Source organism: Lolium rigidum, chromosome 6, assembly GCF_022539505.1.
Source record: "Lolium rigidum isolate FL_2022 chromosome 6, APGP_CSIRO_Lrig_0.1, whole genome shotgun sequence".
Lineage (NCBI taxonomy): Eukaryota > Viridiplantae > Streptophyta > Magnoliopsida > Poales > Poaceae > Lolium > Lolium rigidum.
Window position 1 is genome coordinate 20,827,782 of NC_061513.1, and position 71,608 is coordinate 20,899,389.

The 71,608-nt window shown below is 44.4% G+C and overlaps 3 protein-coding genes and 1 long non-coding RNA gene across 4 annotated transcripts; 3 read left to right on the plus strand and 1 right to left on the minus strand.

Annotated features, from left to right (window-relative positions):
• Window positions 1–39,952: 39,952 nt before the first annotated feature.
• Window positions 39,953–40,657, plus strand: LOC124668404. The gene is made up of 2 exons (XR_006991677.1): window positions 39,953–40,183; window positions 40,324–40,657. It is a non-coding gene; the product is annotated as an uncharacterized LOC124668404 (long non-coding RNA).
• A 1,676-nt stretch (window positions 40,658–42,333) lies between these two features.
• On the plus strand, window positions 42,334–45,584 carry LOC124662264 (E3 ubiquitin-protein ligase RGLG3-like). The gene is made up of 11 exons (XM_047200119.1): window positions 42,334–42,456; window positions 42,937–43,021; window positions 43,142–43,282; window positions 43,385–43,498; window positions 43,958–44,055; window positions 44,143–44,219; window positions 44,300–44,405; window positions 44,603–44,730; window positions 44,827–44,971; window positions 45,055–45,111; window positions 45,272–45,584. The coding sequence occupies exons 1-11, from the start codon at window positions 42,334–42,336 to the stop codon at window positions 45,353–45,355; spliced, it is 1,158 nt and encodes a 385-aa protein (XP_047056075.1). The 3' UTR covers window positions 45,356–45,584.
• Window positions 45,585–46,079: 495 nt separating this feature from the next.
• Window positions 46,080–52,438, plus strand: LOC124662265 (tRNA uridine 5-carboxymethylaminomethyl modification enzyme MnmG-like). The gene is made up of 13 exons (XM_047200121.1): window positions 46,080–46,233; window positions 46,338–46,489; window positions 47,163–47,254; window positions 47,404–47,517; window positions 48,022–48,352; window positions 48,634–48,813; window positions 48,991–49,071; window positions 49,242–49,460; window positions 49,550–49,692; window positions 50,388–50,554; window positions 50,679–50,896; window positions 51,278–51,370; window positions 51,766–52,438. Exons 1-13 carry the CDS (start codon window positions 46,080–46,082, stop codon window positions 51,997–51,999), a joined length of 2,178 nt encoding a protein of 725 aa, XP_047056077.1. The 3' UTR covers window positions 52,000–52,438.
• A 320-nt stretch (window positions 52,439–52,758) lies between these two features.
• LOC124662266 (protein ROLLING AND ERECT LEAF 2-like) lies at window positions 52,759–56,134 on the minus strand. The gene is made up of 4 exons (XM_047200122.1): window positions 54,529–56,134; window positions 54,260–54,429; window positions 53,933–54,156; window positions 52,759–53,836 (listed from the first exon to the last, which is right to left on the minus strand). The coding sequence occupies exons 1-4, from the start codon at window positions 56,132–56,134 to the stop codon at window positions 53,071–53,073; spliced, it is 2,766 nt and encodes a 921-aa protein (XP_047056078.1). The 3' UTR covers window positions 52,759–53,070.
• Window positions 56,135–71,608: the final 15,474 nt, after the last annotated feature.

Below are 71,608 nucleotides of genomic sequence, written 5' to 3' on the forward strand. Positions count from 1 at the left end.
ATGAACTCGAGAAGCTATTTGATGGATGCGAGGTAAACCACATCGATAGATTGAGCAACGATGAAGGCGACGTCCTCGCAAACATCGGGTCGCGGTGCCTCCCGAGTCCCGCCAGGAGTGTTTTGGGAAGAAATATCGGAGAGATCTACAAAGCCAAAAAAGGTGCGAGAAAAAAGAAAAAACTTCGACACCCCTCACAGAAACCACGGAGGATGAAGAGGAACAAGAGCTTGTGATGATGGTACAGGTTCCTTGGATGCAAGCATATATATCATACATCCTCGGGAAAGAAATACCCGACGATCCAGTTGAAGCAAGGCGAGTAATTCGACGGTCTAAAGCTTTCACGGTGATCAAAGGAGAAGCTGTACAAGCGAAGTATTTCGGGCGTTACGCAATGGTGTGTAACACCCGAAGAAGGAAGAGTAATTCTGAAGGATGTACACGAAGGAATATGCGGCCACCACGCGAGTAGTCGAGCCATCGCAGCCAAGGTTTTTCGGGCAGGATTCTGCTTGGTTGACAGCAATCGAGGACGCCAAAGAAATAGTAAGGACTTGCGATGCGTGTCAAAGGTTCGCCGCAAAACCTCACTCTCCAGCGAGCGAACTAGCACCAATACCATTGTCGTGGCCCTTTGCACAATGGGGACTCTATATGGTGGGAAAGTTACACAAATCATGGCCAGGAGGAAAGGAATACATGCTAGTAGTTGTCGACAAATTTACAAAGTGGATAGAAGCGAAGCCGATAAATTCGCCAGATGGAGCATCCGCGATAAAATTCATAAAAGGCCTCGTCTTCAGATTTGGAGTGCCTCATAGCATCGTCATGGACAATGGCGGTAACTTTACATCCCACGAATTCAAAGATTCTTGCAAAGAAGTGGGTATCAAGCTGCACTTTGCGTCGGTTGCACATCCTCAAACCAACGGGCAGGTCGAGAAAGCCAATGGCATCATCCGCAATGGCATCAAGAAACGCTGTTGGGACCATTAGAAAAAGCTCGACATACCTGGCACTGAAGAATTACCAAGTGTGTTGTGGAGCATCCGAACAACACCAAATACGGCGACACAAGAGACCCCGTTTTTCCTGGTCCATGGAGCGGAGGCGATGCTACCAATAGAAATAGAGCACGACTCCCCTAGAGTCACGGGGTATAATGAAGAAGCTTCAAGGACAGCATTGGAAGACGACGTAGACGCACTCGACGAAGCTCGAGACGAAGTATTATCAAGGGTAACCAAATACCAACGGGACTCGAAGAATTACCACGGTCGACGTTTGCGGCCAAGATCCTTTCAAGTGGGAGACTTAGTTCTTCGGCTCACGCAAAAAAGTCATGAAAAACTCGAGTCACCATGGCTTGGTCCCTATATCGTCACGGAAGTAATCGGAGGAGGAGCATACGGGATAAAGGACAAGAAGACGAGGGTGGAGGAGCAAAACCCCGGAACGTGGCGCAACTCAGGCGGTTCTACGCCTAGAGCTAAAATATAGTCCTTGTAAAACTTCAATGTACTGAAACGCCCACGAGTTTCCAGACGCACTCTTTTCCTTTTTCGGGGCACCGAGTGGGGCCGGGAAAGGTTTTTAATGAGGCGGGCTCGTGGTGCTGCAATATAATAAAGATAGTGTCAATATAACTTTTCTTTCTCGACGTACTCAAATCTCCAACCCGACAAATTTCAATATAGTTCCTCGCATAAAGAAAAACCTCGCCTTGGTATTAAAATACCTCGTGAGTCAATAAAAATACAAAATAGTACTAAATAAAAAAGCTCGGGGGCTGATATTCGCCAAAATTACATATTATTGCCTTGGTTCAAAACCTCGCACTATACAAATACGGCGAATAGTCACCGAAAATACTCGGGGGCTAGACAAATATAGAAATATGATGTTCGCTTCACAATATAATCACAATCACGATTTACAAGGAAGAATTAGCTACCAAAGGAAAAAATTAGTCCTGGTTCAATATATTGTCAAGGGTAATCCTGTCTTCTTCGGGAGCAGCACCAAGAAAATCAGCATAATGTCCATCTCGCAAAAAGTCGGCATCCATCCGAAGAAGGTCTTCAATCATTTCTTCAGCTATGGGTGAAACCTTCGTGTTAATACGGTCGACACCAACTCTTCGGCGCCGTACCTTCTCATGGACTCGCGCAACAACTTGGGCCAGATCAAGCTTTGAATGGCAGATCTGAAGCATGATAAGAGCAAATCTGGCGCCAGCTACCAGTTGAGCTTTGACAAAGTCATGGATCCTGTGGGCATCTTTAAACTTTTCCATTAGCTCGAGAAGAGTCTTTGGTTGAACGTTTCGAGGAAACATGGAATTATAAACCATAGACAAGGTCTTGGTACAGAAGTCAAGGAAGTCGCGAGTTTGGGAGGCGCGATCTTGAAATACGACAATTTGGCGGGTCCTCTGCGGGGTAGCCCAAAGCAGAGAGCCATGATCAAGGGAAAGGTTAACAAGGAGGTTTGTCCTAGTATTTACCCTTTCCTCTTCGACAACGATATCGATAAAGGAGCCTATGAACACAAAGAAACGAGAAAACTTCAAGAGACGTAGAATGAAGACGGAAGATAGTGAGAACGAAACAAACATACCCGACATATACGCATCGGCTTCATTCGGTATTTCGAGCATGAAATTTTCTCGAGTAGTTGCCTTTTCAGCCTCGGAAGCAGCAACCTCCCTGGCAGCCATGGCCTCGTGAGCTTGTTGAAGTGCAATTTTTCGGCTTCGAGATGATTTGCGAGACTTCTCCATCATCACAAGTGTTTGCTTCTTCGCATGCTTGAAGTTGTTGCCGAAGTTCATCCAACTCTTGCGGTAAAGAATCTTCGGCGGGTGTAGTACCGGCAAAAGTTCTCTTTAAGTGAGAAGAAGGCGAGATATTGGAAGGACCGGAGAGCTGGAGCTGGCGTATAATTGTCAAAAATCAACTGGAAAAAAGAAAATATTTCGACATCAATCACTGAGTAAAGATAGGTTTCCATTCATTCCCATAATATATACATGTCTATTACAAAGGAAGGACCTCCTACAGACCTACGGAAGCAGTTATCGCCAAAAAACACTACGGCGACAACGCCAAAAGGAAGAAGTACGCTAAAAAGAAAAAGCAGAGAGGCATTCAACTAGACCTCCGGCCTTGATGAGCTAGGAGTTGAAGACGACTTGATCCCAAGATAGGCCAGGATTTTCTTCGTATTGGGCTTAGCTGCCTTGATCAGCGACTTCCACTTCGATTGCTCTATCTGCTCAGTGTCGCCAACTTTTGCCCGATCGATAGTTTGTTGGCTATCGGCAACCAAAGCAACGATATTTTCAACGGCGACCTTCATATTCTCATGACGCGGCTTCAGCCCAAGATCTTACGGTGGATCAAAGCATTTGGCCAGATTAAGGAAAGTTGCGGGTTCCTCTTTCTTTGGGAAGAAATAGGGAAAAAGCCGCGACAGGCCCTGCTTTAGCGCGATCAATGCCTTCGCGTGCTTCTGATCCATGAAACTCGAGAAAAGAAAGGGCGTCGAGAAGAGGATCATCGTCGGGATCTTCAAGTTCAAACTCTTGACCCGTTCTATCTGTCAAGGAAGAAACTTCTTGAGCAACAAACGAGTGCAAAAAGAAAACACAAAGGATATGAAATGGTTCGAGATACTTGCGAGAAAGCGGCGACTTTGCGTCTTTATACGCTTAAGGATTGCTTCCTCGCGAGCGAGCTGTGCGGTTATATGCTCGCTCGGTGAAGTCTCGGCAGCGTGAAGTCTCTTCCTAAGATCTTCGACACTAGCGGCTTCGGTCTTGGCTTTGTCAGACTTACGCTCTAGCATTAACGGCATCTAATTCGGCCTTCTTACGAGCCTCTTCACTTTGCTCTAGTTTTTGAGCAAGTGTATTGGCACGCTCGTTAATAGCCGCCATTTTTTCTGCCAAGAAAGGCAAAACTTCATTCAAATATCGACAACAACGAAGTAACGTGAGTAATGGTAAAAAGAAAGCGACAAGGCATCACCTTCGGTTTTGTTGGCATTATCACGATACCCAATGAATTGAGCACCGATGCGAATAAGCTCTTTGATCATGGGTCTGTTAAGAAGAAAGAGGGACAAAGCAAGAAAATTCCGGTATGAGAGAAATATAATGGCACTCAGAAGCAAACAGAGGAAGTATAGACAGTGACAAAAGTATGGAGGACTTACATCATCCAAAAGAGGGTTAGAAGAGCTACTCAATTGGAGACTCGGCTCCGAAATCGCTTCGATCCTTGCCCTTTTTGGCGAAGGGACAAGGGGGCTCGAAGGAGGAGTAGACACGCCGACGTTTTGTTGAGGAGGCGAGGATTCCTCTCCTTCAACTCGCGGCTCTGAAATAACTAGGGTACGTGACGTACTCGTTCGAGCAGCCACATCCAAAGTTGGTGTTTCTTCGTCATCATCAACTTGTAGAAAAAGAGGTGGCAGCATAAAAAGCAAGGCAAAGAAAATTCTTCGAACAGAAAAAAAAGAAAGACAGGGAACTCACGAGCTGATGAGACTCTCGAGATATGGGTCATATGCTGCCTTTCGCGGTGAAGGAGCAACTTCTTCGGGTTGGGAGGTCCCGGAGTCTTCGACATTACTCCTTTTCCTTTTGTTCTTTGGAGAAACGAGCGGGAGGAGGAGATTGTGCTTGAGGTAGTACTTTCGAAGCGGCATCCTTTTCAATAGATCCCGCAGATTTTCGAGAGTCGCGGGTTCATTCCAAAAGAGAGGGCCTCCTGGTTGTCATCGGCGACAACAGCCCTTTCCTCGACATCTCCACCTTCGGGAAGAGGAGGAAGAGAATCCATAGTAGGATGGTTACAGTAGAAATATAACGACAAAAGAAATATTAGAGAGATATCAAAACAATGAGATGCAGGAAAACTTCGGAACAAGATAAAAATTCGAGAAGACAAAATACCTTGGGGAGAGGATTGGTGGAGCTGTATGGTTCCACGCGGCAAGAGGAAGGAATAGGATCCCTCTTGCTCGGCGAGGAAATTCTTCGAATAAGCTTTTCCAAGTCCTTCACGAGCAAGATCTTTCGACAACCTATTGGCGTCATTTTCACCGACATATGTCCAAAGGGGATTTTTGCGAGCTCCGAAGAGGCTGCACTCTAATACGAAGAAAGTAGGCGGTGATTTGAACACCGGAAAGCTCTTTGCCTCGAGTATTTTGAAGCTCATGAATACGAGACATAAGCGCTTCGTCGCCTTTTTCTCTTCTTCGGAAGCTTCGAGCATCCCGGGAGCGGCGGCGTTGAATTTTGGCACTTCCGTCAAAGGGATTATGTTGTGCTCTACGAGAGTTGGCACTTTCTTCGTGTATGTAGAGCCACCTTTTGCGCCATCCTTGGACAGTAATCGGGAAATTTGACGTCGAAGTAATCAACGTCGGTTCGGACACAAATAACAACACCACCTATGTTATAAGTGGCGTTGTGGGAGCCATTGCGGCGGAGGCGAGAAAATGCGTTTCCAAAGAACCCAATTTGGAGTGATTCCAAGGAAGCATTCGCACAGGGTGATGAAAATAGAAATATGAAGGATGGAATTGGGGGTCAGCTGGTGCAGCTGAATCCCATAGACAAAGAGAAAGCCGCGGAGGAAATCGTGAATTGGGGTAGAAAGGCCGCGGATGAGATGATCAACGAAACTAACCCGGTACTCCATTGGAGGGTTGGGGTAGCTTTCTTCGCTGGGAAAGCGGATGGCGTCTTCTTTCTTCATCAAGCCAAGCCTCTTCGACATGTTGACGTCGATGTCTACGGGAGCTTCTATTCTTGTAGACGGTGTTGGGCCTCCAAGAGCGAGAGGTTTGTAGAACAGCGAACAAGTTTCCCTTAAGTGGATACCCAAGGTTTATCGAACTCGGGGAGGAAGAGGTCAAAGATATCCTTCTCATGCAACCCCGCAACCACAAAGCAAGAAGTCTCTTGTGTCCCCAACACACCAAATAGGTGCACTAGTTCGGCGAAGAGATAGTGAAATACGGGTGGTATGAATATATATGAGCGAGTAGCAACGGTGCCAGTAAAAGTGCTTGGCGCGTAGTTGATGGTGGTGGTATTGCGGCAGTAGTAACGTAAGTAAAACAATGAAACAAGCAAGTAGTAACTCAGCAGTATTTAGGAACAAGGCCTAGGGATTATACTTTCACTAGTGGACACTCTCAACATTGATCACATAACGGAATAGATAAATGCATACTCTACACTTTTGTTGGATGATGAACACATTGCGTAGGATTACACGAACCCTCAATGCCGGAGTTAACAAGCTCCACAATAATGCTCATGTTTTAGTAACCTTTAGTGTAAGATAGATCAACGCTACTAAACCAAGTACTAGCATAGCATGCACACCGTAACCTTCATGCATATGTAGGAGGAATAGATCACATCAATATTATCATAGCAATAGTTAACTCCATAATCTACAAGAGATCATGATCATAGCACAAACCAAGTACTAACACGGTGCACACACACTGTCGTCTTTACACACGTGCAGGAGGAATAGAACTACTTTAATAACATCACTAGAGTAGCACATAGATGAATTGTGATACAAAACTCATATGGATCTCAATCATGTAAAGCAGCTCATGAGATCATTGTATTTAAGTACATGGAAGAGAGATTAACCACATAGCTACCGGTACAGCCCCGAGCCTCGATGGGGAACTACTCCCTCCTCATGGGAGCAGCAGCGGTGATGAAGATGGCGGTGGAGATGGCAGCGGTGTCGATGGAGATGGCGGCGGTGTCGATGGAGAAGCCTTCCGGGGGCACTTCCCCGCTCCGGCAGGGTGCCGGGAACGCAGTTCCGTCCCCGAATTGGAGTTTCGTGACGGTGGCGGCGCCCTGGAGTCTTTCCGGAGTTTCGTCAATTGGTGTCGAGGTTTTAGGTCACGACGACTTAAATAGGCGAAGAGTCGGAGTCGGAGGGGCCTGGGCTGCCCGGACCCTAGGGGACGCGCCCCCCTTGGCCGCGCCGGGGTGTGGTGCGGTGGCCCTGCCTCCCTTCTCTCGGCGGTTCTCGTGTGTTCGGAGGCTTCGGGTAAAATAGGAACCCAGGCGTTGATTTCGTCCGATTCCGAGAATATTTCGTTACTAGGATTTCGAAACCAAAAACAGCGAAAAACGGAACCGACACTTCGGCATCTTGTTAATAGGTTAGTTCCGAGAAAATGCACGAATATGACATAAAGTGTGCATAAAACATGTAGATAACATCAATAATGTGGCATGGAACACAAGAAATTATCGATACGTTGGAGACGTATCAGCATCCCCAAGCTTAGTTCTCGCTCGTCCCGAGCGAGTAAAACGATAACAAAGATAATTTTTGGAGTGACATGCCATCATAACCTTGATCATACTATTTGTACAGACATATGTAGTGAATGCAGCGATCAAAACAATGTATATGACATGGGTAAACAACTGAATCATAAAGCAAAGACTTTTCATGAATAGCACTTCAAGACAAGCATCAATAAGTCTTGCATAAGAGTTAACTCATAAAGCAATAATTCAAAGTAAAGGTATTGAAGCAACACAAAGGAAGATGAAGTTTCAGCGGTTGCTTTCAACTTATAACATGTATATCTCATGGATAATTATCAATGCAAAGCAATATAACAAATGCAATATGCAAATATGTAAGAATCAATGCAAAGTTCACACAAGTGTTTGCTTCTTGAGGTGGAGAGAAATAGGTGAACTGCCTCAACAATGAAAGTAAAAGAATGGTCCTCCATAGAGGAAAAGCATCGATTGCTATATTTGTGCTAGAGCTTTGATTTTGAAAACATATAGAGAGCATAAAAAATAAAGTTTTGAGAGGTGTATGTTGTTGTCAATGAATGGTAGCGGGTACTCTAACCCCCTTGCCAGACAAACCTTCAAAGAGCGGCTCCCATTTTATTTTATTTTTGGATGGCACTCCTTCCAACCTTTCTTTCACAAACCATGGCTAACCGAACCTCGGGTGCCCGCCAACAATCTCATACCATGAAGGAGTGCCCTTTTATTTTAGTTTTATTATGATGACACTCCTCCCAACCTTTGCTTACACAAGCCATGGCTAACCGAATCCTTCGGGTGCCGTCCAACAATCACATACCATGGAGGAGTGTCTATTTTTGTTAATTAATTTGGGACTCGGGAATCCCATTGCCGGCTCTTTTTGCAAAATTATTGGATAAGCGGATGAAGCCACTAGTCCATTGGTGAAAGTTGCCCAACAAGATTGAAAGATAAACACCACATACTTCCTCATGAGCTATAAAACATTGACACAAATCAGAGGTAATAAATTTTGAATTGTTTAAAGGTAGCACTCAAGCAATTTACTTTGGAATGGCAGGAAATACCATGTAGTAGGTAGGTATGGTGGACACAAATGGCATAGTGGTTGGCTCAAGTATTTGGATGCATGAGAAGTATTCCCTCTCGATACAAGGTTTAGGCTAGCAAGGTTATTTGAAACAAACACAAGTATGAACTAGTACAGCAAAACTCACATAAAAGACATATTACAAGCATTATAAAACTATACATTGTCTTCCTTGTTGTTCAAACACCTTACTAGAAATTATCTAGACCTTAGAGAGACCAATTATGCAAACCAAATTTTAGCATGCTCTATGTATTCTTCACTAATAGGTGCAAAGTATATGATGCAAGAGCTTAAACATGAGCACAACAATTGCCAAGTATCACATTACCCAAGACATTATAGCAATTACTACATGTATCATTTTCCAATTCCAACCATATAACAATTTAACGAAGAGGAAACTTCGCCATGAATATTATGAGCTAAGAACACATGTGTTCATATGAACCAACGGAGCGTGTCTCTCTCCCACACAAGCATGATGTAATCCAATTTATTCAAACAAAAACAAAAACAAAAGCACACAGACGGACGCTCCAAGAAAAAGCACATAAGATGTGGCCGAATAAAAATATAGTTTCAGGGGAGGAACCTGATAATTTTGTCGATGAAGAAGGGGATGCCTTGGGCATCCCCAAGCTTAGACGCTTGAGTCTTCTTGATATATGCAGGGATGAACCACCGGGGCATCCCCAAGCTTAGAGCTTTCACTCTCCTTGATCATAGTATATCATCCTCCTCTCTTGACCCTTGAAAACTTCCTCCACACCAAACTCGAAACAACTCGTTAGAGGGTTAGTGGACAATAAAAATTCACATGTTCAGAGGTGACACAATCATTCTTAACACTTCTGGACATTGCATAAAGCTACTGGACATTAATGGATCAAAGAAATTCATCCAACATAGCAAAAGAGGCAATGCGAAATAAAAGGCAGAATCTGTCAAAACAGAACAGTCCGTAAAGATGGATTTTATTAGGCCACCAGACCTGCTCAAACGAAAATGCTCAAATTGAATGAAAGTTGCGTACATATCTGAGGATCATGCTCGTAAATTGGCATAATTTTCTGAGCTTCCTGCAGGGCAGTGGGCTCAGATTCGTGACAGCAAAGAAATCTGGAACTGCGCAGTAATCCAAATCTAGTACTTACTTTTCTATCAACGGCTTAACTTGGCACAACAAAACTCTAAACTAAGATAAGGAGAGGTTGCTACAGTAGTAAACAACTTCCAAGACACAAATATAAAACAAAGTACTGTAGCAAAATAACACATGGGTTATCTCCCAAGAAGTTCTTTTCTTTATAGCCATTAAGATGGGCTCAGCAGTTTTTAATGATGCACTCGCAAGAAATAGTATGTGAAGCAAAAGAGAGCATCAAGAGGCAAATTCAAAACACATTTAAGTATAACATGCTTCCTATGCATAGGAATCTTGTAAATAAACAAGTTCATGAGGAGCAAAGTAACAAGCATAGGAAGATAAAACAAGTATAGCTTCAAAAATTTCAGCACATAGAGAGGCATTTTAGTAACATGAAAATTTCTACAACCATATTTTCCTCTCTCATAATAACTTTCAGTAGCATCATGAGCAAACTCAACAATATAACTATCACATAAAGCATTCTTATCATGAGTCTCATGCATAAAATTATTACTCTCCACATAGGCATAATCAATTTTATTAGTTGTAGTGTGAGCAAATTCAACAAAGTAGCTATCATTATTATTCTCATCATCAAATATAGTAGGCATATTGTAATCATAATTAAACTTATCCTCCATAGTAGGCAGCACTAAAAGACCAATATCATCATAAATAGGAGGCAAAGTATCAGCAAAGTAAATTTTCTCCTCAATGCTTGGGGAACTAAAAATATCATGCTCATCAAAGCCGACTTCCCCAAGCTTAGAACTTTCTATATCATTAGCAACATTGGTGTTCAAAGCGTTCATACTAATATTACTACCAAGCATGCAAATAAGATTTCATAGGTTTTTTAATTTTCGCATCAAACAATCCATGTTTTAAATCAGGAAATAGAACAAGAAGCTCATTGTTGTCCATTATGCCAAACTAGTGTAAACAAGAAACAACAAGATGCAATTGCAGGATCTAAAGGAAATAGCTTTGAGCACACACACGACGGCGCCAGAAAAATACTTTACCTGAGACCGTAGTATGAGAGCCTTTTACCTTTCCTCCCGAGCAACGGCGCTGGAAAAGTGCTTGATGTCTACGGGAGCTTCTATTCTTGTAGACGGTGTTGGGCCTCCAAGAGCGAGAGGTTTGTAGAACAGCAGACAAGTTTCCCTTAAGTGGATACCCAAGGTTTATCGAACTCGGGGAGGAAGAGGTCAAAGATATCCTTCTCATGCAACCCCGCAACCACAAAGCAAGAAGTCTCTTGTGTCCCCAACACACCAAATAGGTGCACTAGTTCGGCGAAGAGATAGTGAAATACAGGTGGTATGAATATATATGAGCAAGTAGCAACGGTGCCGGAAAAGTGCTTGGCGCGTAGTTGATGGTGGTGGTATTGCAGCAGTAGTAACGTGATAGAAACAAGTAAACAAGCAGTAGTAACTCAGCGGTATTTAGGAACAAGGCCTAGGGATTATACTTTCACTAGTGGACACTCTCAACATTGATCACATAACAGAATAGATAAATGCATACTCTACACTTTTGTTGGATGATGAACACATTGCGTAGGATTACACGAACCCTCAATGCCGGAGTTAACAAGCTCCACAATAATGCTCATGTTTTAGTAACCTTTAGTGTAAGATAGATCAACGCTACTAAACCAAGTACTAGCATAGCATGCACACCGTAACCTTCATGCATATGTAGGAGGAATAGATCACATCAATATTATCATAGCAATAGTTAACTCCATAATCTACAAGAGATCATGATCATAGCACAAACCAAGTACTAACACGGTGCACACACTCGTCGTCTTTACACACGTGCGGGAGGAATAGAACTACTTTAATAACATCACTAGAGTAGCACATAGATGAATTGTGATACAAAACTCATATGGATCTCAATCATGTAAAGCAGCTCATGAGATCATTGTATTTAAGTACATGGAAGAGAGATTAACCACATAGCTACCGGTACAGCCCCGAGCCTCGATGGGGAACTACTCCCTCCTCATGGGAGCGAGCAGCGGTGATGAAGATGGCGGTGGAGATGGCAGCGGTGTCGATGGAGATGGCAGCGGTGTCGATGGAGAAGCCTTCCGGGGCACTTCCCCGTTCCGGCAGGGTGCCGGAACGGAGTTCTGTCCCCGAATTGGAGTTTCGTGACGGTGGCGGCGCCCCGGAGTCTTTCCGGAGTTTCGTCAATTGGTGTCGAGGTTTTAGGTCACGACGACTTAAATAGGCGAAGAGTCGGAGTCGGAGGGGCCCGGGCTGCCCGGACCCTAGGGGGCGCGCCCCCTTGGCCGCGCCGGGGTGTGGTCCGGTGGCCCCGCCTCCCTTCTCCGGCGGTTCTCGTGTGTTCGGAGGCTTCGGGTAAAATAGGAACACTGGGCGTTGATTTCGTCCGATTCCGAGAATATTTCGTTACTAGGATTTACGAAACCAAAAACAGCGGAAAACAGGAACTAGCACTTCGGCATCTTGTTAATAGGTTAGTTCCAGAAAATGCACGAATATGACATAAAGTGTGCATAAAACATGTAGATAACATCAATAATGTGGCATGGAACACAAGAAATTATCGATACGTTGGAGACGTATCAACGTCTTGGTTGGAGATTTTAGATCTCTCCCACTCAAGATCTTCAGCGGCCATCTTGGATTCTGGAGTACTGTGGCGAGTGAGTCGCGTGCGCGGTGGCATCAACAGCACTGGAAAAAGCAAGGCTCGTGCGTGCGGAAGATCACACAGAGTTGGGCGCAAGGGAAGTTTTTGCAGAGGGGAACAGATGTGCGGCGCAAGCGAAGGAGTGGACCGAGGTTGAAGAAAGGTTTATATAGGCTTCGGGAGAAGTAATGAACCGTTGGATGAAGAAATCGTGTGGTGGAAAAAGATCTAGTAGATAAGAGGGTAAAAAGGTATTTTTACTGAAGTGGAACAGCACACGGGCGTTACCGTACGTGCGCCGGGAAAGCGGAGGACGTGTGTCCCCCACTTGCACGACGTGTCAACGTGGTGGGAACAATGGACCCACAAAGCAGAAAAATCCCGACTATTAATAGAGCTAAAGTGAATTTGACAAAGGAAAGTATGTCGACGAGAAAAATTAAAGGAGAATGGCGACAGGAGAAGTTATTTGAATACTTCGGGAGCCTTTGGTCAGAAACAAGTTTTTGCCCAAATGCTCGGGGGCTACTTCGATAAAAGTAAAATTTCGACTATGGCAAATATAGAAATTGCGGGAGCCTACAACCAAGCACAAGTTCTTGGCTGTAGCCTCGGGGGCTACTCCCATCGGGAGCGCTGTTCGCGCACCCGAGAGATAAAAAAAAAAAGAGAGAGAAAAGAAGAAAGAAAAGAGAGAATATCGGGAAATAATGGCAATATAGCGACAAGGTGGATTAAAATGTTGAGCCTACAACCAAGCACAAGTTCTTGGCTGTAGCCTCGGGGGCTACTCCCATCGGGAACGCTGTTCGCGTGCCCGATGAAATTTAAAAAGGAAAAGAAAGAAAGATAGAAAAGCAAGAGAGTATATTTCGAGTTATAATTAACTCTACATATACTCCCATCGGGAGATTAATATAAGTCATATTTGACTCGATAAAATGTGCCATTCCAACAGCCAGGAAAAGCACTCGACAATATATTCTCGGAACGCCAAAGTTGCGATCAATTTCCGAATGCCGCAAATTTGCGAAGGTAAGACCCCGGATCCGTTCTGCTGGGCGTGGCATCGCCGAAGACTGCGCTCTGCTACTTTTATCCGTATCAACGGATACGAAGAAAAATCCTAACGGACGCGTTAGGTACTCGATAAATTTGACCGGGACTCGACGGAATGGTAAGACCTTAAGCGGCACCTGTCGAAGTTTGCACCGAGTATCCCGAGATCATGTCCAGGGACGTGATCTTGAAGTAGGTTTTTGCGGATTGCCACTAGAGCGGTTAACTAGTACCTGATCCGTCAGATGAACTAGCCCCAACTACCAATATCCCTGTACAATATAGAAATTTATATAAAGAAATATAGAAAAGTTTAAATTGTCGAATAAAAATAAACAGTGGAGATTTTCCCTGACTCTACGATTCAAGCAAAATCTCGGGGCTATCGACATAGGCATCCCAAATGGGCCTGCCAAAGATGGTACCCGGGGTTTAATGAAGGCCCACTACCCGAAGAATAAGAAGGTTCGAGAGCCCAAGATATATTAAGGAAAGTAGAGTTGTAATAGGAAGTGTTGTTTGATTTACGGTGGGATGAGTTAGAAACCGTCCCGGACTACGTAACTTGTACAAAACGAAACCCTCGGCTCCACCTCTTATATAAAGGGGGAGTCGAGGGACGAGGAGATCATCGAATCATTGTTCACAAACCCTAGTTTTCGTAATCGTCGAGTACTTTTCGGCTGAAACCTTCGAGATCTACTTGCCCTCTACTTCTAACTAAACCCTAGCCTATAACCCGTAGGCATTGACAAGTTAATCCCTTGTCATCTGGGGTGGCGGTGGCAGCTCCGTGCATGCAGGTTTGGACAGAGAAGATGCGGTTCGGCGACATGCTCGGGCGTATGGGTGGTGGACGTGTGCGAGCTGGAGGCCGTCGCTGCGGCGACGTCCGGAGGTGGCGATGGCGTTCTCCGGAGCGCAACGGGGTGCACGGTAGGCGGACGGCGGCGGCAACTAATAAAACCTAGCAGGCTAGCAACAAGGGGAAGGAGAGGGGACGAGGCACGAGAACTCAGTGGATAGACGGCGCTTCCTTCGCCGGAGGTGTTGGCCATCAGCGGTGTTCGCACCATCGCCTCCATCACTCGCTTTCTTCTTGAATGAAACACGAGGTCTGGGTCACGTGTGGGGATTAGGCATTGGGTCAGGTTTGGTTGGGCGCGCCTACTTATCGCACATTAGCGTGCCGGAACGTGCATCGCCTCAAGCGAATACGGATGGGACGGCCCATTAGTTCGTTCGGCCAATAAACTAGATACTATTAAGATCGTTTTGGTTCAACAACTGAGTTGTATCATAGTGGTGTCTGCTCCTCCCCTCCTACCAGAGACCATATTGAACCCCCATGTCATTGTATGCATTCACTTCACTTTTTTCGAACTCAAACAAATTTCGAAACCGAGCAAAATTTAAATCTCAGCAAATTTCGAAACTGAGCAAAATTTAAATCTAAGCAAATTTCGAAACGGTGCAAAAAGTAAATCTAAGCATATTTCAAAACCTAATTTTTTTTTGAAATTGGCTCGAATTCAAAATTTGCTCCAACTTAAAATTTTCTTGAATTTAAAATTTGGTCAAATTTGAAAAATATTTTGAAAAAATAAAAAGAAAAAGCAGAAAAACCGACAAACAAAAAACGAAAAACGAAAAATCTAAACAGAGAAACGTTCAAATTTGGAAAAAATACAAACTTTAGAAAATTTCCAATTCAACAAAAGTTCAAAAAGCAGAAAAACGAAGTAACCAGACCAAACGGAGAAAAACCATTAAAAACCAAAAAGAAAAGTGGCCCGGAAACCACAATGGCAGCCGAAAAAAGAAAAACCCGTCGGGCACCAGGTACTTGGGCCTGCCCATTTATCTCCGCGTGTGGGGGTGGGGTATTTTCCGGTTTGGTTGGGGGAGGAATTTCGAAAAATCCAAAGAGGTAAACGGGCTGTTTGGGACTTTCCGGGATCATGGGGTGGGCCAGAAATTTCCCCTCCGAATCCGTAAACTACCTGAGAAGTAAACGAGCGAATCTGGCAATGGCGATTGATCGATAAATTCCATCCTCCTCCCGAATCAACCGACGCATCAGCCAAACACGTCCCATCGATCAATCAATCTCGTTACCACCGGCGGGAGATGCCGCCGCCGGACACACGACAACGCAGCCTCCGCCGTTCCGCGCCCTACAGCAGGAAGGTGACGGACCGCCCAATCAAGAAAGGTCGCCATCGCCGCAAAATAAGAGGCGACCGGACGGCACGTCTCTCGGACGACGCGCTCGCCGGCATCTTCGCCGGGCTTTCGGACGCGGCGGATGTCTTCCGCTGCGCCTCCACGTGCCGGCGCTGGTGCCGCGTCGTGGCCACGAGCGCTACCATCGTCTCCCGCTCCCTGACGCCCATAGGCCGCTTTTTGCCGGACCTAGCCGTCGGCATCTTCCACCGGGAGATAGACCTGCCCGCAATCGGCGCTGTGCCATCGGCGCTGCCGTGCTTCGTGCCCGTGGCCTCTGCGGCTCGCTTCCTCGGCGACGGCCATCAGCGGCTTCTCAGCGTCGCGGGGCTAGGCGACGACAGCGGGCTCTTGGACCACTCCCGCCCCGTCGCGTCCCGGAACGGCCGCCTCGTTCTGGAGCTCCGGCCCCGCGAGGGCCGTGCCCCCGACTGTCTCCGGCTCGCCATCTGCAACCCGATGATGCATAAAAACATCGTCGTCGTCCCACCTCTGATCTCATCAGCAGGCGCCATACAGGAATACGGCTGCGCGTTGCTCACAGGCCAAGACCTCCGTCGACCTCGCTGCAACACCTTCTTCCGTCTGCTGCTCGTCTATAACCACAACTGTGGCCCTGGGAACTCGACCGTTCTCCAGTGCTACTCGTCGGACACTGGCTGCTGGGGACAGGAGGCCGAGTGCAGCGTCGAAATCCCCAGCTTCAAGATCTGCGAAATTGGCCAAGCCGTGGTGCACCGCGGAGTGGCCTTCTGGGCGCTGGACCTTGGGGTGCTGGGGGCACGCCTCGATCAGATCGATCAGCATGGCGCCGTGATGGACATGCACTTGGTGCCTTATGTCGGACCTCAATTGTGGGCACAAAATCGGCTTTTGGGCATCTCGCCGGACAACAGGCTCTTCTACATGCACACTGCAGTCATGGGATGGAATGAGGTTATTATAGTGGCGAAATTATCCTACTTCAAGTTTGAGGATGAAGACAACATCCGCACCGGTACGCTAGGGATATCTTGTGAGAAAGAATCAGTGAGGATGCACCAGATGAAGGTGTCACACAATAACACCGCGATCAAGCTGCGATGGTTCGGCGAGAAGAGTGGTAACGTCTTGTTCACCATGGGAAGACCCAGCGGGCATAGGGGCACCTTCATGTTGAACCTCCGCGACAAAGTGGTCAACAAGGTGGCTGATGACGGCGACTCTTGGAAGAACTTGCTTGGGTATGAGATCGACATGGCGGCCTACATTGCCTCTTCCGTCGACCCACGGTCACTACTGGAAAAACCATCGATGCCTAGTATTTGGAGGTTTTCCCAGTGCAAAAGCACAGGTACTCGGTATATAACATATCGTTATCGGTAAATACTTAGCTAGTACTCGATAAAGTAGGCAAAAAGACAAGTATTTCTCATCTGACACCTGATAGAGGTTAGAATCGGGAAGGAGACCGGAAAGGTCGCTCTGAATCAACTTACTGTACATTTAACGAGACTATTGTTAGATGAACTAGCAAGGTGGCCCTGACTGTGAGGGCATCATTTTTAGTTTAACCAATAGTGTTAACTTCCTTTTGCATATATTTTTTCTTATTCAACCCCTCCTTTTCAAATAAATACACTATACTTAACACACATAAATTTTCCTACATACTACTAAACTTGAAATGGTCATAACCATGGAATTTGAGATCAAAATGTGTTTGGAACCAAGCTGTCATATTCATGGGAAGTTGTCCATTCAAATGTAGTTTTTCCCATATAAAAGATTCCTAGATATAATCCAACATAAACCAAGCAAATCTCATAGGAAAATCTTAGAGTTGAAGTTGGGTAATGTTTATATTATTTCTTTGAATACGAAAAGATGCGGGGTCTTCGTTACAGAAACATAATAGAAAATCTTGTTAGTGAATTATTGTGAGTTCTACATTACGCAAAACATTTGCCTAATGACTGACCATTGAGCATCCTTCTCCATGCACATCTTGCACCCGAAATATCTCCTCCATTTGACTGAATTTGGGTCAAGTGATTATGGTTATGCTGAACAGTAGACAGTTGAGTTTTGGGCTGTTTTCCGAAGAAATTTGACGGGATTAATTTGAGCACCAGTTTTACCATGGAATCACTAGTGCTTCAGATCAAGTTTTTGTGAGTTCTTCTCTGCAGGACATCACGTGTCGAGTGATATAGCTGAGGGTCTAAGGCCCGACGAAACGAATGCGGCAAAGGTCATGACACGTAATCCAGTTTTTGTTATGTCCAACTCAACGGCCACTGAGGCTCTGCAGAAGATGGTCCAAGGTCCTCCTTGTTTTTTTTCTTCAGTAGCCAAACAAGTTGTACTGTAGTTGCTAGTTTAGTTTCAGTACGACAGTTTTAATTATTTTTGTCCGGTAATTGATTGTCCATGCATGTCTGATAATGGTATTGCATTTTGTCAGTAATTGAAGTCTGTGTGGTTGACCCATAAACCTACAACATCATATTTTTTAGATCATGCGAGTCAGCCACAACTTCGAGTAGATCATGTTTAGTAGTTTTTTTCCGAGGTGGACGGGGGAGAAAAACCCCACCAGTTGTTATTCATTCTCGAAAGCGGCCAAAGAGCCAGTCCATGTACACAAAGGGAGAAACAGGGGGAGAGAAATTATTCTATGTAACAGCTCTCATAAGAAGGTGGGACCGGAGCCGGCAACGGCTCACGGTCAGCGGGGCGGAGCCTCCATCTCCAGAGAGATAAGTCGTCGCAGGCTCTCCGGAGGGTCGAGGCGGGAGAGTGCACCACCCCGTCAAAGACGAGGTCATTCCCGGACTTCCAAATGGACCAAAGGATGGTCGCAAGCCCGAACTGCCACGTGCACGGGGAGGCTGGCTGGGTGGGGCCCGGGAGATCCCAGATGGAGAAGACACTGACGGGGATTGGGACATCCAGTCTGGCCCAGAGCTCAGCAGCTCCTGGGCAGTCGAAGAAGAGGTGGCGCCCAGTCTCGGGGGCGCCGCATGCAGCACACGCAGAAGAGGGGGCGCACCCCTTGCGGAAGAGGTTCGCCCGAGTGCTCAGAAGGTCGATGTCGAGGAGGTACGCAAATATCTTGACCTTGGTGGGGGTCCGGAGGGACCAGGTCAAGCAGGCCGACGTGTCAAGGGGCCGCGTCGGCGAGAGGGCGCGGTAGGCCTCACGGGAGGAGAAGCGCGGTGTCGAGGGTGAGTCAATGAAGCCGCGCCGCCTCGGTGTGCGGTACGAACTCGAAGGACCCGCAGCGAACTGAATCTTTCAGATCTGGTGGTGTTGGTGACTCGAGCACGAACGCCGCAGACGTGACTGGTACTGCTGATGACCTGCCTTGTGCCGACAGGGTTCCCACAGACGGTGCCAATTGTCGAGGGTACTCCTCGGCAATGCCCTCCGATTGGGGCTTAGGGTTGATGGAATCCTGTAGACTGACACGAGACATCGGTTAACAGACAAGCGGGGAGAGCAATTTACCCAGGTTCGGGGCCCTCGATGAGGTAAAACCCTTACGTCCCGCCTGTCTGATCTTGATTATGAAAATAACGGGTTACAATGGGGTGCCGAAGGTTTCGGCTGTGATCTCGTCGAGAGGCTAAGTGCTATGACGACCTAGCTCTGGATTTATGGTGGCTAAAGTTACTAAGATTGATTGTGTCCCTCGGCAGCCCCTTTCCTGGCCCTTATATAGGAGGCCAGGTCTCAAGAGATCTGTCCGGGTACGACTAGGTTTACAAAATACCTAGCTCTAAACTTTCCTTGTTCGGCTCCTCTCCGTCTTGTTCCTCAAGAAATCTTCTCCAGCACCGCCCTAGTGGCCCGCCTTGCCATCGGGTGTCTTCATGGGCCTCTGGTTGGGCCGCACAGGATAGGGCAATGACAGTTACCCAAAGGGTAATGCCCACGTCAACAACCATCTAGCTACTGCTATGGACCCATAGTCCAGGGATAAACTACTCACGCATCACTTCAGAGGCGGGCATGGCGATGTAGATTTCCCCGACAAAGATTTCCCCCTCCGGCAGGGTGTCGGGAAGAGCTTCAGAACCCCCCGATATGGGTTCTGCGAAGGCGGCCGCGACGAAACTTTTCGTGGATGAAGAATCGGGTATCCAGGATTTTCCCAAGATCATGCTTAAATAGGTGGAGGATTTAGGTCGGTGGGGTGCCTGGGGGCCCTCACCACCCCTAGGCGCGGGCCACACCCAGACCGCGCCTTGGGGTGGTCTAGCCGCCCTGTGGTGCCTCTTCGCCCCCCCTCCGAAATTCGTATCCGTTTCGTTAAAATATTCACTTCGGCTTTTGTTTCCTCCAATTTCGAGAATATTGCATGTACAACTTTTCTGAAATACAAAAACAACAGAAAACAGGGAACTGGCACTGTGGCATCTTGTTAATAGGATAGTGCCGAAAATCATGTAAAAGTGCAACAAAGTGTAAGCAAAACATATATGAATTGGTGTAAAACAAGCATAGAGCATCAAAAATTATAGATACGTTTGAGACGTATCAGAAGCTAATGGTAAATTTCACCCTACCAGCGCCAGATGAGGAGGATCCTAGTGACGAGCCAGATGAGGAGGATCCTGAGCTGAATATCATAGAGAAAAAAGTCAAGAAGTGGGTTCTTTTGAAGATGACAACACAATTCAACAACTCGAAGAAAAGATTGGACAAGGATGTTGTCCCGAAAAAAGACTCCGGGTTTCACTGGATCCTTTGAGAAGATAAGAGACCAGTGGAACGTATTTGTGACGTACACAACATCGAAGCAAGCTAAAAAAAGGTCAGCAATAAATAAGAAAAATGCTGCTAATAAGAAGTATTACCATATTATGGGAAAAGGAGGCTACAAGGTTGGCAAGTCTAAGTGGAAGAAAATGAAGGATGACCAAATTGCTAAAGGAACCGTTCTAGAGATATTGAAATGGAACGATCGGGCAAGGATTGGTTCTACGGGTATGGGACACGTTGAACTCAGAAGGGAAGTGACTCCTCACAGCGATTTGACGCTTTGAACCGTCAGATCTGTTCATCCGACGCTCCACCTATCCCGCAACATCGCTGATCTCGTTTTTTTTTTTTTTTTTTTTTTTTTTGAAGGAATCGCTGATCTCGTTTAGTTCGTCGAATCGCGCAAAATGGGCCATCGCACCGTTACTGGGCTGCTACTCCGGAAATTGAGTTAGCCTCCTCCTGGTTAATCAGTCGAGGAAGCCTTATATGGGCCGGACCTGCTTGAGCTGTTGAGCCCTTTTTTTCCTTAGCGTCGCGTCCTTTCATCTCTGCTGGATGCACCGTCGTTCCCCATTCCCCCGACCCTCGCTCATCGGCGCTTACCTCCGCAAGCGATTCGCACCGGCGACCGGCGAAGAAACGGACGTGGCGATGCTGCCAACGTTGTATGCATCATGGTTGCCGATCTCGCTCTATTTCGCGTGGATTCAGAAGGTAACCCCGCAGTTTGCCCGCATCTTTTCTGGCACCGGCGCGATGCCAATTGTGCGCAGCAGCTGAGTGGAGATCTCATGGAGGTGCGTCCTGTAATCCTTGCCAGAGGTTACTTATTTGACGGCGCGACCTTTGTTCGACGGCGATCGGGCCGGCGATGGCGACGGGTGGCGGCGAGTGGTCACGCGTCCAAGAGGCCGCCTCTCTTCGAGCTCATCAACATCCGTGGGCTTGGGCAACTGCTGCAGGTATCCTCCCCTGCAAAAAATCCCCGCCCCTCCCTCCCTCGAGCGGGCCATGATGGTAGTGTGACAGTGCACCTGCACTCCATACGACCCTACCTACCATCTTCCCTTGATTCTAGATGGACATCAGCAAGGAGACCACCTCCAATCTTAAAATAAAGAATTCTGGATTCTAATGGATTGAAGGGACAAGGAATTTACTATACTGTATCTCAGTCCACGAATTACTCTTCTATTTCGAACTTTGTCGCAAAAAATTATATTGTCAACTTAGGTTCAAACTAAGCTTTCTTCCTGACCTGGTAATACTTCATGTTTAAGTCTTCTTCTTATATTTTTTCTATATTCTCAGTCCAGTTAATTTCTATGCAGTACTATTTTACTATGTTTATAGATAGTTTACAGCATTTGAGTCGTTTATTTACAATGTTTGCTTACATTACAAAAACCATGTCCTGGGTTGTGTTTTGAATTGAATATGCAATTCTCTGAACTGGTTGGTGTGAAGCCTTTGTAGTTATGTGCACCTAAATATGTAATCTCTCTATGGGCATGCTTATGTGTTTTTTATTGGTATTTCTATTTTAAATGGGAATGATGTTTGTGCATATAATTGTTTTGAGACCAAGTGGGATTGTTCGTATGTTGTGTGTTCTCAGTGAAATTTCTTTTTTTTTCCAACTGGGACTTCACTCCCCTTTCCATTACTTATCATAACGGAAATACAATGTTCAGTCAAAAGCAACAGGAAAGAAAAGAGCAGATAAAGAAGACCCACAAGTTTAAACACAACGTGACAGGAAAACCCGCTGCTTGCTCATCGGCGTCGAAGAACAAACTACGGGGCAAAAACCCTGTCCTAAACTACTACACTCAACAAGGAGTCCACAAAACAGCCACATGATATCAGGTTCAAGAACAACCAAAAGCGAAAACTGGCTAGCCACACCACAATCAAACCCCGCCATTGGAGGTCAGCACCATCTCCGTCCTTGGCGACAGAGTCCCAGTCATCGGAGAGCCGGAATGAAGAATCATCGCCTCGCTGCAGCATCTCGGTCAGCGCCACTCTTGATTCTTGCTCCATCTTCCACACCGTAGAGTCCTGCCCAGTAATGTAAAAACGAACAAACCGAAGAGACTGTTACCAAAGAAGACCGAACTATAGCTTTATCAAAAGTGATTTTGTTCCTGGTATTCCAAATCCCCCAACAAATCGCAGCAAGTAACACCATATGGAATTTCTTCCCCTTTGGATAGAACTTATAAAACCAAGCTAGACTCGCCAAAGCGAGGAAGGACACAAATTAGTCCCAAGAATACGCCCGAGTTACCCCAAACCACCCCGGCATTCGAGCATTCGAAGAATAAGTGTTGAGCAGGTCTCATTATGTAAGCAAAAAGAGCACAAAGGAGATCCAAGCCACTTCCTTTTTTTCAGGTTATCCCTGGTTAGAATGGCATTTTGAAATATTTGCCAAAGAAAAATCTTTATTTTCAAGGGGATCTTAGATTTCCAAATCCACTTGTTATGCGACCCAGCTAAGTTTCTTTCTAGGAATTGGTACATGGATTTCGTGGAGTAAATTCCATTCGCATTCAGCCTCCAAGAAACGGCATCAGGAACCCCAACTTTGTGATTCAATTTCGCGTGCATCACGATATACTCCCAGTGAACTACCATCTCAGGGGATAGTCTCCTACGGAAAGGTATTACACAGTTACTACCAATGACTCTCTCAAGAGTCCAATCTTGACCATGGCAAATATCAAACAAAGCAGGATAAGAATCACACAAAGCAGCATTATCAAGCCAGGGATCATGCCAAAATCTTACCAGATCACCACCATTCAAGATAACTTTTCTTCCAGCAAAGTAATAGTCCCTAACTTTCATAAGGGTTTTCCATCCAGGGGAATCCTGCATTCTTACCTTAACCGATGCCACACTTTTATTCTTAATATATTTAGCTTTGATAATCTGCTGCCAAAGCCCATCTTGTGTTTCTAATCTCCACCACCACTTAACAAGGAGACTGATATTTTGTTTTCTGAGATCCTTGACCCCTAAGCCTCCCTTACTTTTGGAACGACATACTCTCGTCCATTTTACCAAATGATACTTCCTCATCTTTTTTCTTCCAGCCCAAAAAAAATGCCTCCTATGTTTATCTAGTTTCTCGACAAACGTTTTATTTAACAAGAACATAGACATATAAAAATAGGGGATGCCGGATAAGCTGGAGTCAAGCAGGATGAGACGCCCTCCAGAGGTTGCGGAATCACCAATCCAGGAATCAAGTTTCTTGAGCATCTTGGCATCAAGAAAATCCCAATCCACACTTTTAATTTTGGCAAAGGTAACAGGCATGCCAAGATACTTCATTGGCAGTTGCCCCACTTGACAATTGAAAAGGTTAGAGTAAAAACTAGTAACATCATTATCCGCATTGATAGTGAAAATCTCACTTTTAGAAAAATTTATTTTCAGACCTGACATCAACTCAAACATATAAAGCAACATTTTCAAGTTTACTGCTTTTTCTGGATTATGAGTCAAACATAAGACAGTGTCGTCGGCATATTGCAAAATCGCTATCCCATTGTCAATCAAATCTGGAGCCAACCCCTCAAGCAACCCATTTTGCTGAGCATGCAACACCATTTTAGTTAACGATTCTCCAACCATATTAAAGAGGAAAGGTGCCATAGGGTCCCCTTGTCTAACACCCTTGGCACTCGGAAGTAAGGACCCATCTCATTGTTAATTTTCACACTAACCGACCCATTATACGTAGATTGCCTGATCCAAGAGCACCACATGGGACAAAACCCTCTAGCCTCATGACACTTCATAAGGAAATCCCAATTAACTTTGTCGTAAGCCTTTTCGAAATCGATCTTTAGAATGATGCCCACTTTTTTTTTAATATGCACATGATGCATAACCTCATGCAACGAAAAAACCCCATCCATAAGGAATCTATTCTTAATAAAAGCATTTTGTTGCACACTGAACAACTTTGACGCATATGGCTCCAACCTAATAGTCAGTGTTTTTGTGATGAGCTTGTATATACATCTCAACAAACAAATGGGCCTGAATTGATGAATCTTATTAGCATCAACCATTTTAGGTAGCAAGGTAATCACACCATAATTGAGGCGTTGCACATCAAGGTTTCCTTCATGAAATTTTATGAAAAGGTTCATGATATCGTTTTTTACCACCACCCAGCAGGTCTTGATAGAACTCTGTAGGAATATTATCGGGACCAGGGGCACGATTCGTTTCCATGGCAAATAGAGCATTTTTCACTTCCTCCTCTGAGAAAGGTCTAGTTAGGTCACGGTTGTCTTCAACCGACAAGGTTTCCTCCATACTCCAAAGATTAGAAGAAAGCTTGAACATGTTCCCGTGTGCGGGACCAAAGAGATCCTTATAATAGGCCGTGGCATGTTTTAAGAGATCAATAGTTCCTTCAACCAAAGTCCCATTATCATCCAGGGAGTACAACGTGTTTTTCCTTTTTCTCCCATTAGCAATTTTGTGGAAGTAATTCGTATTTTGATCGCCTTGCAGGAGCCACCTAGCATGCGATCTTTGATGCCAATAGGACTCCTCGTCCACATGGATGTTATATAATTCGACCATGATCTCCGTCTTTCTAACCACATCATCAGGAGATAACTCACTAGATTCTTCCAACTGCTCTAGAGAGTCCAGTTCCATTTTTAGCTCCCCTTTTCTTTTTTTAACATGGCCAAAAAGGTTTGAGCCCCACCCTTTAAAATATTTTTTGACCCTTTTCAACTTGATGTTCAAAACATCAATAGGATCAGTGCTGCGCACAGGATGCGTCCAAATCTCCTCAACTTTTTCTAAGAAACTATCATTTTTCAACCAATTAATGTCAAACTTGAATTCTCTTTTTTTAGGAAGCACTACACCATCACCAGTATCTAAAACAAGCGGGTTATGGTCAGACTGATCTCTGACCAAACGTTTCACAAAGGCAAGGGGAAAGAGGGTCTCCCAGTCAGGGGACATCAAGATTCTATCAAGTTTTTCAAGAGTAGGTGTTTTTTGTTTGTTTGTCCATGTATATAAGCCACCCGTCATGAGGATCTCTCTCAAACACATAGTATGAATAAACGAATTGAAAATATCAGAGGAGCGAGGAAGGGTGCAAGGCTTATTCTTCTCCAACACATTTCTCAAAATGTTAAAATCACCGCCAACAATGTAAGGACAATCAATGACTTGACAAAAAGAGGATAGCTCAACAAGGAAATCTTCTTTTCTGTTTTCGTGTGCAGGACCATACACCACAATCACAGCCCATCTGCACTTTTTAATTTTATCCCAAAGGTTCAAAAGAATCATGGAGTTACCCAACTTCACAGACTGAACCTCCAACACGTCATACCTAACGCCACAAAGGATACCCCCTGATTTACCTACTGAAGGAATCCACTTCCAGAAAAAATTGTTACCCGGGTCAATGTTCCTAAAAAAACTTTGCTTATAATCTTTTTTCATAGTCTCCTGTAAACCTATAAGATCCAGCTTGTTATCCGCAATAAAATCAGTAAGGCAAGAGGAAAAACCTTTCTTCCCCGCGCCCCTAATATTCCAGAACCCAACTAACCTTTCTCAGTGAAATTTCTCGTTATGTAGATCAAGGTGGAGACAACATTAATGGTAGGTTTTCGTGTTTTTTCATTCTTCTTTATGGATTATTTTGATTTCATTATTTTCTAAAATTCTTTGATCTCAAAATAACTAAGAAGCTGATCAGATACTTTCTATATTAGCAAATGGTATCCATTGGGAATGAAAGCATGATATATTGTACTGGTATGTGCACATGACTCGGTAAGAAATGTTAAGTATTGTGTGTCAATACTTCCAGCCTCGCTTGAATTTATACTGGACATTACCTAACATGGTTTTCTTGTTTTCAGACTCAGATAATATACATTTTCTGGCCAAATTAATATGCTTTTCGTAAAGAGCTTGATACTGCTGCTACTGTTCGGTCAATGATACATGACAAGGTTCAAACTTCCAAGGTATGGTCCTAGAGCTTAATTTCGTGTAAATGGTTATATGATCTGGCAAGTCTCGCTTCCGCCTACTTACATGCAGATACCCAAGGTCGCCTTCTTTTGTCCATTAAAGGAAATTGTTGTTCCTTTTACAGGCTAAGATGTTTTATTGTGACAACTAGGATTTGGATGAAGCGGGAAAAAAAAGTCTGGTAACGCTGCCACGGATTTTGTGCGAAGAATTGGGGCTGATATTTTAGTAGTCTTATTTTTGCCAAGAAGAAATTGGAAGTATTCGTCCTTATAAGAAGGGTCATTCATGCAGGTGGAGCCCTTATCTGGTCTGGTGCAAGGAAATGAAGTTGTTGAAACAGTAGGAAAGATATGTACAGATGTACTACAGCGTAGTCCAATATTCAAAACATCCAAACATGACTCAAATTATTTGTTTATATAAAAGGTCCTTTATTAACTATAAAGAAAACCTGAAGGGATCTAATGAAACCTTTATCAAGTAGTTTGTGGAATTAAACTTATCATGGGTATTAATGTGCCTCAACTTTTTTTTCTTGGTGCAGGGTATGTACGCAGGACAAAAGTATTTATCTACATCTGCAGGAGGCCCAGTTAAGAAAACTCGCACTACTGAATATCAAATGATTGCTCATTTGTTCTAATACAATGAATCTGCACCTATGGAAAAGATAGCGAAATAATAATCAGGGCATGTTCTAATGAAGAGAAAAGACTCTGGAGATACATTGTCAAACAAGAACTCCTTACCAAATTTTACTTATATTTCTGTTTCTTAATATGGTAATTTGTGAGATCCTAGCTGATTGTAGAATAATTGAAGAAAGGCAAACAAATTCACTGAAAATGTTATTATTTGACTATCTTTAAGAGTAATCTAGCCACACTATTTTGTAAGGGAAAATTTGCCACAGGACACCGTTATTTTCTGGCGTTTGGTGAAACACACTGCTCGATTGTGTCTCGATTGTGTCTTTACCAGGTACCATTACAATTATGTGGCATATTTGCCAGAACACACCACCGGGCTAAAAAGGGAAAGCTTTGCACTTTGTCTTCAAAACAAGTCATCACAAGAAAAAGTGCAAAACTTTCCGTTTTTAGGCTGGTGGTGTGTTCTGGCAAATGTGTCACAAAATTGTAATGGTACTTGGCAAAGACATAATCGGGCGGTGTGTTTCGGCAAATGCCAGAAAATAACGGTGTCATGCACCAAATTTTCCCATTTTGTAATGGTTGATAGTCGGCAGTGTTAGTTAATTCTTTCTAATGTTTTCATAGTTACCGCTTGTACAAAACAAAATGTGCCATGTCATTTGTTGAATGTAACCAGCTGAAATTTCAGTGAGGCTGTTGTAGTTATCTACACCTCAATATCTCATTTATCTAAGATTAACATATTCTACATAAGGTAATATCACACTTGGATCTTATATATGCTACAAAAATTAAAAATTGTTTCGAATTAGAATATGTGTCTTCACCGTATGAAATCAGTTGCATAGTTTCACCTTTTTTCCATTAGGAATTTTTTTCTTGTTTTCTTACCCGTGCATAATTTGCATCTTCTCGAACACTTGTTTTTTGATCAATATAAGGCATGAGTTGGTTCAGCATAAAATTAAACATGATATACTTTTGGTTTGTGGATCGCAGATAGTAATATTTTTCCCATGATTGCTCACATACACTTTTTGTTCACTCAATAATTATTTGTTTGTTACTGCAGTGTAAATGGGTATAGCTTCTGTTGTGTATCTTTCAGCAGAGTAGAAAAAGATGTCTACATATTTCAGCATTCCATGTGGTCTGCATAGACTACTACTGTGGTGAGCTCTTGTTAGTTTGATTCTTGTTTTCATAAATGGGTTAACTACCAACACGACGGACTATGCTCGAGAAGATATCTACATGTGATTTATGTGGTTTCTATGATGAGGATCCATATAGCCCTACCATTTGGTCCCAGCATGCATGCTGCTGACTGGAGGATGGCTATTCTTAAGAGACAGAATTATGGACATGCTTGGTTCTGCAGTATTCAGGTTCAGACTATCTCTTGTAATTTTTTACCAACTCTCTGTTGAGTGTTTTTCCTCATTACTCCTTGTCATGCATGCAGCAGAGTTGGCGCATGCGCAACAAACCAAAGAGGCTATTTTTATCAAGGCATTGCTTCATTTGTTGCTCAAGTATGGCGTCGAGCTTAAGCAAATCTGACAACAAGAGGATGTTATTGGGAAGTTCAGAAGTTATTCTGGAATCTAACTCAATCATAAATTGTTGCTCTCCCACCAATATGAGAATGTTTTTCATGGCCAAAACCAAAATCTTGGATTTTGGTTAAGATCAAATTTTAAAACAGTCTATTCCTGAGGCGGCTGAAGCTAGCGCTAGAATGGTGGCGATGGATGATGCTGGGATGGTGGTTTTTACTGCCTCGCATGGCATGTTCTTACAAGTGTAGGGATCCAGAAGAAGCCGTGGCACTTGCAAGCTGGGAGGGTGCTAGCTTTGCCAATGACTATCGAGATGGATTGCCACAACCTTTTCCTCATGCATTGGTAGTATCTCGGCATGCGTGTAACCTTTCTGTGTACATTTTAGCTAATAAGTTAAGTAATTACTCCATTGTGATTCATGAAGTTTGATGTTTCCTGAACTAGGGTGGAGTCCTGTTAATTTTTTTATCACCTCTTGATCATTCTCCTCATGAATTTATATGAAGAAATGTAAATGGGAAAGCAAACGATGTGATCATATCAGTTCAAATTTTGAACACTATGATCCAACAGCTACATCATGGTATTTTTATTTGAATTATATTAGCAATTGTTTTATTTAACCAAACTCTTGGCAAGTATTTCTACCATTTCTTTTATACATGGACGGACGCAGCAACGCGCGCTTTCATGTTCTAGTACACAGTAAGACATAAGGAAAATCCACTTCCCATTGATGCCTTTAGAAAAGCAGCAAAGAATGTTGAAGAGGGGAGGTTCCATCACGAACCACACCAAAGCTCCAAGCCGTGAAAAATTGGGTTGATAGGCTTCCTTTTCTTGGTCTCGAGGATCGTATTTGCAGCACTAGACTATTTACTTTCATGCATTGGAATTAAAACAATGTTAGCGATTGATGCATGTTATACCGAGCTCCGTCGAACCATTCGAGCTCGCCTTGTCAGGCTCGCGAGCTTACCTCTGGGTTTGAGTTCGGCTTGATAAGAATTCGAGCCGAGCGCGAGCCAAACTTTTACCGACTTGAATTCAAATAGCTTTTGGAGCCTGAGCTTTTTTTTTTTTGCAGCCCTAGCTAGTCCTGGCCCTTAGGCATCTCCAACGGGGCGACGTATTTCGGACATTCAAACGGACGTTGAAATGGTCGAAATTGTCCGCACGTCCGTTTGCAACGGGAGTGGCTCCAGCGGAACAACGCATAATTTTTCCCCATTCATAAAGTCATAATTTACATTAATAAAAAAAATAAAAAGGTCATAAAGGCGTGGTAAACCTAAGTACTGCCTACTGGTCGTCGTCGCTGACGAGATCGATGAACTCCGGCGTCGACAATGGAAGCTGGTACGCCGACGGTGGAGGAGGTAGGGCAGGCTGTGGCAACTGTGGCCAGGCCGTCGCCTGCGCAGGAGGCTGTGGTGAAGGTGGCCAGGGATCCCAGACCGGAGCAGCAGCCAGAGCGCGGTCGCTCGAACACATCGTTGTGGTCGGAGGAGTCGCCGGCCTACCCTGCAGCAGCGTGGACTCGCGGAGTTGGATTGCGAGCCCGTCCCACAAAGCTCGCCGTTGGCCAGTGCCATGTCAATGGCCTCCTCCTCGGTAATTTCCGACGGCTGGGTCTCCGGATCCCACGCCGGCCCATCGTCGTCGTGGTCGTACTCTGCGTGCTCCACCTGCTCGTCCTCGTCCTCGTGATTGTCTGTGTCCTCCTGGTCGTTTTCCTCTTCTTCTGCGGCGATCTCGCGGGCTAAGTACTCGAGGTCCCCGAGGTAGCCAGCGCGACGACGCGCGTCGAACTCCCACGTTCCAAACGAGATCCAGTTGTAGGAGTTGAGCGCGCACGCCAGATCGTCTTGGAGATCTGGCGGCAAGATCACTCGGCAGCGGCGCACCTCGTCCCGGCGCTCTCGGCCCTCGCGCGGCACTGGGGGTACCGGCACGTGCCTGGAGTTGAGGTACCAACCTCCTCCAGGCAGGTTTGCGTCCGGCCATGGCACCGGCCGGTTTTCCTCCGAAAGGCGGCGCGCGAACTCGATGCGGACGTACTGCCTGATCCGTGGCTTCTTGCCGGACAACGAGCAGCTAGCCTCGTGGTCGTTATTGGTCTTGCGGAACGGCCAGCATTTCTTCCCCATGACGTCGGTCGTGTGGATAGCGTGGGCTCTGACAATGGTGTGGTCGGGGAAATGGGCGCCGGTAGCATCCCTTTAAGAGGCTCGGACGCCATCTCACCTTCAATGTCCTGCCACTGCGACGCCGCCCACCTGCTCACGCTTGCAGAAGCCGAGGTGCGCCGTTAACGCGGTCCTGGAAAGGCTGCAGCGCACCGCCCGTAAGTAATGCTGCGGAAGACGAAGCAGTTGTGCCCCTGCCAGGCGGGCTAGTGCGAGGGCCGGGCGGACGACCGCTGCATCAGTGCAGCGTCCGCGGAGACGCAAACCTGGCGCATATTTGGGCCAGGTTTGCGTCGCCGCCGACGGCCCGGTCACTTTGCGTCGTCCGCTAGAGGTGGTACCAGACGCATTTTTTGATCCGACGGACGCAAACGGTCGCTCAGCATCGCTCCGATGGAGATGCCCTTAGAGCATCTCCAACAGGCGCTGTAAAAGCCCCGCGCGGCAAAAAAACCGCCGGTTGCCGCGCGCGGGCGCTGCCGCGCTGCTCCAGCGGAGGCGGGAAAAAGGCGCTCGCGCTAAAGTTTTTGCCGCCCGCGCGCTTTCGCGCTATCCCGCGCGGGAAACTTGCCGCGTGCGCTGCCGCGCGCGGTATAAACACGCCACGCGCGAACATGTCCAACTGCCACTTCCTCCACGCGTCTGCCTCCTTCCCCGCCTCTCTCCCTCCCTGATACGTCTCCGACGTATCGATAATTTCTTATGTTCTATGCCATATTATTGATGATACCTACATGTTTTATGCACACTTTATGTCATATTCGTGCATTTTCTGGAACTAACCTATTAACAAGATGCCGAAGTGCCGGTTCTCGTTTTCTCGCTATTTTTGGTTTCAGAAATCCTAGTAAAGAAATATTCTCGGAATTGGACGAAACGAAGACCCGGGGCCCTATTTTTCCACGGAGCTTCCGGAAGACCGAAGAACACACGAAGTGGGGCCACGAGGTGGCCAGGCTATAGGGCGGCGCGGCCCAAGCCCCGGCCGCGCCGACCTATAGTGTGGGCCCCTCGTGACGCCCCTTGACCTGCCCTTCCGCCTACTTAAAGCCTCCGTCGCGAAACCCCGATGCGAAAAACCACGATACGGAAAACCTTGCGAGACGCCGTCGCCGCCGATCCCATCTCGGGGGATTACGGAGATCTCCTCCGGCACCCCTGCCGGAGAGGGGATTCATCTCCCGGAGGACTCTACACCGCCATGGTCGCCTCCGGAGTGATGAGTGAGTAGTTCACCCCTGGACTATGGGTCCATAGCGGTAGCTAGATGGTTGTCTTCTCCTCATTGTGCTTCATTGTTGGATCTTGTGAGCTGCCTAACATGATCAAGATCATCTATCCGTAATTCTATATGTTGTGTTTGTCGGGATCCGATGGATAGAGAATACCATGTCATGTTAATTATCAAGTTATTATACATGTGTTGTTTATGATCTTGCATGCTCTCCGTTTCTAGTAGAGGCTCTGGCCAAGTTTTTACTTTTAACTCCAAGAGGGAGTACTTATGCTCGATAGTGGGTTCATGCCCGCATTGACACCGGGACGGTGACGAAAGTTCTAAGGTTGTGTTGTGCTGTTGCCACTAGGGATAAAACATTGGCGCTATGTCCGAGGATGTAGTTGTTGATTACATTACGCACCATACTTAATGCAATTGTGCTGTTGCTTTGCAACTTAATACCGGAAGGGGTTCGGATGATAACTCTGAAGGTGGACTTTTTAGGCATAGATGCGGTTGGATGGCGGTCTATGTACTTTGTCGTAATGCCCAATTAAATATCACTATACTTATCATGTCATGTATGTGCATTGTTATGCCCTCTCTATTTGTCAATTGCCCGACTGTAATTTGTTCACCCAACATGCTTTTATCTTATGGGAGAGACACCTCTAGTGAGCTGTGGACCCCGGTCCATTCTTTAATACTGAAATACAAATCTGCTGCAATACTTGTTTTTACTATTTTCTCTCGCAAACAATCATCTTCCACACAATACGGTTAATCCTTTGTTACGAGCAAGCCGGTGAGATTGACAACCTCACTGTTTCGTTGGGGCAAAGTACTTTGGTTGTGTTGTGCAGGTTCCACGTTGGCGCCGGAATCTCTGGTGTTGCGCCGCACTACATCCCGCCGCCATCAACCTTCAACGTGCTTCTTGGCTCCTCCTGGTTCGATAAACCTTGGTTTCTTTCTGCGGGAAAACTTGCTGCTGTGCGCATCATACCTTCCTCTTGGGGTTGCCCAACGAACGTGTGAAATACACGCCATCAAGCTCTTTTTCTGGCGCCGTTGCCGGGGAGATCAAGACACGCTGCAAGGGGAGTCTCCACTTCTTAATCTCTTTACTTTGTTTTTGTCTTGCTTTATTTTATTTACTACTTTGTTTGCTGCACTTATATCAAAACACAAAAAAATTAGTTGCTAGCTTTACTTTATTTACTGTCTTGTTTGCTATATCAAAAACACAAAAAAATTAGTTTACTTGCATTTACTTTATCTAGTTTGCTTTATTTACTGTCTTGCACTCTATATTAAAAATACAAAAAAAAATATTTAGTTACTTTTGTTACCATGTCTAGCTCTGAACTTGTTACTTCTTCGCCTGAAGAATTAGTTTTCACTTTTAAACAAGGGGATGAGGAGAGTTTTAAGAATGCTTGGTCTAGAATTTTTACTTCTTATCGTGAAACTGAACCTCAAATGACTCTAAGTTTGCTCCTTAGTAATTTTTATTTTGGTCTTATGGTTCGCTATAGATATGCTTTGGATACTTTAGTGGGAGGAGATTTCCTCCATTGCAATGGGGATCAAGCTTTTAATGCCATAAAGAAGTTGGTTGCATCACATGATTCAGCTAATAATTTTGATTCAGCCCTTATCAGCATTCATAATAGATTAAATACTCTTGAGACAAGTGCATCTCGCTTAAATAAAAATTATGGATACATTCGTAACCGTCTTGATCAAGTTTTAGTGAACTCTGAACTTTCATTGTGGGATCCTCGTTGTTAAAATTGTTATCGGTAATCGAACTCTTCATGCCTACTTGTGATATTATGTATGAATTTTGCCTTATGCCCGAAAGCATTTATAAATCTTTGAAACTTTGGGGAGTCGATGAAGGAGGAGAAGAAATAACTCTCATTGATAACTCTATTATAATTCCTAAGGGAATAGCCGCAGGTGTGCATACAACCATTCTTGGAAGAACAATATCCATTGATTATCTTGTTATTGAAACAGGAAAAATCATACTCGGGAGATCCTCGTTAAAACTATTGGGAGCAGTCATTGATGTGGGAAAAGGCACTCTGAAATTCACCTCTATGCCGGGGGAAATCATATATTCCCTAAACCAAAGGGAAGGAAAAACAATAAGAAAGGTAAGGGTAAAGCCCAAGGTAAGGTTGACGCACCACCCTTCGATAACACTTGAGTTACACTTTCGCGCCTAGCTGAAAGGCGTTAAAGAAAAGCGCTTATGGGAGACAACCCATGTTTTTACTCCAGTATTTTTGTTTTATATTTGTGTCTTGGAAGTTGTTTACTACTGTAGCAACCTCTCCTTATCTTAGTTTTGAGTTTTGTTGTGCCAAGTAAAGTCTTTGATAGAAAAGTAAGTACTAGATTTGGATTACTGCGCAGTTCCAGATTTCTTTGCTGTCACGAATCTGGGTCTATCTCCCTATAGGTAGCTCAGAAAATTACGCCAATTTACGAGCATGATCCTCAGATATGTACGCAACTTTCATTCAATTTGAGCATTTTCGTTTGAGCAAGTCTGGTGGCCTAATAAAATCCATCTTTACGGACTGTTCTGTTTTGACAGATTCTGTCTTTTATTTCGTATTGCCTCTTTTGCTATGTTGGATGAATTTCTTTGATCCACTAATGTCCAGTAGCTTTATGCAATGTCCAGAAGTGTTAAAAATGATTGTGTCACCTCTGAACATATGAATTTTTATTATGCACTAACCCTCTAATGAGTTGTTTCGAGTTTGGTGTGGAGGAAGTTTTCAAGGATCAAGAGAGGAGTATGATGCAATATGATCAAGGAGAGTGAAAGCTCTAAGCTTGGGGATGCCCCGGTGGTTCACCCCTGCATATTCTAAGAAGACTCAAGCGTCTAAGCTTGGGGATGCCCAAGGCATCCCCTTCTTCATCGACAACATTATCGAGGTTCCTCCCTGAAACTATATTTTTATTCGGCCACATCTTATGTACTTTGCTTGGAGCGTCGGTTTGTTTTTGTTTTTTGTTTTGTTTGAATAAAATGGATCCTAGCATTCACTTTATGGGAGAGAGACACGCTCCGCTGTTGCATATGGACAAATATGTCCTTAGGCTCTACTCATAGTATTCATGGCGAAGTTTTTCTTCGTTAAATTGTTATATGGTTGGAATTGGAAAATGATACATGTAGTAACTCTAAAATGTCTTGGATAATTTGATACTTGGCAATTGTTGTGTTCATGTTTAAGCTCTTGCATCATATACTTTGCACCCATTAATGAAGAAATACTTAGAGCTTGCTAATTTGGTTTGCATATTTGGTTTCTCTAGAGTCTAGATAACATCTAGTATTGAGTTTTGAACAACAAGGAAGACGGTATGGAGTCTTATAATGTTTACCATATGTCTTTTATGTGAGTTTTGCTGTACCGTTCATCCTTGTGTTTGTTTCAAATAACCTTGCTATCCTAAACCTTGTATCGAGAGGGAATACTTCTCATGCATCCAAAATCCTTGAGCCAACCACTATGCCATTTGTGTCCACCATACCTACCTACTACATGGTATTTATCCGCCATTCCAAAGTAAATTGCTTGAGTGCTACCTTTAAAATTCCATCATTCACCTTTGCAATATATAGCTCATGGGACAAATAGCTTAAAAACTATTGTGGTATTGAATATGTACTTATGCACTTTATCTCTTATTAAGTTGCTTGTTGAGCGATAACCATGTTTACGGGGACGCCATCAACTATTCTTTGTTGGATATCATGTGAGTTGCTATGCATGTCCGTCTTGTACGAAGCAAGAGAGATCTACCACCTTCATGGTTGGAGCATGCATGTTGTTAGAGAAGAACTTTGGGCCGCTAACTAAAGCCATGATTCATGGTGGAAGTTTCAGTTTGGACATATATCCTCAATCTCATATGAGAATAATAATTGTTGCCACATGCTTATGCATTAAAGAGGAGTCCATTATCTGTTGTCCATGTTGTCCCGGTATGGATGTCTAAGTTGAGAATAATCAAAAGCGAGAAATCCAAAATGCGAGCTTTCTCCTTAGACCTTTTGTACAGGCGGCATGGAGGTACCCCATTGTGACACTTGGTCAAAACATGTGCATTGCAAAGATCCGGTAGTCCAAGTTAATTAGGACAAGGTGCGGGCACTATTAGTATACTATGCATGAGACTTGCAACTTGTAAGATATAACTTTCATAACTCATATGCTTTATTACTACCGTTGACAAAATTGTTTCATGTTTTCAAAATAAAAGCTCTAGCACAAATATAGCAATCGATGCTTTCCTCTTTGAAGGACCATTCTCTTTACTTTTATGTTGAGTCGGTTCACCTATTTCTCTCCACCTCAAGAAGCAAACACTTGTGTGAACCGTGCATTGATTCCTACATACTTGCATATTGTACTTGTTATATTACTCTATGTTGACTATTATCCATGAGATATACATGTTACAAGTTGAAAGCAACCGCTGAAACTTAATCTTCCTTTGTGTTGCTTCAATACCTTTACTTTGATTTATTGCTTTATGAGTTAACTCTTATGCAAGACTTATTAATACTTGTCTTGAAGTACTATTCATGAAAAGTCTTTGCTATATGATTCACCTGTTTACTCATGTCATCACCATTGTTTTGATCGCTGCATCCACTACATATGTTTACAAATAGTATGATCAAGGTTATGATGGCATATCACTTCAGAAATTATCTTTGTTATCGTTTTACCTGCTCGGGACGAGCAGAACTAAGCTTGGGGATGCTTACATGTTCTATGCCATATTATTGATGATACCTACATGTTTTATGCACACTTTATGTCATATTCGTGCATTTTCTGGAACTAACCTATTAACAAGATGCCGAAGTGCCAGTTCTGCATTTTACTGCTATTTTTGGTTTCGAAATCCTACTAACGAAATATTCTCGGAATTGGACGAAACGAAGACCCGGGGCCCTATTTTTCCACGAAGCTTCCGGAAGACCGAAGAACACACGAAGTGGGGCCACGAGGTGGCCAGGCTATAGGGCGGCGCGGCCCAAGCCACTGGCCGCGCCGACCTATAGTGTGGGCCCCTCGTGACGCCCCTTGACCTGCCCTTCCGCCTACTTAAAGCCTCCGTCGCGAAACCCCGATGCGAAAAACCACGATACGGAAAACCTTACCGAGACGCCGTCGCCGCCGATCCCATCTCGGGGGATTCTCGGAGATCTCCTCCGGCACCCTGCCGGAGAGGGGATTCATCTCCCGGAGGACTCTACACCGCCATGGTCGCCTCCGGAGTGATGAGTGAGTAGTTCACCCCTGGACTATGGGTCCATAGCAGTAGCTAGATGGTTGTCTTCTCCTCATTGTGCTTCATTGTTGGATCTTGTGAGCTGCCTAACATGATCAAGATCATCTATCTGTAATTCTATATGTTGTGTTTGTCGGGATCCGATGGATAGAGAATACCATGTCATGTTAATTATCAAGTTATTATACATGTGTTGTTTATGATCTTGCATGCTCTCCGTTTCTAGTAGAGGCTACTGGCCAAGTTTTTACTTTTAACTCCAAGAGGGAGTACTTATGCTCGATAGTGGGTTCATGCACGCATTGACACCAGGACGATGACGAGAAAGTTCTAAGGTTGTGTTGTGCTTGTTGCCACTAGGGATAAAACATTGGCGCTATGTCCGAGGATGTAGTTGTTGATTACATTACGCACCATACTTAATGCAATTGTCTCGTTGCTTTGCAACTTAATACTGGAAGGGGTTCGGATGATAACTTCGAAGGTGGACTTTTTAGGCATAGATGCGGTTGGATGGCGGTCTATGTACTTTGTCGTAATGCCCAATTAAATATCACTATACTTATCATGTCATGTATGTGCATTGTTATGCCCTCTCTATTTGTCAATTGCCCGACTGTAATTTGTTCACCCAACATGCTTTTATCTTATGGGAGAGACACCTCTAGTGAACTGTGGACCCCGGTCCATTCTTTAATACTTGAAATACAAATCTGCTCGCAATACTTGTTTTTACTATTTTCTCTGCAAACAATCATCTTCCACACAATACGGTTAATCCTTTGTTACAGCAAGCCGGTGAGATTGACAACCTCACCGTTTCGTTGGGGCAAAGTACTTTGGTTGTGTTGTGCGGGTTCCACGTTGGCGCCGGAATCTGCGGTGTTGCGCCGCACTACATCCCGCCGCCATCAACCTTCAACGTGCTTCTTGGCTCCTCCTGGTTCGATAAACCTTGGTTTCTTTCTGAGGGAAAACTTGCTGCTGTGCGCATCATACCTTCCTCTTGGGGTTGCCCAACGAACGTGTGAAATACACGCCATCACTCCCGCGTCGCTCCACCTCCGTCCGCTCCGCCTCCGACCGCGCCGCCTCTGCGAGATGCCTCCACGCCGCCGCCCCTCCTCCGGCTACCACGGTGTCCGGGCGCGGCCGAGCGGCCGGTTCGACGCGGAAATCCGCTCCGGCGAGGAGCGGAAATCCGCTCCGGCGAGGAGCGGATCCGCCTCAGCACGTTCGACACCGCGCACGAGGCGGCGCGGGCGTACGACGCCACGACGTGTCCACGCGGGAGCAGGCGGAGATGGTCGCACCGCCGCCGCTGATGATCACGCGCGAGCAGCAGCGCCGACAGCGGGAGCTGGAGCAGCGCCTCCTCATCGCCGAGCGCGACAAGGCGCTGCGCCTCGAATGGGCGCGCCGCTTCCCCGAGGACGTCGCCGCCAGGGAGGCCTTCTACGCGCAGAAGGAGGAGGAGAAGGCGGCGATGAAAGCGAAGAAAAAGGCGAGCCGCGAGAAGCGCCGCGCCGAGTCCGCGGCGAGGAAGAAGGCGAGGGCAGAGGCGGCGGCGAGGAGGAAGGAGGAAAAGAAGAACGGCGCAGGGCCGTCGACCATCGTCCTCTCCTCCTCCTCCTCCTCCTCCTCCTTCCAGTGGACAACGACGTCGACGCCGGTGTCGGACACGACTCTGAGCAGCTCCGACTTCGACTGGGAGTCCGACAAGCAGTCGGAGGAGTAGTTTATTTAGTATTTTCGTTTTAAATGTCGCATTGTATCGTTGAACTTTTAAAATATATTCGTATTTTCGATCATATTTTCATAGTTTGTTTGATGAATTTTTTTAAAAAATGGTCGGATTAGCAGTTTGTGACGCGCGCGCGCTGTGCAAAATAGAGCCTCTGCCGGAGGTGCGTTTTTCGCACACCAACGCGCGCTGCAAAATAGAGCCTCTGCCGGGGGCAATTTCGCTATGCCGCGCGCCAGCGGTCTACAGCGCGCCCAATCGCCGGTATAGCGCGCCAGATTTTACAGCGCCAGTTGGAGATGGTCTTAGGAAATGATCGCTTGCTTGATTTCGTATCCGCGCGCGGCTCGACCCAAATATTCGGTGTTCGAAATGAGACGCCGTAGACCAAAGCACCTATTGAGTGAATCTTTCGAATGGAGTGAATCACATCGAAAGCAATGGCACCCATTCTCTATAGCACTTCAAAAAGATAAAAAGACGAGTACAAAAGAATAAGACGACCGCTCCCCGAAAACTGCTAATGGAACCCGGGTACGGGCGAGGATGAAAACTAATCCAATCAGTGAGCACCACGTGTCTGACACCATACGTATCTCTATCACGTATATCAAGTATATGTCTCGTATTTGCAAAACTGTCAGACAGACCGATTCACATTAACTCCTCCCAACTACCCTTCCTCTCCACTCTTCCTCCTCGTCCATCTCCGTTCCCCGCAATTATCTCCAGACCGACATTGCCTTCTTCAAGCCGAACCACACCGAATCTCGTCCTCCTCGCTTGGGAACCCGTGGCCGCCGGCATCCTCCTCGCTGGCCCTCGGCAGGCGCCATCCTTGCGCGGCCAAGGAAGCCCCCACCAGATCCCGTGCCCGAGGTCACCGGCGTCCTCCTCACATGAGGAGTACCAGGAGCATGGGGCTGGACCAAGGCGCGCGGCGGGGAAACGCGACGACCTCCTGCAGATGCTCACCGCCCCCCTCCCCCAACACCCGCTCCCTCCACAAGCCCTCGAGCTCCTGCGCGCGGTGATGCCGCACCACAGCGGCAGTGCGGCGCTGCGGGCTAGGTCGGGCAGCGGAGGAAGGATCGTTGGCCGAGCTAGCTCTGGTGCGCTCCCGCCCTTGATCTGTACAGCCCGCAGGCGTCTCATCTCTCGTGTTCGATTTCTTTTTGATTTCCTCTCAGTAGTACTGTGTATTTCTTGTTAAATCAGACCGTCTCCTCCACAAAGCCTTAGGCCGCTACAGAGATGCTCTAGTTCATCTTGGACTTTGTGGTCTTCTTCTTGGGCTGCCTCTTGGGGATGGAGTTCTTCATGCCCAGGAAGAAGAGGAGGTCCCCGAAGAATGCCACGTTCTACAGTTGAGAGGTCACAGGATTTTCAGCTATTAATGCAAGAATTCTTTGTTCAACAAACCTGCAAATAGGTGTGCACGAATTCAGCCTTCTCCATGTGGTAGTTGTAGAAGTCGTAGACAATTGACTTGCATCACGATATTTTGATTTCATTCCGATCTGGTTAAGACAAGTGTTGAATGCTGTAATTTCTTCTCCCATCAAAATGGTTCAGTGGTGAATTTTGTATGTATGTTTATGTTGTTCATATACTTGTCCAGATCCCATCGACGACTAAGCGCTCATGTACTTTAGTTCATTCATCTGATTGACCAGATTGGAAAAAGAATTATGAAATATGCACGAATCCATTTTTGGTTGTTCCTAGATTAATAATTTAGATTCTCAACTAGTTTAATAGTATTTTTTTACTTTTTGTTGAATTGTTCTGTCTGATAATTTGATGTGTTTTGCTAATTATTGCTTACACCGTGTTCTTGAATTTTTTACTTTTCAATCAGGAGAGCTTTTGTACGACACCATTTTAATAAGCAAAATGCTAGGTGAGACTCCAAATTAATCAAGCAATCCCCTACTAGTTACCTAGTAGTGTATTTTCTCTTCCCAGAACACACGAATATTTGGTACATGCATTTTTTTTTGTCTTAATACATGATTAGTATATTACTCTAAAGATTAACCTGTGCTTATCTTATGAAGCATTAATCACTCATTGAATCTCACGGCAGGTATTAACAAGAAAGGTAGAAAGCACAGGCCAGCATGCATGAGCATTAAAAACACTGAATCTGCATGCATTAAAAACACTGATGACGCCGTTGTATACAGATGCGTATGCCAGATGAGGAAATGAAAATCAATCTCGTATTCAACCGCCGCTATATTAGCTACTAATCTCGCGGCATGAACAGACGCTGCCGATTTCGACCTCGCGCGTTGCCAGGTCCCAATCCGCCGGGTCGGACCGCTCCCTCCCAACTTTACCGGCAAAAAAGGTTAGCCCGACGCCGCCGCCACGTCCTTTTCAGTTGCTTCACGCACGCTGCCACCGTGTGTGCGCTAGCTTCGCCAGCTGCTCAACGCCGACAGCCAGCCACGGAAACTGCTGCTAGCAAGTACAAGAGGGCCCGCTTCTTCCGCGCGCCAGCGTCGTCGTCGTCGTCTTCTCCCTCGCCGCCTCGCCGTCCTCGTGGTGCGCCCGTCGCCGCGGTGAAGCTCGCTGCCCAGGTCCCCGCGTGCGGCTCTCCGGCTCGCCTGCCTGGTCCCGTGGTACGTACGGCGCCGCCCCTCTTCTCCCCGTACCTTCAATTCGCTTTCCGCTTCGCTTCAGGATCCAGGTTGGGATGAATTCCTCGCTCGTACTCCGCGCGCGAGGCCGCGACCTTGCGGCTTCCCTCCGTCGGAAGCGGGGGAAATATTGGTTACGCCCTGATGGGTCTGGTAGGAAGGATTTTTCCCAGCTAATTTGCCTTCACTGTAGCACGGGTGGTGATCGAGTCCTTCGTGGCTTCACGTCCTGCTCATGGATAGTAGGTCGCCAAGTTATTTAATCAGCGCTAGCTCCGCTGAATTTAGTTGCGATTTGACGTCCCCATCACAGGAGCCGTCTGTAATTCTGTTCATGATTCGGTGAATCCGTCAGCCACTACTGTATATGTTGCCCCGGGACTTACTATTACTGCTACTGGCAACCATCTGAACTCTGCAATGGTGAAACCCACTCTGTTCCTGTTAGACCACACGTTCCCAGTGTGCTAGTCCGAGCTTTTTTCTTCCTGTTTTCTTATGTATACTGCTTCCTAACAACATCCACCGTGTTTCTGAACCCCGGAAGGGCAGTCTGCCTGTGAGCCACTAACGCTTATGCGAAAATTGTGTGGTTTTGCAGATCGTTGCCGATAATGTGGGGCGGAGGAACCCATCACAAGCATGATCATCACAAGCACGAGCATCACGCTCATTTCCCGACCGCAAGTTCCAAGGAGCCAAAGTTTATAGCTGACAGCTACAGCTCGGTTGATGAGGTTGGTGACAAGCAGCCAACATCCTGATGATGGCCCCTCTCTTTTTCTTGTCTCTCAAGCGTAGGCATATTTCTCAGCCACTTTGATATAGACGTCTTTGCTGTGAACCCAAACACTGTTTGTTCAACATAAGTTACTTCAGCAGTAGTCAAATAAAGCTACTTACCCGGCCTTAGAACATTTGCACATTGCCTAAATCTTGTATCTCTATTGTTCAATCTTCAGTGTATATATTATCCCTGATAAAGAACATTGAAAATGTCACATTAATCCTGACGGCGTGTAATACACCTACCTCATATGCTACATGCCCAAATCTGCATAGCATAAACTGCTTCTTTGAGCTTCCTTATTTCTGTTCAAGTGATTTTAGCAACCTTCTTTCTTTTTTTTCGAGAAAATAAATAAATTATATCTGCTTCGCGTCATCATGTGTTTGTGACCACGGTACAGTTTTGTACTAATTTTCACATATGAAAGGTCATTGCTGCATTGAGAGAAGCTGGGCTTGAATCATCAAATCTAATTCTTGGGGTTGACTTCACAAAAAGCAATGAATGGTCAGGTAAATCTTACTTCGGCATCACTGTCTACCTGCCGTTTCCTTTTAGGCTTCCTACTTCCCAGCAGCTCTACATAAGATCCCCGTCTCTTAATTAAATCATGTTCTGCTGAATTTCTGTAGGTAGGCATTCCTTCAGAAGACAATCTCTGCATGCCATTAGTGGCACCCCAAATCCATATGAGCAAGCCATTTCTATAATTGGGCGAACACTATCACCTTTTGATGATGATAACTTGATTCCATGTTTTGGATTTGGTGATGGTACGTATTGACTCACTGTTTGTTTCATTTTCCATTTGAACTTTGTTTCAAGGAACACATGTACTTCTTGTATGACTTGATAAAATGCAATTCAACCTGCAGCTTCAACACATGATCATTCCGTCTTCAGCTTTTACCAAGAAAACCTTCCTTGTCGTGGTTTCGAGGAGGTTCTTGAAAGATACAGACAAATTGTTCCACATTTGAACCTTTCAGGTAAGGAAGTCCTGTCCCCCATTTTCCTCCAGTAGAGAATTCTGAGATCATAAAACACAAACATAAGATTGTACCATTATTGTACCATAACACATTTTGGTACTTGTTCAATAAAAATCTTATCTGAAAATGTCCATTATTGTACCATAACACATAAAGAAGAGTCATATTCGGTACTCAATGATTTGGTCCACCTAGAAATTTTGACATCCCTCGTTCATAAGATTTATTATTATTATTATTATTATTATTGCGTTATGGGTACATACCTTATCTAATCTATGAACTTGATGAGGTAGATACTTGACTAAGACAAATATAACTCATGTGTTGTGTTCAAGTTTCAACTGAATAATACTGTTTTTGTGATACCATCTCTATTTGGGCCAGCTGAATACTTCACCAATAGTACTCCAATCTTTTGCTTCCCTCATTATATGTTTTAACTGGTCATTGTAGGCCCAACTTCTTTCGCACCTCTTATTTACGCGGCGATGTCTGTGGTGGAAAGCAGTAATTGGCAATACCATGTCCTTGTCATCATAGCTGATGGACAGGTAATGTGTTCATTGTAGCAGTAAATTTCTTCAATGGAACTTCAGCCATTCATTCCAGTGTGTGTCTCACTTGAGCGAAAGTTGTAGGTGACCACCACAAATTCCAGTGACAGGAGATTAAGTCCACAAGAACAGGCAACTATACAAGCAATTGTTGATGCTAGGTAAATAGTTCTATTGCAATTCAAATTGGTGTTGTTGCAACTTGGTATTGTTGTATTACTAAAGCCTATTTGGTTGCTAGCTTCTATCCTCTTTCAATTGTGATGGTGGGAGTGGGTGATGGACCATGGGATGCAATGCAGCATTTTGATGACTGTATTCCTGACAGAGCGTTTGACAACTTCCAGGTGATTTAACAATACTAGTATGTTGCTTCAGTTTCAAATTTATTGTTTTGCTCCACCAAAAACAGTACTACCTTCGATATATTGCCTTGATACTTATTTACTGTGAGCCATTGCCTTCTGGTTAGAAGAGTTCCAGACTTGTGTTGCACTATCGTCTGTTGCTTTACTTATAACTTTGCTTGAATATACTGGTGCAGTTTGTGAACTTCACTGATATCATGTCAACAAGCAAGGACATGTCAAAGAAGGAGGCTGCGTTTGCGCTCGCAGCTCTTATGGAAATACCCACTCAATATAAAGCAACTCAAGGCCTCCGACCGTCAGAGTACTTGCTTTTCTCCACTCTGAGGCCCTGCATTAGTTATTCTGACTTTCTTTATCATATCCTTCGTTCACTGATCTCGCGTTTACCATCGCTCAGAAAACACACACAAAAGGCTAGCCCTCCGAGGATTCTCCCTCCTCCAAACAAAGTTCTTGAACGTGACAATGTTGTTGCTGCTTCACATGCTCCAACTACATCCTCCCGGTCGACCGATGTTGGCAAGAACGTTTCGGATGAACAGGTAGTTAACTTCGGGCCATTTTAGTCTGCACCATATTCTTTTACATTTATGGACTCTGAACTGTTCTTTTGTAAAACTTGTAGGTATGTCCAATCTGCTTGACGAATCCAAAGGACATGGCGTTCCAATGTGGTCATCTGGTAAGCCTATGCTGCCTGTAGCTTCAGTGTAACCAACCGACTAATCACTGAAAAAACTTATATTATGACCAAGCCCAAGTTTTGTATCAACACATTTTTATGAACCAGGTGGTTCACTTCTTGGATGAGTAACTGACTAACTCTCCTTTTTTGTCCCAAGACATGCAAGGAATGTGGTCCAACACTATCGACATGCCCCCTGTGTCGTGCCCCAATCACTGTGCGTGTAAGGCTCTACTCGTAAAGATGATGTGCCTGCTTGGTACTTCTGCAAACAGAGCAAAAATCTGGATGGACAAGGAGATGTGAATAAGGCTTTACTGCATAGTATGTCTAGCACCAATTGGATTGGTTGATCAGTAATTTCAGTCACAACTGTTGCTTGTACAGTTTAATTACTATGATATGGCAGTAGTAGGAAACTGTGTTTTCTGGTGAAATCAGAATGGAATACCAACAATTGTGTCGCGATATGTTTTGTCTCCTCGTGTTGCCGGCCTGACACATCCATCATTTACTATGTGTCACAAATTCCAGTTATTATTTGTCACTTGCACTATAGTGAAACAAAAGAGATGCTGGAATATAATGTGCTCCCTCCGATCCATAATAAGTTCAGGGTTTCAGTTGAAATTAGGTTAAGTTTGAACTAAATCCCCGACACTTATTATGGATCGGAGGTAGTAGTAATACTGATTTTTTTGTTATAATGAAAAGGAAATGTAAATTGCAAAACTAGGGATGGCAATTCAGTAGAGACCACTATTGTTTAGCAGTTCGGTCCACATCAGAATACTAAGGGCGTTTCTGAAATGAATTACTACTAGTATGCAGTACAGAAGGATGAGCATGATTAAACTCCCAAGTTGGAGGGGCTTTTCTGCAACTTTTCCTTTTCAATCTCCACTGAGCCACAGCCGCCAGAAGAGCAGAGATAGCTCAGCCTCCGCCCCTCCCCGTCCACGGCGATGTTGCTCCGCCTCCGCCCGCCGGGCGCGGCGGCGAGCCTCTCGTCCTTCCTCCCTTCCGCCCCCTTCACCCGCGCCCTCCCCTCGCCGTCCTGCCGCCCTCGCCCCCGCGCCCGCCGCCTCTCCGCCGCCGCCTCCTCCTCCTCCCCCAAGGGTAACCCTCCCCTGCGCCTCGTACCTTGCTACTCTCCGTTGATTAGAGATGGGTTTCGACTGAACAAGGATGGCTAACTGATGGGTTTAAACTGTGGCGTTCAGATTCGGGAGGGAGGCTGGACGCGCTGCGGGAGCGGTACGACGTCATTGTGGTCGGAGGGGGTCACGCCGGCTGCGAGGCCGCGCTCGCGTCGGCTCGGCTAGGCGCGCGCACCCTCCTCCTCACTCTCAACATTGACCGGATCGCATGGCAGGTAGGTCTGCACGCTCTCTGTCGCATTTTTCAGTTATGAATTTCAGCAGTTATAATCGTAGCAATGCCTAGTCAGGGTGGTTCGTGGGCTGTTTCCTTGCTGCCTTTTGTAGTTTATAAGTGAGATAGCATGTCCTGGAGGTTTTGATTTTTTTTTTGTATTGGTTCTGTTTTTCTCAGCTTGTTTGGTCGTGTAATTTGTAGTCTGTGCTTATGGCCTTCGTCTTCTTCTTCGTCTTAATATTACACATGCAGTTCTTCTGCATGATTCGAAAAAAGTGTAGCAATTCCCTCTGAAATTGCATAGTCTGTACATTTTGTTTTTTGTATCATGGATTCATGGTGGCTTGTGGAAATATGCAACCAAGTGCATGTGCTAAGTAGATGTGCCATAATAAGAGTTTAAATGATGCGATACTGTGATATGTTAATGTATCCATAGTACACGGGTTTTGTAAAAAATTATGATGTGGTGGTATATCTGATTAAGAGATAACATATCAACAGAAGCTGAAGGAAACTGCCAATATGGTACCTGCAAATTTTGATGTGCTATAAGGAGCTAATGAATTATCCTTAGCCAAGGAGCAGTTTCCTTTATGTCAGCTTCGTGATATTCTAAGGCCAAAAGTGCAGTTCCGCTGACTCATTTTTTTATCTGGTATGCTATGCAGCCTTGTAATCCTGCAGTGGGCGGGCCTGCAAAATCTCAACTTGTCCATGAGGTAGATGCCCTTGGAGGTGATATTGGAAAAATCGCAGATAGGTATATGTTAATTCTGTTCTTGTTTACATAGATGAATTGTGTCTTGTGTCGTTTGTACATGTGGCTGGGTTATTGGTACCAGAGAAACTTGCAATGCTACCAAATCAGCATAGATCTTTTGGTATACTCATTAGCTCTTCTTCTGATAGGTGCTACTTGCAAAAGCGTGTGCTGAACAGCTCAAAAGGCCCTGCTGTCCGTGCTCTGCGTGCTCAGACTGATAAAAGGGAGTACGCAATGGAGATGAGGAAAGTTGTAGAAAGGTTAGTATATGCAAAAAAAAACCTCTTGTATCATAACTCCATGACTTACACAATGTCCACTTAGCCAAGAATGTTTGTTTTGTTGACAACATAAGTGGTTAGTGGTATGTAAAGATGAATGTTCGTTTCGGTAGCCTCTTATCTAGATCACGTATTTCATATATTCTTAAGTGGTTCTGACAGAATCACACTTTTATTATTATCTAAGATACACAAATAGAGTGACATCACTAATTTGGCATGTGCTAGTGACCTAGTGTTACTCCTGACCAAGACTATGTTGGTACTACTATTTGAGTGGATGAATCTGTTTTCCTGAATTTTAGTTTTCAGATTCTGTAAGGTGAATCTGTTGTGCAGATATTTCTATCTATCAAGTGAAAAAGTCGTTGTGAAGTTTGTTATGATATTTGCTAATCTATATATTTATTGTTGTTTCTGGCATAGATTTTAGTCTGATATCATTCATAGTACTTACATATTACTGCATATACTATTTTCCAGCACACAAAATCTTTTCATTAGAGAGGCAATGGCTACAGAAGTTATGATAGGCAAGAATGATAGTGTTGAGGGTGTTCGCACTTTCTTTGGCATGGACTTTTACGCACCATCTGTTGTACTTACCACCGGGACATTTATGAGTGGTAAGATTTGGGTCGGTAGGACATCAATGCCTGCAGGGCGAGCTGGAGAGTCTGCTTCTCATGGACTTACTGAAAACTTGCAGCATCTGGGTTTTGAAACTGACCGCTTAAAAACCGGCACGCCACCACGAATTGACCGCAGGACAGTTGACTTTTCTAGATTGGAAGCCCAGCATGGTGATGAAGAGGTGCGTTGTGAAACGATTTTTTCTTGAGATCATATCTTCTTGGTTATCTGCATTTGGGTGTGTGGGAGTGGGGGCATTTTCCACTGTAGCATTGCATTGTCAGGGCAAGCAACAATATAATTATGTCAAGTTATATGGTGTGCCTTTTTTCCTCTCAGATAGTGAACTTTTGAAATGGCTTAGTTAGTTTTGATATCTCTCTCAGCTAGTCTATATGTGCCCAATGAAGTGTGGCTTAAGCTTAACCATGAGGTTCAAGCTGATGGCATCTCTTGAAACAGGTAGGCTGGTTTAGTTTTGATCCTGAATTTCACGTTGAGAGGGAACAGATGTGCTGCTATTTAACGCGGACTACAAAAGACACACACCAAATTGTTACAGACAACTTAGATGAAACACCAACATATGGTGGCTGGGTTGAAGCAAAGGGACCAAGGTACTGCCCAGCAATTGAAGACAAGGTAATATATCTTTGGCCATCTTGATTTGTTACTTTGTTCAATGAAAGATTATGTTTTGATCTATTGTAATCGACCTAAACTTGCAACGATCTTGTAAAGAAAATATTGTTTCCCTATATAAACTGATTAATTTGTTGATTACAATTCGAAATATAACCAGATATTTCTTTCTTGCAGATTGTAAGGTTCAAAGATAAAGAATCTCATCAGGTCTTTCTTGAACCAGAGGGTAGAGATGTACCGGAGCTATATCTACAGGTCTCTCCCCACCCCTCTCTCTATTCTGCATATTTACCCTTGTTCACAAATTGTTTTTAGTCTGAGAGTTTTGTATCACCTGTTCTCATATATACAATTTTGTTGGATGTTTTCTGCGATATTGTTTTACTCAAAACCTATAACTTAAACCGTTTGTACATCTTATACAGGGCTTTTCCACTGGTCTTCCTGAGAAATTGCAGTTACCACTTGTGAGAACACTACCAGGACTGGAGAACTGTGTGATGCTAAGGCCAGCTTATGCTGTTGAGTATGATTACTTGCCTGCTTATCAGTGCTCAAGATCCCTTATGACAAAAAAGTTTGAGGGCTTATTCTTCTCTGGGCAGATTAATGGAACAACAGGATATGAAGAAGCTGCAGCTCAGGTTTGTTCATTGTTTCTGATATCTCCATCACAAGGCAGATTAATTGAACCGTATTTTATGGATCCTAATCTTGCTCACTTTTGTTACAGGGTATAGTTTCAGGAATCAATGCAGCTAGACATTCTGATGGAAAGTCACTAATCGTTCTTGAGAGGGAAAGCAGTTACATTGGGACTCTAATCGATGATCTTGTTACAAAGGATCTTAGGGAGCCTTATCGTATGTTAACAAGGTATGGGTTATCAGTACAACAACTCTTTGTATTCATGCTAAATGGACTCGATGGAAAAAAAAGATAGTTCCATTTGTTAAGACAAAGGAATGTGCTGTTAAATACAAATTTGTATTTAACTGCAAATACTAGAATCTGTGTAATTCTAAAAGGCTGCACTGAAATTTTTGAGGGATTTGCCCCTCCATTTGTTGTCATTTACAGATTTGCGAATCAACTTCTGACCGACATGTGGGTCCAGGGGTCACATCTTGATGCGATATGGAGTGGCAAATCCTTAGTACCAATGAATAGAGTGGCCCACCGTAGAGTAACAAACATGATTCTCACCAAAGACTTGGTCATATTGGGCTAGGGCTAGTTAAATGGCGAGCAGGACATTAGGCAAATGTTACAAAAGTATGTTTAGTGAAGGATATTACCAACTTTCGAGAAACCCTAGAGGAGTAGTGCTCATTTATTAGGAAGAAAAGGTGGAGCAATAATTACAAAATCACTTGTTTTTCTAAGGAACAAGTCAGAAGAACCTTTACTGACATAATGCCGTTATATTGACATAATGCCGTTATATTGTCTGTAATCATCCATTAGAATTTAGAAGGAATCAAGGAGCTTACCATTTTGTTAATTTAGTGTGACTCTTTGAATAACAGTTTGACTGACATTTTGTGTTGTTGGCACTTGTGGACATTCAGTCGTTCAGAGCATCGTCTTCTATTTCGATCTGATAATGCTGATAGTCGGTTGACCCCTTTGGGGAGAGATATTGGTTTAATAGATGATAGACGCTGGGAGCTTTATCAGTCAAAGCAAACCCGCATTAAAGAAGAAAAAGAACGGCTGAAGCATACAAGAGTATCGGGTAAGATTTATACATTTACCACATGAATTTATGCCAAGTTTGAAACATTATTGTTTAACATGTGCTCACTTTTTGTAGTTACAAGCATGGTTTCTGATTCTGTAATTAAATATTCCGTTTGCAGGAGAGGAATTTTCTGCTGAAGTTACCGCCATATCCAACCAACCTATAAAGCAGTCATCAACACTTGAAGCCATACTGAAAAAACCACATGTACAGTATAAACTTCTGGATAAGCATGGATATGGAAATGAGCATTTATCTCGAATAGAGAAAGACTGCGTGGAGATTGATATCAAGTACGAGGGTTTCATAGCAAGGCAGCAGAGTCAATTACAACAGGTAATTTGCTTTATGATCATGTCATTTTTTTTTCTGAATTAAATATGTAATGAAAATTCTTTGAGGTGCAAGAAAATTTGTAATTACACGTTTGAGAAGTCTGGCAGTGATGCATACTGCACGTGTTGTGCAAATATATTTCATTCTATGTATTTTGTTTCTTTTTCTCTGTTGAGGATTTAGGCTTAAGGTCTTTGGTTGCAGTCGTTGATTTTCTATTTTTCTTCATAGTGTAATAAAGTATGTCTGTTTCAAAAAGAAAACTTGCTCTGCTTAAGGAAAAAAAAAACCTCCATCCACTTAATAGGTTCAGTTATTTAATCTGTCTTGTTTTGGTACTTGAAAAACCTGCTGACCCATAATTATATTTCCCCTCTTCAGATTATAAACCAGGAACACAGGAAAATTCCTGAAGACTTAGATTACCACTCAATGAAAAATCTATGCCTTGAAGCTCGTGAGAAACTTTCCAAGGTACGCGAAGCATCTGCTTCTACGGTACATTTGTTCTTTCTGGAGTAGCAATTAGAACATGTACAAGAGCCTTACATAAGATAACATGCCATCATAAATCAGCAGCATGCATTATTCGGTTCTTGAATTAGCAGGGCATGTTGTGTGCGGTTCAATCTCTGCGATAAAATCAATGATTTAGCAATCTTAAAATGTCTTCCTTTTACTAAACAATTGTCAATATTTCATTTCCTACAAGTTTGAACTACTTGACCACAATGTTGTCTGAACTTTTCTGTCATGTACATACTGACCGAGTGTTCAAAACTTGACAGCTGCAGCACTTTACTATGATTAGCAGGGTGCCAGTTTTATGATTAGATTCCATATCTCATATCCTGATAATGCATCTGCAGATAAGGCCACAAACCTTAGGCCAGGCTGGGAGAATCGGCGGCGTAAGCCCAGCCGACATGACGGTCCTTCTCATTTCGATGGAGAGCACCCGCCGCATGGCCGAGTACAGGCGGAAGCAAGACATGCTGAGGTCCATCGCCACCGAGGCGGCCAAGGCAGACGATTCTTCAGAGGAGGCGGCCAAGGCAGATGATTCTTCGGAAGAGGTTGTTCATGCTGCCACCACTGCGTAACCGCACACACTCCTGTGACTACTACGGGCAACCGAACCGGGACCCTGGAGAGGTTGAGATCTGCGGGGCAGCATACCCCGCGGATAGAATCTCGGGACACATATGTGGCATAGCTAGCTGGAGTGCAGAATTGTTCGTTCAGGAGATGCTGAGATGCATGTGCTATACCTGAATACCTGCCTTTTTTGATGATCTGACGGAAGGGTGGTGGTCATGTGACAGTTTCAGGCATGTGGATGATAAAGCTTAATTGGAATGTTGGGACAGATGGACACGAGTAAGGATTATAGATCTGCTGTACTTAGAGATTAGTAGGAATGCATGTAAAGAGCAATCACGATTAACTGATGCTGGAGAGCTAGCGCTGTTTGTGTGTACATATACATATAATCTTTTCAAATTCTGGAATGCAATGAAGCCATAAATTTTTGTGTGTGCATATACAAAGAACCTCTTCAAATTTCGGAATGCAAACAAAGCCATAAATTTCTGTATGTGCATATAAATCATATATCTTCAAAATCTGGAATGCAATGAATCCATGAATTTTTGTATGTGAATATACACGGCCATAAAATTATGTAGGAGTATGCGCATGTACATAGAATTTCTTCAAATTCTGGAATGCAATTAAGCCATTTCATTTACATCATGGAAGTTAATAGAATTTATAGTGTAAACAAAAACATAATTCGAATTAGCATAATCTTAGTTACAATTTGAACTGTTAACTCTCGGTCACAGGCAACAACACAAGGCAAAACTAAACATGAATTAGTAGGTGAAGTGTCATGTACAAGATGAACGGGAACCAGCTGAAACTGAAACTTCTGTAGCCCCCATCCCCTCTACAGAGGAATGAGTCAAATCATCAGTAAAAATCTTTGTAAAACACTAACATTCTAGCAACCACCGTAAGCATCCTAGCAAGTAAGCCTAAACCGCCGAATTGAACCAATGATCTGTACACAAAATTTCCAGCACTACCTCACCTCTACCACCTCAATCACAAAACTATCCTCTGCAAAAACATGCCGTAAACCACAGATTCATTGTAGGCCGCCTGCAAGCTTAGGTGCCATTGATTCTGATGTGCATGTAGACTTGCAGATTGCTCTGGAAGAAGCTGACCATCTGCTCCATCAGAGGGAGGAAACCAACCGGCAGAGTAGCCTCAGCTGCAAAATGAGCATGTTTCATCACCTCATCGTGCCTGGCCCTCTCGTCGTCCCGCCTCTTCCTCATCTTCTGCAGCTCAACCACGCGGTCGTCATGGCCAGGGGGAGCGTGCTCCATCGCGGCAACCATATCGGTACTGCTACTTACTCCTAGTTCTCTCTGCAGAACCTCACGCTTCCTCTTGTAGTCCCTGGAGGCGTGGTCGGCTCTCCTCCTCTGCCGGTGCTCATCCTCCTGGCTCCTCCTGAACTCGTGGACAAGCTTGGAGAAATAGTCGATCGACTTGAGCGTGTCATTCTTGGGGACCAGCTCGATCGCTCGGAACCAGTCGTTTGATATGATGAATATCGGTCGGGCGCCGAGCTTGCCAGGGGAGAAAGGCGGGGCGCCGTCTGGTGCATCTAGCTCCTCTTGTACCTCGGGGAACCATTTCCTCAACCATCCGTTCAGTGCCTCCACGTAAGCCCTTTGGGTGCTGATCCACTTGTTGAAGCAGCGGTACCATTTCGAGAGCTCCCGCTCCAGCTCCAGTGTGGCCACTGCAGCAGCACTGGATTGGCTTATGGTCCTTGCCTTGAGCAAGTGGATTCGGCTGTCTCTTATGGCTGATAGCTGCCTCTCGTGACATTCCAGAACTGCTTTCCACATTCTTCGCAATCTGTACTTGCAAAAAACAGCAACATTCAATTGATTAAATTATCGTTCTGAAGAAACAAAAAGAGACAGAACAAGTAAAAGCTAGGAAACTCCATACCCTTGGATGAGATTAACAAGCTGAGGGTATAGTTCTTCATCTCGAATCTTCTCAATCTTTGATGAGAAGGCCTTGGCTGTCCTGATGTTGATGCTGATCCTTTGCCTCAAGTCCCGCACAGACAATCTGATGGGGTCAATTGCTTCTGGCTGTGCTCCTCGCTCGTCCAGTGACTTGAGCCTCCTGTACTTCTTTTCATACACGATTCTCAGCTTCTCTTCATCCTAGAACAATCACCTAACCTTTTCAACACATGTTTGGCATGCAGTAAATAACAGATAACATGAATTGGCACTTGCAGTCTGTTGATGTGGCCCAAGTCTGTACCTTAACCTCCTGGTATAGCTTCTTCTCCCAGAGACACAACTTCTCGAGAGTCGACGACAGATTCAAGTCGGGATTTCTTCTACCACTGGCCGAAGATGCCGTGCTCGGCAACCTTGAGTTCCTTTGTCGCCTGGGGAGGCAGTGAGCGGACGACACGGTAGAAGAGAAATCTGCAGAAAATAGCATGTGTCAACATTGGGTTAATGCACTAGTATCACACAACAGAATTTCAGACAAGTTTCACTCCAACAGAGCACTGCATTACCCACATCTAAGAACTTTGGGTGTTGCCCGATGAGGCACCTTCCCCACCTCAAGGAGCCTGGAGACATCATCGCCACAGTCCGCCGCCTCCTCGAAACGCGCTTTGATATCCTCCATCGCCTCCATGACATCCTTGTCTCCGCTATGCAACGGCGAGAAGGACTCGCTGCTCACGGTCATAGCTGGATGCGCTGGCTTGCTGTGGCTCCCCTCTTCCCCATATGCATCGACGGTCGACACATCCTTATCAAATGCCACACCCTTCTTCTTCTTCGCGGTGGAGCTGCCGCCGTCAATGTCACCGCTGCCCATGCCCTTCAAGCTTGCCGCATCGCTGCTGCCCCCTTTCTTGCTCTTCGAGCTGGCATTGCTCCGCGCTGAGACCAGCTTCTCTGCCTCAACATCGGCACCAGATGGTCTGCTCTGCAGCTTCACCTCAGAATGCTCGCCCTTCGGGTGGCCCGATGATAACCTGCTCTGCAGCCTCGCCTCAGAATGCTCGCCATTGGCACCGGATGATGGTCCCTTCTTCACCTCAGATGGCCCGCCCTTGGCACCGGATGAACCCCTGCTCTGCAGCCTCGCCTCAGAATGCTCGGCATTGGCACCGGATGATGGTCCCTTGCTCTGCATCTTCACCTCCGATGGCCCGCCCCTGGGACTGGATGGTCTCTTGCTCTGCAGCTTCGCCTCAGAAGAAGCGGCATTGGTGGCAGGAACTGGTCTCTTCCCCTTGACATTCTCATCTTCAACGGCCGACGAGGTTGCGGATGGCTTTGAAGCCGCCGGAGCAGCAGGCTTGGCCTCCAGCTCCGCCTCGTCCTCGAGCTCCGGGATCCCCTCCATCCGCCTCAGCTCGGCGTAATTGGGGCTGCTGGCGGGCAAGTTCCAGCTGATCCCGCCGCCATTGCCGCGGGAGTAGTCCTCGAGGAACTGGTCGTAGGGCGTGAAGGGGTCGAAGAAGTCCCAGGCCGAGGCCGCGGGCTCCGGAGGCGGCGGCGTGGGCGGGGGCCTCCTGTCCACGTCGCCGTGGGGCCCGTACGGGTACGCGCCGTAGCCGGTCTGCGCCTCGGCGTACTCGGCGTAGGGGTCCTCGTACACCACGTTGGGCACGGTGGCGGAGTTGCGCATGTAGTGGCGGTGCTGTTGGGGCGGCGGCGGCGCGTTGCGGACGCGGGAGCGCCTGGAGTGGTCGAGCGCGTGGAGGTCCTCGTCGTCGTCGGAGAGGGAGTGGGAGAGCGGCGAGACGGTGGAGGAGGACCCGGACGGGGACGGCGGGAGGGTGGAGACCGGCTTGGCGGGGGACGGCGGGAGGGTGAGCACGGGCGAGGCGGGGTCGGCGGGGAGGAGCGCGGCGGCCGCGAAGCGCCGGAGCGCGCCCCCGACGGCGGCGAGGGAGCGGAAGTAGGCCGCGTGCGCCGCGGCCAGCGCGAACCGCCGGTCGGCCGCGGCCCGGATCAGCGCCGCGCGCTCCCGGCACACCGCCGCGGGGTCCCGCCGCGCCCGCCGCGACGCGGACGAGGAGGAGGTGGCGTGGGTGTGGCCCGTCGCGCGCCGCCGCGCCCTGGACGCGGCGGCCGCGAAGGCGTCGTGGGAGGTCGTGCAGCCCATGCGCGGAAGAGAACCCCTGGCTAGACGGCTAGCGGCGGGGGTCGGGTGCGTACGGTACGGTGGTGGGCTCTGGCGGCTCGTCGGCGTCCATTATTATAACAACAATGGTCGCGCCGCGTGGCCGTACGAGGCCGGCTCCGAGGCGGATTGGGATGGCGGCACGGCGGCGAAGGATGGAAAGTGGCGGCGGGATTGGGAAGGAGGCCGGCGCGAGGCGCGGTGTGGGCGCGTGAATTGGGAAGGGAGACGATCAAAGAAGGAAGGAGCAGTGGTTGTGTACTTTTCCGTTCGGATTTTTCCTATTATTCCACCTTGCTTGTGTTGGTTCTGGCCCCTTCTGTTTCCTTATTTTAGAGGTTGACCGCACGGGGCCACAAGAGGAAATTGCGTTTGTGTTGTGTTTGTGTGTGCTGTACCTTCACGCGTTAACAAGAATCGGTTTCTCATTTCCATAAAAACAATCGGTTTCAATATCACTGTCCACAAAGAGATGTTAAAGTTTGTCTAAATTCAAATGTATCAACATATTTTTTAGTCTTAGGTATAGGTATATCTAAATTTGGACAAATCTTCAACATCCTTTTATGGACGGAGGAATCTGTGATCACAAAAAACTTATTAACAGGGATCTTACTAAAGTCACCGACCGGTAATCGACAAGTGAGTCGCCCGTCTTCCTCACCTACGGTGTCTCCACCTGCTAGCTTCGCCTACATCGTCCATGCCAACCACCACCGGCCAAACCGCATGACTTTGCAGGTCACAGTTGGCGTCCCTCCTATGCCACAGCATCACCAGGCCCAGCTCGAAGCTCCTCGCTCACAGATCCAACGCTGCCCCATGCATCCCTCTAAAACTCGAAGAGGTGACACTATTCTCGTGTGCCCGCCGCACCATGTCCTGTCTCTCAGGTCGTGGCGAGAGAATGAGAAGAAAGTAGAACAGACGACAAAGTGGGGAGACATGGCAATGAGGGTAGGGAAGATGAAGAACGAGAGAGTCAGGAGATATACACGGTGCAAGGGGACATGCGGTGGGAGGGATGCGCGTCAACGATTGATCGTGGCCATGGAGCGATCTCGCTTACTAAATTATTGTTGATCACACACTCATTTTCATATCTGGACATAATATATATCAACCTTTTCAAAATGGAACCATAGTCTCGAAACACCGATCGAGGGTGTTTTATTTTATTTTATTTTACAATTTTTTGAAGGTAGCGGCTTTGAGTTAAGAAACCTATTAAAAATCATGTTTCTAGGTGTTGGGTACCAATGTTGCCTTTCAAACTTCCGCAATAACTAAGAGTATGTGAATAGTTGTGACCTATGTTAAAATTGTAAATTCACCAATATGTTTGATCATGTGATTCTCTCTCCGATCCAAACGATTATATTATTTTTGCAAAAAAAATCCATAATGGTAATTTGAGCCAATTTTCTATTCCCATGAGATTTTAACAATCTTCCAAAATTTACGGACATGGTTTAATATGTAAGAAGGTTCTAAATATCCACTCTTGCGCCTATCCTTTGATCAACGGTAAAGGAAATCACAAGTTGTTTTTTCAAGGTCTAGAAAATTGTGAAAACTTAATGCATCCACTTGTATACAGATTTAAAGAAAGTTCAGAGACTTTCCCCTACCATAAGGCATATGATACTCGTGTATGATACTATCTCTATAGTCAGTAGTATCATGAAATACTATCATAGTTATGCTATATTTATTGCTATTTAAAATATCAATGCAAATTGATGTACAAGGATTTATTTGATATTAACTTTTCTCGTGATATGCGCTATGATACGGTATCCACCTATGATACTCTAATCTTATCTCTCCTCCTTAACTAACTGCCACATCAGTACTTTTGTGCGACCAATGTACATGATACTAGCTAAGATACTATCATTATGTCTAACCTAAGAATCATATGGTGTCCTATTATGGTAGAGAAAGTCTAAGTAAGGTACAGCCGTGATTACCACACAAAACACGATTGGCCCTATCCACCTCTAGTCCAGCATCGACGTCGCAATGGTCCGCTATGAAGAAAACACCATCACAAAATTTCGCTCGATTGCATGCCACGGTTATTTGGCAGAAATATGATGCCCACGTCGTGTCCTCGTATGTAAACAACGTAGCGGAGGAGCCCCCATTTCAGTTACATCGTAACTCTGGAGGACGTATCAGCAAATGTTTTAGCACTGGCAGGCAGGCGCACTTTTGTCTCTTTGTCCTCATTTTTTTTAAATGGTCTCTTTGTCCTCTCGATTGCCACCACGCAAACACGCAAAGGCGCAAAGCGTAACTATCGTCAGATTTTCCGGGGCCCACGCTGCAGCCTCCCATCGAGAGGGCACATCCAAATCAACGGCTTTGGTTGGTTGGTTCTCGAAGCCGTGGAAAAACCAAACGATCGTTCGAAGAGTTAAAATTACGCCATCTTTTTTTTAGCTTTCAAACACGTTACTCAAAATGGATTTTTGTTGTGATCTTGTTTTGGGAGCGTGAGAGTCGACATGAGTGTACTTTTAGTTTATTACGGCCACCACGGAAATTTCAATTTCCAGAAGACATTTTTCGTCTTTGTCTGCAGTGAAACGTGCCTTGAGTCGGCATGAATGTGTGTGGTTCATGGCCACGTAAATGTAATTATCGGCCACGTCTTGTACGTGCCGACATATACTCATATGTATCACACACGATCCCTTTTTCCGATATACTATCTTCATCCAAAAGCTTAAGATTTATATTATTTTAAAAAGTCAAACTATGTCTAGTTTAACTAAACTTATATAAAAAATTATTAACATGTAAAATACAAAATTAATATCAATAGATAGATAATGAAATATATTTTCATATGGTATCCACAAAATATCATATTTGTTGATAGACTCTTCTAAAAGTTTGGTCAAACTTTACTCGGTTTGACTTCAAAAAATATATGCCTTAAGTCTTGGGATGGAGCCACGGAGGTAGTATTTTTAAAAGGTATTTCGGTGTAGCTAGGTCTAAAATTGGAAATGGGTCGGATACGGATTGCACAAGGCCCTTCCCATATCTATTTTTATATTTTTCAAAACGAATATGGATGCGAGTATGGATCTCGTCGAATAGGAATGTGAAGCGGATGTTTACTTGAATACACATGCGGGTCAGATATTTTTGGTGTATTTATAAAACGGACCCAGATATTTACCATGTCTATTTTCATGTCCGTCCTGATTTGAAGATTACCATTACCATTTTCAACTTTCCAAATACGAATATCGGATAATTCGCATTATCCACAACCAGTTTTCACTCCTAGCTAGGCCCTCTTAATCTAAAATGTCAATTACATGGTACAAACTGAACAGCCGAACAACCTACGCCAAGGACAAGAGTTCTTAAAATGAAAAGTGCACTTGAATAATTAAGAACTCGCTAATGGGGTACAAGAGGACTAGAGTAAAAGCGATTAAATTAGCTGTTGAGAAGACTTGACCTGTCGTCATCGTCATAATCATAATGTACGTCATGAGAGAATCTCCATCGACTGTTTCTCTGGGTAGCGAGTTGAACATGACATCCATCCTAGCTAGCTACCTATAGGTGTCTATCCAATTGACAAACAACTTGTCATGCTAGAGAAGAATTAGGAAATCCCACTTTGATTAGATTACAGCCTCTCATAGTTAATTTGTCAAATTCTCTTAATTAACTTGAGAAGTATGTGGACAGGATAAGGCCAAGGAAGGCATAGATTTGACCATGCCGACTTGATTATTTTTAAAAAGTAATCAACCGTTCCCATTCCATGCTCATAAATTGCAAATTTGAATTCATTTGCCAAGCAAACATAGACACGTTAATAAGATTGTATGCATCCATTGATGCAGACTGCAGAGACATGGCCCTTTTCCATTTTTAGGAAAAACCAAACATACATGCGCTTGCTTAGGGGCAACACCGTCATTTCATTGGTGTCTTATGCGCTGGTAAATTATCCTCTGACCCGGTGGCTGTAATGTGTAATAAACTAGGGAGCTCAGGGGAAAAGTAAAACAACCTTTTATAAGCGCTTGCGCGGCACACAAACACAACAGTGTATTTATTTATTCTTTGCAGAAAACACAACTGTAATTTGGTCTGCTGTCCATGTGCCAAGTTCAAGATCATTTGTGCAGTGCCTATGAAAATTCTAAGGCTACGAAAAGGGTAGGTTGCAAGAACTGAATTCATACCATGTGAAGGTTTCATGTAATATTTTACCAAATATAAACTTCGCACCCCCATGGAAACCAGATAAAATATACCTAGCTTTTCCCTTTATTGATGTTTAGAAGTGGATACATCGAGATATGAAACCTAGTGCCAGATGTACTCTCAAGCTATTGAAAATTAAAACTAAAATGTTCGTGTATGTAGGTGTTGCGTAGAAACTTTTCCATGTAAATTTTCACGAAAAGTTTGAAGAATTAGGAAATTGTAGATTTTTGCTTTTGCTTTTCTCATTTTCAATTTTTAGGAAAATCAAATATGCATGCACCTATATGTTGCTTCGGTGTCCCGCTTAGGTCACATAACCCTCTCTATCCTATGTAATTTGAATTCTCAATCTCACACTGACCTAAATCTTTTGTCTTAATTAGGAGACTCGTTGACTTGTTTGTTTCCGACCATAGATAACGGAAGTGATAGGTAGTCTAGCCATCTAAGGGCATGTATAATGGTTGATAATAGTGTCATTTCTAATTTAGTCCACGTCACTTGGATAAGATGAAAAAACATAGCATACAATGGATCTTCATTGTTGTTTACATGCTCCTAAAATTTAGAGCATTGTTAATAGGAGTATTAAATAAGAAAAACATGCGAGTAAGAGAATATATCTCATACAACGGCAAAAATGTTGTATCTTACCTTACCGAGTGATCATCTCTTATCTAAGAAAAAGAAACATTTTTTATTTTGTTTCTCCCCCTTCCCCTCCTAACTTAACAATTATCCTACATGATATTGCTAAGATAAAACCATTGTATATGCCCTAATTAAAAGACTTACACGAAGTACATGACAAGACAAGCAACCGATGATCAAAATAAGACATTTTTATTTCAAAAGTCACAAGGGAAAATACACCATCCATATGCATGCACTTAGTGAACCTCACTCCAACATATGGATCGTCATCATTTGCGTCATGCTTAATGATACACCCAATCGACCAACATGTAGTGTGATGCTCTTAGAATAGTGAAACATTTAAGTAATTTCGTTGTTGCTAGGTACATATACAACACATTTCTAATAGATTGGCGAAAAGATATTACAAAGTATTTGAAAGTTGTGAAAATAATCATGTATTATGTATTGGCTAGAAAACATTCCAACATCGGATTTCGCAATAGAAATGGCTATTTGTGACATGATTAGTATAAACTATTTCGTGTAGTGATCTTCACATGTGCAACTAATGATTATATTCTTCTAAATACATCTACAATTGTAAGTTCAATTCAACATACTTTGCCGAACCTATTCTCTATCTTTTGGAGTATAAAAAGAGGGAGGGTCTATTTAGCGTTCGGTTGCTTTTCAGTTCGCTATAGGTCAATTTTTGTTCCCATCCCAAAATGGCACGTGGACATCTGATTGTTTCATATTTCACTAGAAGTCAAATTTTGAGATATAATTGTCAAATCATATACATGTAATTTGCATTGTTATTTGGCTAATGATTTACTAACTTACATGTAAATACTAGTGTAAATAAAATGTAATTCACATATAGAATTGACTGGGAAAAAAAAGCAGCCAAATCGATATACCGGCATGTAATGGACAAAAATGTAGAGCGTTCACGAAACGAGAAACACTCTTGGTGTCAAATATCAAAAGTGTAAACAAGGACATGTTTTGTCGTAAAGCAATGTATTTTTTATGCCCCATTCCAAGTTTACCGGAGGGTGCATCAGCAAACATTTCAGTACTGGCAGATGCACTGTTGTCCTCCCTTTGCCAGGATGGACCAAATCCTAACATCACCATATTTTCATGGTCCCACGCCGCAGTCTCCCGACGATGTTACCTCCAAATTAGTGACAAATTTTGGTTCTGGAAGGCAAAGAAAAACTGCAAATTGAGCTTACCGCTGGTTAGGTTCCTTGCGGTGGAATCAGCCCACCTAGATTTAAGTCCTAGCTTAGTATTGGTGTTTGCGTTTACCCGAAATTATTCTTGGATTTAACCGGCGAAAAAGGTTATTACCACTTTTGCTCTGCATGGTTGACTATCCTTTGTGCGGCCCTCGTGATGCCGGCGAGTGTTTTATGATTGCGTAGGTTGGTTGTCTTAATCGTGAAATGTCAATTTTTAAGGCCCAACTTCATTTCAAAAACAAAAATTAAGACAAAACTTAAAGAAGCCAACAGCCCACATCAAGGATAAGATTTCTTATAACATGAAAAGAACATATGAACAGTAAACGACTCATTAAGGCAGAGCGAGAGAACTACGTACACTACTAAAATCTCCCTCCATCACTTTCTCTTGAGAAGACTTGACGCGTCGTCATCGTCATCATAATCTCATGTAGTGCTGAGAATCTCCCTGCATCACTTTCTCTTGCCGGTGAGTTGAACCTGACATCAGTCTGCTGGACAGCCTAGCTGTCTACAATTCGCAGACTGGGTCGATTCAGTGGTACTCCCTCTTCTTCGATTAATTACTTTCTCGTCTTATAATTTCTAAAACTAGTTTAACCAACTTGACATTTTTATAGGAGAAGGGCGATGATGGCATGAATTTGACCACACCGACTAGGCGACTAACTCAACAAAACGTGTTTATTTTATTTTATAAAACCAAGTGGAATGAATTAACCGGCCGAATCCATCTCTTTACTCAACTTAATTTGGAGATTTAAAAATCGATTTGTCAACCAAACTTACACACACGCCTGTCGCTGCGTATGAAACTAACTGAGCTAGGAAGATCCTTAAGAGAGAAAAGGTAGCAAGTTTTTCTGATAGCGGCCGGTTCCACACATCGCAACCCCAACAGTCTTTTTTGCTTTTTTTGTTTCTGCGGAACTGTATAGCGGCCAGTGTATTTGGCCGCTACCCCGTGTGCTAAGTTTATATAGTCGATTATAAAAAACTTAAAAAAATATGATTTTCTATAGATGCCTATGTGTGTTGCTTCCTCTAATTCATAATAAGTGTCAAGTTTTAGTTCAAATATGAAAATATCTACTCTAGATTAAAGGGAATAATAAGATGCGGGCTATGCGCAAACATCTCTCTGGTTGGGCTGCCCATATGGCTGGTATTTTAAAAAATGAGAAGGCTCGCTTATCAACTGAGATTGATGAGCTGGAGGCTTTAGCGGAGGTAAGACCGATGTCTCCGCAAGAGATTGAACTTAAGAATCAGTCCAATACGCAGATAGCGAGTCTCCTTCAAGAAGAGGAACTCAAATGGTATCAGCGTTCCAAAGCTCAATTCATATTGGAAGGAGATTCAAATACGCGATACTTCCATGGTGTAGCCAATGGGAGACATCGGAAAAAACGTATTCACTCTCTGGTACAAGATGAAGGGCTGATTGAAGGCCATTAGCAAATCAAATCTTACATTACGAATTATTATAAAGGTCTGTTTGATCCTCCGGAGGAAAGTGGGTTTTCTTTAAACGAGGACTTAAGGGATGACATACCCCAAGTAGCTATGGAAGAAAATGGTCTTCTGACTGCACCTTATCCAGAGGAAGAGGTTCAAACGGTAATTTTCCAAATGGAATGTAATAAAGCACCGGGTTCAGATGGTTTCACAGCTGAGTTTTACCAAACTTTTTGGGATACTATTAAACCGGACCTTCTAACTCTGTTCAGTGCATTGCACATGGGACAACTAGAATTATTTCGTCTAAATTTTGGTGAAGTAATTTTGTTACCGAAAGTTAATGAGGCAGAAAGGATTCAACAATATAGACCTATTTTCCTTTTAGACGTAAGTTTCAAGGTTTTCACGAAAGTGGCCACCATTAGACTTAATACGGTCGCGGATCATGTTGTTCGTCCATCACAGACCGCTTTCATGCAAGGAAGAAATATCTTGGATGGTGTGGCGGTTTTGCATGAGACAATACATGAAATGCATAATAAGAAATTACATGGGGTTATTTTAAAATTAGATTTTGAAAAGGCGTATGATAAGGTCAAATGGTCTTTCCTTCAGCAGACTCTCAGGATGAAAGGTTTTTCTCCTGAGTGGCGTGCTCTAATCAACGATTTTGTGTATGGAGGAAGTGTGGCAATCCGGGTTAATGATGCCACCGGACACTATTTCCAGACACGAAAAGGGTTACACCAGGGGGATCGGCTGTCTCCAATGTTGTTTAACATTGTAGCGGATATGCTGGCTATCCTGATAGAGCGAGCCAATTCCGAAGGCCAGATTGAAGGGGTGATTCCACATCTGGTCGATGGTGGTTTATCTATCCTTCAATATGCCGACGATACAATACTATTTATGGATCATGATCCCGAAAAAGCTCGTAATCTGAAATTAATTTTGGTGGTTTTTGAGCAGTTGTCGGGATTAAAAATCAATTTCCATAAAAGTGAATTCTTTTGCTTCGGTGATGCCCAAAACGATACGACTCTATACACAGAGTTGTTTGGTTGCAGGCAAGGCCAGTTTCCTATTCGCTATTTGGGTATTCCGATTCATTATCGATGACTCACAATTGCTGAATGGAAAATTGTGGAAGAAAGATTACAAAGACGCCTTAGTAGTTGGAAGGGTAAATTGTTGTCCCTGGGAGGAAGACTGGTACTCATTAATTCAATACTGATAAACATGGTACTGTATATATTATCATTCTTCCTAGTACCAAAAGGAATTCTGCATAAACTCGATTATTATCGTTCCAGATTCTTTTGGCAAGGGCACAGCGAAAAAAAGAAATATCGATTGGTTAAATGGAGTATAGTTTGTAGTCCCAAAGATCAAGGAGGACTTGGAGTTCATGACCTGGAAGTCAAGAATTCAGCCTTACTAGGTAAATGGCTGTTTAAGCTTCTTATCGAGGATGGGATTTAGCAAACTATTCTTACGAGAAGTATATGGGTTCGAAGACGTTATCCCAAGTGGTTTGGAAACCAGGGATTCACACTTCTGGGCTGGCCTCATGGCAGCAAAGAATGTCTTCTTCCGCCATGGTACTTTTTCGATTAAGAATGGGGCACAGATACGGTTCTGGGAGGACACTTGGTTAGACAATGCACCCTTAAGTGAACAATATCCTGCTTTGTATAGTATTGTTCGTCTTAAAAGTGATACCATTGCCACGGTAATGGCTACCTCACCTCCGAATGTGACGTTCAAACGAGTTTTACTTGGGCAAAGGCTGTTGGCATGGAATTCCCTGATTCACCGGCTAGGAGATATACAACTATCGCCTGAACCGGACGAATTTAGGTGGAATCTTAATGCAGATGGCACTTTCTCGGTAAAATCATTATACAATGCGATCCTTCATTCTGACATACCAGTTGATAATAATAAGAAAATTTGGAAAGATGAATATACCATTAAAAATTAATTTTTTTGGATGTACCTTCGTCGAGGAGTTATTCTCACCAAAGACAATCTTGTTAAGTGAAACTGGCATGGAAGTACATGGTGTGTTTTCTGTCAACAGGACGAAACGATTAAACACCTTTTCTTCTGGTGCCAATTTGCGAGATCTATATGGTCAGTCATCCAAGTAGCATCTACCCCGTTTCCCCCGACTAGTGTGGCCAATGTCTTTGGCAATTGGCTTCATGGTGTTGATTCAAGGTTCAAGTTGCTTCTTAGGGTGGGGGCACTAGCAGTTATCTGGGCGTTGTGGCTAAGTAGAAATGACAAGATTTTTAACGACAAAAATTGCTCCCTTTTGCAGGTTATATACAGATGCACATCTATTCTCTGTTCGTGGTTACCCCTTCAGCGAGTGGAGAACCGAGACCTATTTACGGAGGTCTGTACACGGTTGGAGGCTACGACGAGGGATACTTTTTCCCTAAATGGGTGGCAACATAGTCTACGGATTGAAACCCCATCCACACCTTAGGCGTTTTATAATTCATCGTCTCGATATGTATTTCGCATAGTTTTGTTTTATCAGACATTTCACTTAGACCTATAAACGGCTGTGTGCATCCTGATTATGCAAAGGCTGGATGTAATTGCTTCTCAAAGTAATAAAGCATCCTTTATCGAGAAAAGATTAAAGGGAATACTTTATTTCGTAGATTATAAAAATGGAAATACAATTTTCTATTTGAGCATCTTTCGTCTTTCTGAGACACATCTTTTTAGTTCTGAATACTCGAGGACAGGGGCGGAGCCAGGCCCAGGCCAACAAGGGCCATGGCCCGGGGCGCTGAAAAAGTTCTCTTTACCTGTACTGGAAAAAAAAAGTGGCCCAGGGCACAGGCCAGGTAAGGCCCCAAGTCACCAAATCGTGGAACACTGGAACCGTCGTTTCGCCTCCAATCTCGCCCCAGCCACGTGCTGCTCCCGTTGATGAAACTCCCCACGTGATATGCGAAGGGATCGAACTTCGCAGCTTCGTCGCTGCACCGCGACACGCCCCACGCAGGCCGCCCGCCCCGGCGCCCCTGCCTGCCTGCGTACTTGGCCGCCGCGGCGCCACCTCTGGCCTTCATCACTGCTGCATCGCCCCGCGCCCCCGCCCCAGGCCACTGCCCGCTGCGGCGCTGCCCCGCAGGATTTCTGGCCGCATGCTGTTGAGTTGATCGATCTCCAACCGTCCGGTAACTTTTTGTTTAACAAATACTAGATATGGAATGAGGGAGGGCAAGTGGTAATAGTCAAATAGAGAATGAATAAATAGGGTTTAACAATTATTTGTAACTGATTTCATGTTTAGGAACATAAGATGGAGATATTTTCCATCGATCTCAAAAGAAATTCCTCAAACGGAAGAAGCGCCTCAAAGCGAAATGCTAGTCAAACTGAATCAACTCCCCAAATTAATTTTCTGCGTTATTATAACAAGAGTTTTTTTAGTTGTTCTTTTTTACCCTTAATTTTGGCCCGGGGCTTCCTCCAATCCTGGCTCCGCCACTGCTCGAGGATGATCTATTTGTTAAAAAGAAGTGACACATGCATGCACACATATGCTGCTTGGGGTGTCCCCGTGGCGATTAGCTTACCTAATCCTCACTATTTTTTTTCCATTTTTAATAACACACTGACTCCAACTCTTTTGGCCTAATTAGGAGACCGGCTGGTCTTGTCCGGTTGTGCACATAATCTAACGCAAGTGTCACGTAATCTAATCCCAAGACTTGTACGGAGCACGTACGTGACAAGTGACAAGCAATCAATGTTCAAGTACGTTTTTCTTTTTTTTGGTTTTAATCATACAAGGACAAATCTGCATGCGCTTACGTGAAGGTCACTCCAACAGATGGATCGTCCTCATTGGCATCAGGCTTAATGATAGCCATAAGCTAGAGCATCTCCAATTAATGATGTAAGATAGTGCAAATGAAAGTATTTTCAGGGTATCACTTTTTGGGTTTTAGGGCACGAAAGATAGGGCACCAGTGCAGGTGATGCAACACGGGCACACGCAAAATTTGAGATGATGTAAAATAGGGAACTACACCTTGTGCCCCCATGTTCACAATTGCAAACATATGTGACACAAATATCATCAAACCCATATTTAAATGATTCAAAATACAAATAAAACACAAATAGTACTTAAACACTCAAAGTTCATGACATACAACATACAATTCATCTTACATACAACATAGAATTCATATGCTAGCACGCGGAATGCGCCAATCACCTTCTGGATCGTGTTATTTCCAAAATGTCTAACACAATTCCTCATCTGCTAGAAGAACCGGTCATGCAACTTCACACGCTCCGCAATGTGTTCGAACAATCCGGTTCCCATCGTAAATCGGCACCAAAAGTACCGGTGGGATACACCGGATTCTCCAAAAAGTAGTTGAGCATCAATCTATTGTGCCCTTCAACCTTCGCCCTCTGCAGCCTCTCACGATAGATAAAGGAGCTACCGTGCTTTGCCCGCTTGTTCTTGTGCAATCAACACTCATAGTATTGCCTTCATCTTCCCCCACATCAATTTCGTCATCGAATGAGGAATAATTATACAAATACAAACTCGAACTCATATAAAATCAATAACAATTGTGTGAAACTACTACTGCATCACAACAATAAATTTAGAATAAAAAACTAAAAAGGAATAGCACAATTACCTTTAACCACAAATTGGTCAAGTACCTTGTGTGCAACTTGAAGCTCCTTGGCCAGTGGTGGTAGGAGGCTACCTTGCCGTAATGGCAGAGGGAAGAAGGCTGATGGGAGGGTCTCCGTTACTCGACTGCGTGTGATAGAGGGAAGAAGGCCGTGGGTGTGGTGGGAGCTCGTCAGCATGCGTTAGGTGGTACTTTCCGCGCGGCAAGTCCAAACAACCAAATTGAAGGTCCACGGGCAGCATGGCGATCGGCGGAAGGTAGGGGCCTGCCAGAATCGCGTTGGCGATGGATCGAGATTCACATCAGCGGTGGGGTTGGGGAGGCCATACCAAGCTATCGGAAGAGGTGGGCGCAGTGGGGCTAGACTAGGGCTCGACGGGGAAGCGACGGCAGGCGAATTTTGGGGCGATTTGGCCAGAATTTCACGGAAGTGGTTGGGAGACGTCGGGTGGTTGATCGTCGTCACGCGCATATGGATGGTACTTCAAATATGCATCATAAGAGACAAAAAAATTGGATGTGATGTAACAAAATTGAGGCATCAAATAGAGATGGAGCATGTCGTTGGAGTACCCTTTTTGCCTCTTGTGTACTAAAAGTTTGTTAATTTGTTTAACGTTCCTCTGTTGAAGATGCTATAATCAATTACTAGTGTGGAGGTTGCGCTAGCCTCGGTCTCCAAGTAATTGTATAAATAATCCATGTTTATTATAGCAAAATTAATTTGTTCGCCTAAAAGTTTTTTCTGAAGTAGTTTGCCACCATGTAAATAAGTTCAGATATACATAATAAGTTTGATTTGTGCAAACTGTGCCGTTAGAGCAACTCTAGCAGACGCCCCTTAAGATAACCATGGGTTTTAACGTTTTGGCTGAAAAACAGGGCCAAATAACGTGGCTGCTAGGCATCAAATTTTGACTCCTCTTCGAATGTGTTTAAAAATTGAGAATTTCTGTCTTTTTTTTTGAAATAATTTGGTCGGGTTCAACCTCATTGTTTTGATTGTATGTTGACATAAACCAGGTTTAGCAATATCAGTGTAGTATTTATATGCTACCCTTTATTAAAAACAGTTTCTTCTAGTATTCTACTGTTGTTTACGGCTGTAAAACCTTGACAGACTTAAATTAAGGAGAATGTAGATATAGAAAGGAGTTATATTTGTGAGCTGGTTCTGTGACATGCTGAATTTTTATTACCATATTATGTTAACAAGATAGATAATGTGATGCAGGAAGCTGGCAATCCTGCAGGACCAGAACAGAGAGAGGTTGCCCGGCCTCCCATTTCTTTAGTACCTTTGGAGAGAAAGAAAAATAGGAAATTATGGTATGATTCAAAATGCCCAAAGTCTCCGCAAGCAGGCCCGTTGATTTGAAGAGGCCAGGCAAGAAGTGCCACTGTATCAACTCTGAATAAATCTTTTTTTGCGACTGGAATAAAAATATTTGAGTTGACCTGACCTAGCTAAAGATTCATTTATTTTGACGACCAACCTATAGCCTCATTTTGACTTTGCGTTCTTGATAGGCACGACTTTCTGTTCATAGCTTGTTCAAGTCCATAGAATATGCAAAATACAACGTGTTGCGAGCATAACTGAAGGAGACAGTCAGCTAACGAGCCAGCTCTCAACAGTTCTTCCCTAGCTGAAAATAAGCTGCGCGCCAAACTCGTACGGGCTTCCGTGGGCGTTGAGACTCAGGCCCAGGCGATCCTACTGTGGGCTGAAGTTATCTCAAAGCCCATAATCAACTTCAGTAACATCGCAGAACATCAACGCCGCCATTAGCCGGCCCAGCAGCCCACGAAGGGTCTGGAAACATGCATCCACCCATCCCTCTTATCTGCTTCGATGAATTGAATCGTTGATATGATTGTTGTTGCATGGAATTTGGTGCTTCCTTTTAAAGTATTTTTTTTTTGAGAAACACAGTACAAACGCAGACGCTCACATATACTCGCATACACTCATCCCTATGAACACACACGCACACCCTAGCCTCTATGAGCACCTCCGAAAGACTGAACGCGTATTGGATCTTGAAATTGACAAAGTTACCACAAGTGTCTCGCTATCGACGGAAACGTCGGCTCCCACTGAATGAATAGTTTGCCTTTATAAAACACACAGATGTCAAATCTGGGATTTGAACTCCGGTGGGCTGGAGGTACAACCACCCTCCTAACCACCCAATCTCAGGTTGGTTCTCTCCTTTTAAAGTATCTGTTAGGCATTTAGGAGAAACTTATAGGCACTATACAATTAAATGTGATTATCCTCTTCATCAAAGATGTAAAGGCAATACACTTGTGCAATGTTTGGTGTTAATCTTTCTTGACACTACTCATCTTTTGGGAATGATGGGCTAGTATTCTATCTTAAACTCTTAATGCATCTATTTAGTTTGTTAATGTTGCGATCAAGCACTTTTACATATTTTTGCAATAATCTTCACATGTGAACGGAAGTGAGTACACAAATATAGTGATGTGAAATATTTGTAGACCTGTGCCACTGCTAATGGTTTGTAGGTGTGGCATCTTGAATGTGACTAGCAGGACTAATTGGCTGTATCAATAGTATTATTCTGTGTAGTTCTAAGTCAGACAACTCTTGTAGCATGATTACGTTTATTTCGTGGAGATTAATGTGCTTTGAACATGCTCCCAGAGTCCCAGTTGGTTCCTGCGCAACTGAGCCTAAAACTGAACCTTAAATATATGGGCCTTCTGCTGTAAAGCTTGTAATTATATATAGTAATATGTTACCTCTAATTGTAGAGTGAAGGCCCTCATGCTCATATGGTAGCTGGCTCCTTGCTATAAGTTCATAGTAACCAATTGTTATTTTTGCAGGTTCCATGGTTTTTTGGTTGATGGCTTTGAGGTTGCCAAGAAGGCAACTCTTGAATTTCTTGAATCATTCAGGACGTCTATTGTTATGGGTGATCAACCTTAGAGGGAGATCTTGAAAATAGTAGCAAGAACAACTCTTAGGACAAGGTGGTTGTACTCTATTTCACCAGTTTATTTGTAAACAAATGTAGACATACACCTTCTCTCAAGTACCTTGTCTGACAAAAAATCACTAGTTTTGCAGCTGTATGAAGGATTGGCTGATCAGTTGACTGATATTGTTGTAACTGTGGCAATGTTCA

What these genes read in the sequence shown, in the direction of transcription:
- LOC124662265 (XM_047200121.1), top strand. Translation starts at nt 46,080, where the DNA reads ATGTTGCTCCGCCTCCGCCCGCCGGGCGCGGCGGCGAGCCTCTCGTCC. An exon ending in GAAGCATACAAGAGTATCGG is followed by an intron (nt 50,555 to 50,678) that starts GTAAGATTTATA and finishes TTCCGTTTGCAG; the next exon opens with GAGAGGAATTTTCTGCTGAA. An exon ending in CTCGTGAGAAACTTTCCAAG is followed by an intron (nt 51,371 to 51,765) that starts GTACGCGAAGCA and finishes ATGCATCTGCAG; the next exon opens with ATAAGGCCACAAACCTTAGG.
- LOC124662264 (XM_047200119.1), top strand. Translation starts at nt 42,334, where the DNA reads ATGTGGGGCGGAGGAACCCATCACAAGCATGATCATCACAAGCACGAG. An exon ending in CAAGCAATTGTTGATGCTAG is followed by an intron (nt 44,220 to 44,299) that starts GTAAATAGTTCT and finishes TTTGGTTGCTAG; the next exon opens with CTTCTATCCTCTTTCAATTG. An exon ending in GAGCGTTTGACAACTTCCAG is followed by an intron (nt 44,406 to 44,602) that starts GTGATTTAACAA and finishes ATACTGGTGCAG; the next exon opens with TTTGTGAACTTCACTGATAT.
- LOC124662266 (XM_047200122.1), bottom strand. Translation starts at nt 56,134, where the DNA reads ATGGGCTGCACGACCTCCCACGACGCCTTCGCGGCCGCCGCGTCCAGG. An exon ending in AGCTATACCAGGAGGTTAAG is followed by an intron (nt 54,157 to 54,259) that starts GTACAGACTTGG and finishes TGATTGTTCTAG; the next exon opens with GATGAAGAGAAGCTGAGAAT. An exon ending in CTTGTTAATCTCATCCAAGG is followed by an intron (nt 53,837 to 53,932) that starts GTATGGAGTTTC and finishes TTGCAAGTACAG; the next exon opens with ATTGCGAAGAATGTGGAAAG.